A 72,089-nucleotide genomic window follows, 5' to 3' on the forward strand; every position below is an offset into this window, starting at 1 on the left:
AGAGGTTATCTAGTTAGGGGTTAGTTAAATAAGGAATTAGTTGAGAGTTAGATAGGTTTGATTGTAAGCCTACCGGTAGGTAGGAAAATAGAGGCCACTGATATTGAAAATCAGGCCAGAGAGAGAGAGACTCTTATGTAAATATTTATTTATCAATACAGAGAATTCGATTCTTGAATTGTGTGGTGTGTATTGATTAATGGAGTTATGAATTGTGTATGAATTAGTGTAATTATGCATAGTATATGTATGCAGGTGAAGTTTGAGCAGAACACAGAGAAGAGGTGGAGTATGAAGGATCGTGGTTTGATTGTTGAATTCGGTTGAAGGATCAATGTGAAGTTCAGGAGGGGCAGTGTTTAAGAGTACGCGGAGTAAGTCCAAGAGGGATTTGTGTTGCAAAACAATCAAAGACCAGAAACCCTGGAGGAACCCGAAACCATAGAAGAACATTGAGAAACCACGTAAAAGAGAAGAAGTAATGGCACGAAGGAATGAAGTAAATGTGCATAGGAGCCATTGGATCAGTTAGATCAACGGACGAGATTGTTTGCGATAAGTGGCTAGGATTAAGTCACGTAGAATGGAGTCAAGAAGATGGGCAGCAGAGTTTAAACCACGTGTTGACAGAAGGACGGAGTGGTTTTCGTAGGCTGAAGTGGTTTTCGCGCGGCTTCAAAACCATAAGTGGTAATTGAAAAACAGACCCGATAAAGTTATGAACGATAACTTAACCAAGTGGAAGTTCGGAGGTGATCAGACCGTCCTTTGAAAGGGTGATCGAGCTCATATCTCGTGCAAACAGGCATGAGGTTTAATTTGGAAATAAGACTCGATGAGAGTTTATATAGCGGCGTTAAATCTTCGTTGAGTTCTGGTGACCAAGAGCGTCCATGCTTTGATGGATCAAATGGTAATCACGCGGAAAAGTGTGCGCAAGTTAATAATATGAGCGAGCCCGATATGTTTATCAATGCAAATTAAATTTGGTTGAGTTCCGGAGGATGAATGGAGATCGCGCGATAGTTGTTGATCTGGTGGAGAGAAATCAATGGTGGAGGTTGAATGTGATAACATGAACATCGGTAAATGTGCAAAGGTCGTGGAAAGGTAAGGTTAAGTGGTTTATGGTATATTTCTATTATAGGAGAGTTATAATAGAATAAAGCGGGATTAAAGAGTTATTAAAGTTTAGACTTTGGGTTAATCACATGAAACGTTTCCGCATGAAGTTTAATTAAGAAGCCTAAAGCCTTAATTTGTGAAAGTAAGACTAGGCAAGGAAATTAAAATTCCTGGGACATAATAGATTATGCATTTTATATGCATGTTGTGGGTAAAGTCAGCATAGGTTGCGTCAACTTCGAATCAAATCAATATAACTGTGTGTCAACTTAGTTATATGACTAATAATTTAGCACTAATTATGAGACTGTTCCTTATTAAATATATTTATTTAGATGGTTCACAAACTTTGGAGATTCATAGACTCGAAGTGGTTCAACCAAGAAGTTTGATTTTGAGTGAACCTTAACTTTTTAATAGTAAAGATAATTTAAAAAAAGGGCACTTGCCAATTAACCTCATCATCCAAACACATTAAGTATTAAATATATCATATTTATTAAATATTAAATATTAAATATTCAGGCTGTCATTTTTTTCTTCTTATCTTGCCATAAAAGTTTTAGTGAAATAATGGTTTATGTAATTCAAACACATACTATAGGAACTTTTTATAACAATGATTATATTCAAAGTTATAATTTTAACAAATTTTTTATAAATTTAACATAATATATATATAATTCAAATTATAAAATATTTAAATTATAATTTAATATTTTGTAAATCAAAATATAATCCTACTAAAACTTTTTATAATATTATACTTATTCAAAGTTATAATTTTAACAATTTTTTTTATAAACTTTGAATAAAATTAATTTAAATCTATATAATACAAACTCAAATTATAAAATATTTAAATTATAACTTAAATATTTTGTAAACAAAATAAAATATTACTAAATGTTTTATATATTAAATATTTAGGATATTAAAATATGTTTATTAAATATTTAGGATATTAAAATATGTTTATTTAGATATAGAACTATATAGAACTTTTTTCCTGGCTAATATTCAAGGAGATTTGAACTTTCACAATACATCCATTTACCATTTATCTATAACCTTTTAAATTAGCATTTGTATCAATAGAGTGCAAAGACATGTTCATATAAGTGTAGATGAATGTAGAGTGATGCAAAGGTAGCACTTGAGGAAACGAGAATGTGGACATGGAAGGCATAAGGAATTAGGAGGCTAAAGTATTGGTAAAGTAGAGATTTTCAAGTGGGTAAAAATGCATTATAAAATCTGCAATATATATCATCAAACTCCTAACTAAACCAGGAATTAGGAGGCTAAAGTATTGGTAAAGTAGAGCTTTTCAAGTGGGTAAAAGTGCATTATAAAATCTGCAATATATATCATCAAACTCCTAACTAAACCAGAAGCGATCTTGGAGGAGGCATCACTGTGATATTCTACCATCTTCTCTAAACAACATCATTGAGATTATGATGAGAATCTCTTTCGATGGCAGAGGAGACATCACTATGATATTCTACCATCTTCTCTAAACAACATCATTGAGATTATGATGAGAAGTTGTTTGGATGGGGGAGAAAAAAAACAATTAAGAAACACGCATTTCATAGGGTGCTCAAAAGCCTAAACAAATTGAATTGGTGTCCTTCTCTGCTGCAATTTAAGGAATCCTTGAGTATTTTTATCATGTTGAGTTATTGGATGGGCAACAAGTGGATTAGGAGCTCCCATTCTTGTTTCAAACTTTAGAAAATGAAGCTTGGAGGACTAGATACGTTGAAAAAAACAACAATTTGATTTCAAACAAAACATGGAAATTTTGAAAACTTAATGCCTATTGGAATTTCAAGGAAAAGCACAAATGATATCCTCAACTCCATTTTATTGTTGTAATTCATCTCCATCTTAAATAAGCTTAAATTAAATTAAATAATAATTAAATAATTACATACTTAAATGTATGTGATAATTAAATATAAAATAAATAAATATATGTAAATTCATTTTCAATTTGGATTTATGAAACATAGAAAAGTGTTAAATTTGTTAATACATAATTTTTTTAATATAAAGAAATTAATACATAATAAATAATTAAATAATATATATGTATATTAAAAAATTTACTATGTTTCATTTTCTATTTTGTGTGGAGTAAAGAAATCAAGGTCTTTCTAAAGTGGGTTGTCGGTATCAAGCCAACCCACCTGTAAATTCAAGAGTTCACAAGGCTCAAAGCAAATATAACAATATTTAAGACATTATAACTCATCATGTTACTAGCCAGGCTTTGGAACTAGTTGAAAAAGATAACAACCATTATACCCAACAATCTTATATAAATCTAATTGTAAAATTTTAATCTTCTTAATATCCAATAAAACTACATTTAAAATAGATTTAAAATATTACACTCAATTATAATATTTTTATTATTATTTTTTAAATTTATAACATAATGTTTCCTGTATTTTATTATTTTAATTAAATTTTATTTAATTTGTTACCATATTTAAATATAATCTATATGAACCTATATACAATGATGCATTATCAGAGAGATATCTCATTGATAGAAAATTTACCAAAACAAATATCATTTAACAATTTGATATGTAATTGATAAACCAATAACTTAAAAAGTTGACTTTAACCACTTGAAAAGTTCTTATAGATAGTTTCAATATTTAATTTCATGAGCATGAAAAAAAATCAATTTGCTATAATCTTTAAAAACATATCAAATTACATATTAAATTTTATAATATTTAGATTTCTTTTTTTTTGTTAAGTTTGGCAGGACTTTCATTTACGATTTTACATGTCCATGTCCATTATTCACCCCGCAATGGGGGAGGGTAGTACAAGATTCGAACCCAAGATCTCCAGTTCGGTGAGATGAGGGTAGTACAAGATTTGAACCTAACATCTCCAGTTCGTTGAGACTTCATTCCATGACCATCGCCACTTGAGCTACCCCATGAGGACTATTATATTTAGATTTTAAAATACAAAACATAACTATAAAAATTTAATGATTAAAAATTTGAATTTTTAATATATATATATATATATATATATATATATATATATATATATATATATATATATATATATATATATATATATATAATTTTATTTGCATTTAAATGTATAATTTTAATGCTTTATTCAGTGGTATTTTTAGTTATTTAAATATAGTTATAATACAATATTTAATATATAAATATAAAATAGTTAAATGATAAAATATATAGTTTAATTGTTTTATGTTTTTATTAAAAATTCAAGAAATAGTTTTAAACAGTGACTCCCTCTACTCCTATTCAAGCACAACAAAGCAAGCAACAAGCAACACCATCAACAAATAATAGGATAGTTTCATGCAGCCAAGAAAGTGCTTCTCCAAGCATGCCGCAAAGCGCAACACCTAGTGACATGTCAAGCCCATCTTCAACAAGCACAAGAAGACCAAAATTCATAAATTTAAATGAAATTTATGAGCAAGATGAAATTGAAAGTAGCGCTGGTCTGAATTCCTTATTTGCCTTGTTTTGTCATGTAGATGACCCAATCCATTTTGAGGATGCAGTCAAAGAAGAAAAATGGGTTGCGGCAATGGAGGAAGAAATAGAAGCAATAGAAAGGAATGACACATGGGAGTTAGTGAGCCTTCCGAAAGGAAAACATGTCATTGGAGTGAAGTGGGTCTATAAGACCAAAAGCAACATTGAGAGAAAAATTGAAAGGAACAAAGAAAGGCTAGTTGTCAAAGGATACAAGCAGCAACATGGAAGAGACTACGGGGAGACGTTCGTGCCAGTCGCACGGATGGAGATAGTGCACGCAGTTGTGGCGATTGCCACACAGCACAAATGGAAAGTGTATCAAATGGATGTAAAATCAGCATTCTTGAATGGAGTGCTGAAAGAGGAAGTGTATGTTATGCAACCGCTTGGTTATGAGGTAGAAGGCCAAGAGGACAAAGTGTACCGGTTGAGGAAAGCTCTTTATGGGTTGAAGCAAGCACCGCACACATGGTACAACAGGATAGATGCCTATTTGTTGGACAATGGTTTTGACAAAAGTGACAGTGAACCCACTCTCTACATCAAAGTGAGTGATAGTAAGATTCTTATTGTTGTCTTATATGTAGATGATTTGATTTTTACAGGCAGTGATGATTTCCTCATCGCTGATTTCAAACAAGTCATGAAGAGTGAATTTGAAATGACTGACTTGGGATTGTTAAGATATTTTTTGGGCATAGAAGTAAAGCAAACAGAAAATGGCATTTTAATCTCTCAAGCAAAGTATGTGGTAGACATTTTGGAGAGGTTTAAAATGCAGAACAACAAGTCCGCACCAACTCCAACTATCATAGGGTTGAAGTTGAGCAAAGAAGATTGCAGCAGCAATGTCAATCTGACATTATACAAAAGCATGATAGGCAGCTTGATGTATTTGACCGCCACTAGGCCAGATATAATGTATGTAGTAAGTTTGGTGTCAAGGTTCATGGAGACACCCAAGGAGACACATTGGCAAGCAACAAAAAGGATTCTAAGGTATGTCAATGGGACAAAACAATATGGCATTTTGTACACAACAACAAGTGATTTCAGGTTGGTTGGTTACACTGACAATGATTGGGCAGGAAGTGTCGATGACAGAAAGAGCACATCAGGATATGTTTTTCATTTGGGTTCTAGAGCCATTTCATGGCCTCCAAGAAGCAGCCAATAGTGTCACTATCAATAATAGAAGCTGAATATGTCGCAACAACAATAGCAACGTGTCAGGCAGTTTGGATGAGAAGGATGTTGAGGGATCTTCGTCATGACCAAAAGGGAGCGACAACTATTTTCTGTGACAACACCTCAACAATTGCATTGTCAAAGAATTATGTCTTCCACAAAAGGATCAAGCATATTGATGCTAAATATCATTTTATTAGAGAGTTGATTAGCAATGATGAAATTGTGTTGTAGCACTACAGGTCACATGAACAATTTGTTGATATCTTCACAAAGCCATTGGCACGTGAAAGTTTTGTTTATCTCAAAAACTGTTTGGGAATTGTCAATGGCAGCAATTGTGATTAAGGGGGAGCGTTGGAAATAATAATCCCAACCACCGCAATAAACACCCTGACAACAACCATACTTGTCAGAAGTATTTTTGCAAGTTGCGTCTCTGTTTGAAGATGGAAGGACTGAAGCCAGGTGCGAACCATTCCGAAATGCAACAAGGAATTTAAACCATTTAATGTATTTTGGTAAATAGATATGGGCAAGCATTCATTCAACGACTATTTCCCACACTCCACAAACACCTGCGCGATTCTGATCACACTCAACAACAACATCATATTAATTATTTTGCTTTGTCATGTATTAAATGTAAAATTGTATGTTGAGTTAAATATGAATGTAAAAGTCATTTTGTAGTGGTTAGAAAGTAAGAGAGTAAGAGAGAAAGAGAGCGAGAGTCTCTAATGAGAAAATGGTGGAGCAAATTTTGGTGGGCACATGAAAACAACAGTTACTGTGTTTTACTATGTGTTATTCCGCGTGAAGTGTAAAACCTTTATTTTACTTGGTGAATGAGCCGCAGTCTCATGTGAATGTATTTTTCATTATTTAGAATTCAATCCTAAGTTTTTATAGTGTTGCTCCAACCTTACTTTTTAAAACCTTTGTTTTACTTGGTGAATGAGCCGCAGTCTCATGTGAATGTATTTTTCATGATTTAGAATTCAATCCTAAGTTTTTATAGTGTTGCTCCAACCTTACTTTGTTTTACTCTCTGTTTTTGCCATGAGTGAATTCTGTATTTTTAAGTCTGTGTAATAGCTGCGCGAAATGCAGGTCCGCGAAATCGAGCTCCACAGTGGCGAAATCGAGTTGTGCAGTGTGCGAAATCAAGCTGCGCGAAAGTCACACCCCTTGTGAAAAGTCACACCCCTCTGCCTCTCCGCATAAATTATTTTTACTCTGCCTCTCTGTGTAATTTTTTTTAACATGCCTCTGTTCAATTTTCATCTTGGTTAGCTCTCATAACATAGTCACTATAAAAACTGCTTGCAAAATGTGCAACAGATGGATATTCATAACTCAAAAACAACATCACTTTGTTGTTACCTGCTTCATCTGTGTATATCTAAATGTTCCAAGGCCATTGGTCTTTATAACCACGTTTCTGTTTTTTTTTTTCAACTTTGCCAATTTCTCCAAAGAGATTTGATTTCGTCGGAAGTCACGTTGAGAGAAAATTTGGAGATGTAAATTTAATAAATATCACAATTTTCTCCACATTTTTCGTCACATTGTTTTATTGTCTCAGGCAACACCACAACTACTCGTCATGTTTTCTTGAGTCATTTCTCCCAATATTTCCCCTTGGCTCTAGTTATCCATCAGATTTTTCTTCCCCATAATTATCATATCCCATAGGTCCCACACCTCTACCAGCACCTCCTTGTGCACTGTAATTAATAGTGGACCATAGCTATTTGGAGGCGGATTAGGAGGCGAATAGTCATTTGAGGCACTATACCCACCAGGAGGTGGAACGACGGCTCCACAACGAGGATATGCAAACCCACCTGCTGCCATGCAATTATTCCAGCCATAGGTGGGTTTGCATAGCCTCCTCCAACAAGAACTAAAGACATATGTGGTTCCTAGTACTGACCTGCATAACCACCAGGACCACCATATCTACGCCAAAAAAATGAATGCACTTAGTAATTCATATTTTCTCAAATTGAATTCCTTTGCGAGAATCCATTGCTCTTTCAGCTTCCTACCGAGCAAGCAACTGGCCTTGCCTTTAAGGCCTGACAACAAATAGGTTACGCTGACATTCCTGCTGTTGAAGCTTCAGGCGGTGTGAGCACAAAGATTACGGGGAGTAGTATTTAGCAAAAAAATGTTGCTATGGGAAAACGTAATGGAGAATTGGTCAAGGTGTGGGACATGTGTTCAAGATTGTGTTGAAGACGATGAATTTCAACAATGTTATTACTCAAAGATCCACTATAAAATGTTTATGGACATAATTATTCAAATAAAAAATTATTATATATTTAAAATTCCAATATATTTTAAAATATAAATATGATTTAATAAAATAATTTTTTACTTTTAATAAAATTTAGTAATAATATTTATATAATAAAAAATTAATAGAAAATAAGTTTTAGAAATCCCAAAAGAAATGTGGTTGTTTAACTATTAGCACAACTATATTAATAAATGTGATTAATATACCCAAAAAAAACCCACAAACTTAATTACATCTTGTTATAAATAAAAAACAATTTAAAATTTAAAAATGTAAAAATACTCTTTAGCGGTCAATTTCTGTTCCCAAAGTAACAAAAATATGCATTATGTTAAAATCTAATAAAACTAGAATATTTACAGAAAACTTGCAAAATGATAATTCATATATCTATACCACAACTACAGTGATAACAAGACACATCCTATTAAAAACATAGAAAACCACAATTTAAGGTTTAAATTGAATACAAGTTAGGTAAAGTTAGTGTTTAAATCGAATACAATTTTGGTTTTAAAACAAACTTTCGAAATAGAAAAACACATACTTAACCCACCGAAAACCGCCACAGTAAACACAGTAATAATAAGAAGTAACCTGCTAAAAAATAAACACCATGTTAGGGTTTTAGATAAACTTATTAAATCGGTGACTTGGCACATATAATAAAAATTGCTTTAGTATCAAGATCTTAAAAATTTAATTAAGCTAACGCTGGTCGAAATGACTGCCACTGGTAATCTATGTACAAGAAACTCGAAAACAATGAAATACCCCGACATTAAAAACAAAACAAATAAAAGGCACATCACAACTATCTATTGGACAATAGTAACACAAGCGAACCTTTAAGTCTCTAAAATACACTGAAAAATCAGAGGCAAGTCATTTGCATGTGGATGTTGTGGCCCATTCCAAGAGATCATAGTAGCAATGCTCCAAAAATACCCATGGCAAACAGAGGCCACCTGAGCAATTTCTGTTATCCTTGCTTTTAAAGTGTAAAACTGTGATGTTTCATTTAGCAATTTTTTTATTTAATTAGTCGGATTGTTACTTAGAAGAAGAATATTCCTGGCTTATTAAATTAAAATATTTTAAACAATTTTGTATTTATAAATACTTAAATATTTCAATTTCAAATATAGAACACTCTTATTTCTAGGTTTGAAGATATAATTATAAGTAAGATTGTGATTTTTTGACTATTTAAAATGTATTGTTGACTACACTAACATAAATATTTAATTTATCAATAATAAAAAAAATAAAATCTCTCTCAATACAAACTCTATATATATTAATATATAATAATTAATTATAATTTTATTAGATAATATTACTTATCATTATATAATTGAACATTATAACATCTTGAACCTGCCACTTCACACAATAAATAAATCAAACATCCTAAAAAAACCAAAAAACCATTAAAACATATTTGCATAAAATGTACACTCAAATTTAAAATTTAACAAATATTCACTAAAATTTAAGCCACAAATATATATATATATATATATATATATATATATATATATATATATATATAGATAGATATATATATAAAACTAAAATACGGAACAATAAAATACTTCAAGTTCAGGCACAAAAAAATGCGCAAAGAGGACAAAAAAATCACCCATCATTAAGTCCGAAGAACATTAAAACCATTGTGGGGACTTGCTATTGTCATGATGAGGCCATCAATATTCCCTTTCCCAAAGCAGCGTTTTGGAAAAGTAACTAGCTTTAAGGCGAATGTAGTTAGCGAATTTTCGTGATGGTATGTAAGCCAGTTACTTTAAGAGAAACTTCCATGATCCATGGCGTTGTCATAAGACTCGTGGCATATTGTAAATAGATTTCAAAAACACAAATTTACCGAAAGAACACCTGAGTTGTGGCTCTTCTATTGATTACACAAAATTTGATGCTGACAATACACTGGGCGAAGGGTATTTATCCTTTTCCAACTAGTGACTTGCTTAAAATATCTTGACATGCTACCACATGCAATCATACACTAAAAGTTGTCTATCACTTGATTTGACTCAAAACTCAAACACTCAATCACTCAGTTAACTGACTCTCTATGTTTATCCAACTCCATATGCGGGAGTAATTACAATTTCTAACACTCCCTCTTAATTACGATCGTATGACTCAACATAATTTGACTCGATATCACTCAAACATGCCTGCTGGTCTATGTCTCAGCTAGGCTTACAATGACTCAAGACTTTCACAATTTTGCATTTTATTTTTCTCTTCTTCCAAATTTTATATCCTTGAAATTGCTTCATTCTCTGTTGAACTTTCTTGCTGTAGGATTTATTTACTTGTTGCTGCAATTTTTCTTTGACTTTTCTTGAATTTGTGTTGAAACACAATTTGATCTTGTCTACTACATCTTCTTCTTCAAACATTCGTTCAACCATAGACTGTTGCCATAACATTGCATCTTCAAAAATGGTTTCAACGCATTCATTTTTGTCGTTCATATCATTCTTTTCACTTTTATCATCAAGTACTGCTGCTTTTTTCCTGTAATCTACACACTCAAGATCAATATTCACCATTTCATTCAATTTTTTTATTCCACCTACTTCTTTAAGACTCGCAACAATTTGTTCTATTGGTTTTTGAATCCATTCTTCAATGAGCTTCAAATTTATTAACAATCTTGCTTTCAACTTCCGCTCCCATGCTATTTTGAACACCCGCATATTCAAAAACAATGTTAAAAACATTTTTCATATGACTCTCTTCAGTGAGAGTCTCTTGCTCTACATCTGCCTTCTTTTCAACTGCATGGAGGTTGTCTTCTATTGTTATGCTGTTAGTGGATATTTTTATCAAAATCTTTTCAATCACTTTATCATGTTCTTGATCATTAACTGCTGCTAGATGACATACTTCTTCATGAGCAGTTACAATTGCGTCATATCTTGCTGCTATAGTGGCAACTTCAACCTTCAATGTTTCATCAAACATTGTGTTTACCATATTGTCACAAGTTACAACCAATCCTTATTTCAAGAAATAAACTACACATATCATCAACATAATGTTCATCCACACTATTGTGGGATATCCGAGCATCCATGTGCTCATTGGCAATTTCAACTTCACCAAATTCACCAGCTGCTGCTAAATTCATGAATTCACATATAACTTTGCAGTCATCATCCACATGTGTCTCATCACAGTGGGATTCACCATCATCTGTATCGTCCACATTACAATGGAGTCCTTGAGCATTTATTTGCTCTTGCTCTGTATCAAACACAGATGCTTCAACTTCTCTCTCTGTAATCTTTGATGCATCTTCTTCATCCATATGCATGCTTGCATAATGGGTTTCAATTTTATGATCTTGACAACCATCATCCACTTTTGAGTGGGGTTCTTCAAGCTCTATTTTCCTCTTAGAGTCTTGCTCATATACTCTCAGATTTGCGATTGACTTCTTTGCTTGTGACATAACCTGATGTTGCATGTCGCTCCCCCTTGCACCAAACTCTGCTTCCAGGAACTTCCCTGCTTCCTTGGAAGTTGTAGCTTTTACTACCTTGCACAAACACTTCTCATCCAATTCCTGTTTTATAAAACACAACGCTAAAACATCGCATACATCAACATATGGGTTATTAGAATCGTATTCAATTAACTCTTTAGCTCGAAGAAAAGTTAACATCTTGATAACCCAATGATCAAAATATTTACCTGTAAACAAAGGAGGTGGTAGTAGATCAAAGCTACACCAATCACCCTCGATTTCTTCTTTGTCTTCTGCTAAACTTCTCAATTTCTCGGTTGCGGCCTGAACCTCTCTAACCATGACAATGATCTTTGCCTCTTCTTTTCGATTCATTTTCTTAGTCTTCTTCAGTTGCGCTTTGCGACCTATGACTGATGTATTTCCTCTTTCTTATAGATGCTTTCCTTATTACATGACGCTATCTTCCATATCACCAAAAAAAAAATATTATTTTCAATATGCACCCCTATAAGACACAATCTTCACCCAAAAAATTGTCATACTTGACAAAACACCAAAATACTTTTATACACTACCAGACTTTTTCAAATCCTTTATGCTTCAAAACCCTTTATAACTCCTTATAAAAACTTCATAAAATAAATTTTATAAAATTCCTTTATCATTTATGAACCCCTTCTAAAAATATATTTCCTTATATTAAACCCTTTTTATAACAAAACTAATGCTCCTTTTATTTAAAAAAAAAAAAAAAAATTTAACACCATGTGCTTTTTAAAAATGTATCTCCATAATCTTATGGGTTTCATGAATACCTTACCAATGCATGAACTTTAAACGAAACCTCCAACATTAAGAACTTAACTTGGGTGGCACCGGTTGGGGCTACGACATTTTTCTCTAATTTTGACTGCCGCTTGACTTTCAACAAATACCAGAGTTTTATTACGCTCTTCGCTGTTCAATTGTGGCGGCTAGTACACACGGCGTTTCACCGTACAGTGGAGCTGCAAGCCAATAAAAACTACTGGCCACTATTCCAGCTATATCTCCCCTTACGAATTGACAGATCTTGAATAACTCAAAAAACAATAAACCGTGCTCTTACAGATTGGCCCTGCATTGGTCAGTGTGATGACCCCGGAAAAATGTAGATATTTAAATTTTACTGTGGTAAAAGACAGAATTAAGAATAACATTGGAAGACTGTTTAAAAAAAAGGGGAAACCTTAATAGTATTCCTTTCTATTTTTATATGTGCATTAAAATATATTAATAAAGAGATACTTATGATAGTGTTGGCAACTTCCGAGAGGGAGTTGGAAAAGGAAGTCAGTTATCGAAACTGCAGATAACTACCTTCCCTAACTGGAAAGGTTTCCAGGGAAAAGGGAAGGGGGATGGCAAAAATCTGCGCTGTAGGGACAGGCAGAGAGAAAAAAAAAGAGAAAAGGCAAATGAAGAGACTAAGTCTGGTAAGGACCAGATAGTCGAGCACAAAGTGCAGACTTGCTGAGGATAGTGATCCGGCAAGAGAGAGCTAGGGGGGAGACTTTGGTCTTGAAGGACAAGTCTCACGGATGGGCGGTTCAACAGAAATGCACAGATTCTGCAGGTGATCTGCGGAGGGATTTAAGTGCTGGCAGCGACCAGGTAAGTAAAGCAAAAACCATTGAACATCTGCAAGTTATCTGAGTTATTCTTTTTCCTTGAAAAGACATAATTAGTACTTAATAATGCTACATTAGAAGGCTGAGAATGAAAGCCAACTAAACATAGAAAACTGTATCCTTGTACCCTGTAAAGGGAAAGGGATAAAGAAACGGTGCAGGGCAGAGACATCTTTAAGCAAAGAGTTTTAGGTGCAGAGATTTGGCTCTGAGGGTAACCTCACCAGTTCGCTGGGCATAGAACAACCCCGAGCTGCAACAATTTACAGTCTCGCTGTCAACACAACAGGGACGAAAAAACTATAAAACTGGTTGTAAATAGAGTTACTAGTAAAACTGTTCCCTGAGTATTCTAGAAGAGAATCTTTGTCATAACTAAGAAAAACTACAGGTATAAACACAGTGGAATGGGATAATAATAATAATAACTCAAAGCTTAGTACATGATAAAAAAAAAAGATAGCATACCCCCAAAATTTGTAGCGAGCTCTGGATACAAGGAAGATCAAGGAAGGAGTATGGTAGACTGTAGTTGCATGCTAAGAAAACCGAGATAGGTTGTTAAACTGGAAATTAAAGAAAAACATAAACCCTTAGAGCCGGGTAAATTTCTGTGGTACAGAACCTTTCCTCAATAATATTGTAAATAAAGAATATGTAAATATGTAGTGAATATCTGAAGTGTGATAGCATATTCCTGCAATCCGCAATCTCATGGAAAAGGAAACGGAGCTATATTCAAGCTATTAACAAAGAAATCTTTGAAATAAACTGAGCAACATTCAGGCTATTAACCAAGGAATCTTTTTGAAAACAGAGTTATAAAACGAGCTATGAAACTGAGAACCAATCTTGGCCTATTGGCATGAGCAAAAACGACAGTCTACTCACTTATACAAGGTAAGCATAAGGTCGAAACACGACCGAGACTATTTTACTCTATCAGGTGAAGCAGCCATAAAATAATCTTACTAAAACCTTAATGAGGGTTTTGCCAAACGAGTACATATATATATACATGAACCTTTACCAATTAAAAGAAGATTAAGCAATATGTTTAGCAAACAGCGAGTGACTATTGCGAATTTGTGCAGTATCTGGGTCGTTAGCACCCATAATAACTCTTTAAACTAATACCCCAAACATGGAAATAAAGACAGAGATTTAATGTTAAAATAGGCAACGGCCGCAAGGCTGCAACAATTTGATTACAAGAAACAAAAGGGGTTTGGGTCCAAACGACTGTAACCAATAGTATTGTATTGTACACGGAACTCATTCCCAAAATACATATTCAGACTACCAGTTCAAATTTACAACTATTTAGAGGTGCCGTTACAGGTCTTATAATTTAATAATTCTTTCAACCCAAAAAACTTGAAGCGTTAGGGTTCCTCCCAGAACCCATATCTTGCAAACAGAGAAGACACTGAGCAGGTCAGTGGAGAGCCTCCCGTCGCCATCTGCGACCAACCATGGTAAGAGTAAGGTTGGGCTATGGCCAGGCACGAGGGAGACCCTCTGCCAACAGGTATAAAACAAAAATGAAACATTAACCCAGAACGAAATACCATACGAAATATTGAAGGGACGCACCTGGTGGATAGCCGATTCATCGTAGCTTTTGAAAGAGACCCTCCTCTTCCTGAATCGAACTCGGAAGTGGAACAACTGCACTCATAAAACAACACAGCAGTAAGATAACCATTAGTACTGTTCACCTCAGGGGGAAATCATAAAAAAAACAGACAGAAGCCGAGAACGATAAAACCCAAAAGAAAACACATATGTTTAGCCACTGTAGCCTTACCAAAAATTCATCAACGAATGTATATAACGCTCAGGATGGACGCTCGGTGGTGTAGATGCTCGCTCGGTGGAAGGAGAACTCCAATCAATCCTCTGGCCGCTGCGAGGTGGAGCGGATGGAAGCAGGGTCGCCGAGCCTTGCGGAAAACTCGAAGAGCCGAGAAGAAAAACGGTAAATATAGTGTTAATCTCTGGAAGTGATGCCAGGGGGCATCACCACCCTTGGATCCACACCAGATCATCTTAACCGTTGAATGAGGCGGTAAAATCTAAGGCGGGAACTCTTGCACACCCGGACCACACCCCCTTCACGTGATCAGGCCGGCGGAAATAAATGCCTCGACCAGATGTTAACTGCTGGTAACGCCAGCAATGCCGCTGACCAGAGCTGCATCGAGTTGCTACTTCCGGCAACGGAAAAGTGCAAGATGCCCAACGTAAGTTTTATACACGGAGGCCTCATATACAGTGGTTTGGTGCGGAATATTAAATTAAATAGTATTTCACACAGAACCCATATCAATCCATGGTAAATGTAATTTTGACCATTAATTTTTTTTTTTATTATATGTCCGGGTATGTGACAAATTGGTATCAGAGCAGAGGTTTCCATACTGTGACCTCTGGGACAAGTCTGAACATGTTAAACTTGTGGTAGTAAACACAACATTTTTTTTTGCGGTCACTAAAATGTACAAAATAATTAATAATGCCAAATATTCTCCTGATTTCATTTTAGGCGAAGGAAAAAAAAAGAAAAGAGAAGAACAATAGCGAGACACTAGACAGTGACAGTAAGTATGCAGAGAGCTAGTAGTGCTCCACACAGATCGATAGCAAGCCAGGAACCTGCAACAAATCCTAGGAACAACCCAGAGCTGTGGGTACAGCTTGGCGAGGAGACATGTAGCACGAACCTGGCCATATTAGAGACAGTCCAGGAACTGAAAAATGAGATGGCCCGGTTGTGAGAGCATAATGCACGATTGACGATGGAGCAAGAAAGAATTTTAAAGAGTTTGTCTGATAGGCAGAACCCGCCACTAGCCAATCCCAGCGCAGAACAGCAGAGAATGACAAAGGAGCAACATTATCAAACAGAACCTGAAAAATCGGAAGAGGGAGAGGATCAATCTGATAATGCATCCGAACAACAGACCTCAAAACGTCAAAGGGTGGAATTACAGGGAGAATTTCGGAAAATTAAACCCCCACACTTTGATGGGGAACAAGAGGAAGCGGCTGAAGCATGGCTAATTAACATGAACAAATATTTTCAGCTGTATGAATATGACCATAACCTGAAGGCACGATTGGCCATCTTTCAGTTACAAGGGAAAGCGACCCTGTGGTGGGAAGAGGTTAAGATCGTCAAGGGGGTAAGTGAACGAACCATAACGTGGGAAAAGTTTCAGAAGTACTTCAAAGAAAGATATCTGACCGAGCGCTTTTATGATGAAAAGGCAAAGGAATTCCACGACTTGCGGTTAGGACAACAGACTATGGACGAGTTTATTAATCGTTTTACCTCCCTGCTTCGCTATGTGCCCTACCTTAAAGAAGAAAAAGCCAAGGTACAAAGATTTGTTAGTAGTTTACCCATGTATATACGAGAAAGGATTGAGTTTGACAATCCTAGGACGATGGATGAAGCTATTCGCAAGGCCAGAATCTGTTATCAGCAGAACAAACAGAAAGGGGACGCTTCAAATAGAAAATGGAATGAAAAAAGGGGTAGTAAAACTGTTGGAAACAGTAAAGGAAGTCGCAGCGGTGGGGTTAAGGGAGGTAGTAAAGGGCAGAACAACAGAACTGTACAAAGAGGTTCGTTCAGATCCAAGACAATCGGTGAATCCAGAATGAGCGAACAGTCTGCCAAGCTGGAGGGCGAAGGAATAACCAGACCCCCAGTTCAATGCTGGGGTTGTGGAGGACCACACTACGTCAAAAACTGTCCGCAACGGAAGGGAACTGATCAGATATCCCAGATTCATGAGGCATCAACCGTCGGCGATGTGGGACGCAGCGTGCCAAGGATTAACGCAGCCCTGGACGACCGTCAGGCAGAGTACCAGCCAACCATGGTGGAATTTGAAGGTAAAATTTCAGACCTTTCTATAGCTGTTCTAATTGATCCAGGAGCTACTTTAAGTTATATTAGCCCAAAGATAGTAGAACAATGTAAGTTACAGCCTGAAAAATTCAAGAATCCATGGCTGGTACAACTAGCTACGGGGGCCAAGAGACGAGTGTTGGCAAAGATTAATAACTGCCCCTTAACAATAGCAGGACAGTCAGTGGTAGCAGATCTGAATGTGCTTCCACTTGGTTCATATGATGTTCTGATTGGGATGGACTGGCTAGAAAAGCACTGGTCGTTAGTAAACTGCAAGACGAAAACCATTTATTACAAAGATGAATTTGGAGAGGAACAAGAGATGCAATGGATTAAACGACCAGTGCAGGTCCGGTCAATCACTGCATCTCAGCTAGCTAAGTGTATCAGAAAATGATGCCAAATCTATGCCATTCAGGTAGGTTATGCAGATTCCAAGGATAAAACAGCCATGCTGGATAACCTTTCTGTAATAAAAGAATTCACGGATGTGTTTCCAGAAGAGATACCCGGGCTAACCCCAAAAAGGGATATAGACTTCACCATTGAATTGATACCAGGGGCAGCACCAGTATCACGGGCACCTTATAGAATGAGTGTACCCGAGTTGACCGAATTAAAAATGCAACTACAGGAACTGCTAGACAAAAATTATATCCGTCCCAGTGTATCTCCATGGGGAGCTCCGGTGTTATTTGTCAGGAAGAAAGACGGAACTCTTCGAATGTGTATAGATTATCGTCAGCTGAACAAGCTCACGATCAAAAATAAATATCCCTTACCTCGGATTGATGAACTTTTTGATCAAGTCAAGGGTGCAACAGTATTTTCTAAGATCGATTTGCGATCAGGTTACCATCAGATCAGAATTAAGGAGGAAGACATCGCTAAAACAACTTTCCGAACACGGTATGGACACTACGAGTTTGTATGTTATGCTCTTAACCTGCAAAGTAATACCCAAGCAGAGAATATGCGAAGAAAAGATACCCAGAACACAAAATAGCAATAATTTTATTATTCAAAGAGCAATGTTCACATGCCTCTTCGAGGGGGCAACCTCCAATAGAGGAGAGCTCGATTACAAAATAAGACATGATACTCCTCGCAGGGAGTCTCTATCCTTTATATATGACTCCTACATGCAATACCACGGGTCAATACCGTGGGTTTTATTAATACCATCTATCTAATACTACTGCCCATTTGCAACTAACTGTGGTCCCGTCATTAATTGCGGGTTAACCACTTACAAATATTAATATGGGCTTTATTGACTCTAGACTATGACGTGATCCCATGACATAAATAAGGGGGTTAGGGTGGGACCCTAACATGCCCTCCCCCTTAAAACTAGCCTTGTCCTCAAGGCTGAAGCTGCGGAAAATTCTGAAGAATAGTGGCTGGTTCCCAAGTTGCATCTTTCGGAGAGGTGTCTTTCCATTTGACGAGGACTTCCTTAATCATGCGGCCGCGTAGGTGCTTGTCCCTTATGTCTAGAATCTGTTCGGGTTGAAGCCAGATTGACCCTTCTTCGTCCAATTCAGGTAGACTGGTTTGAACTCGGCAATTGTTCCCAATCACTTTCTTGAGGCACGATACATGGAAAACTAGGTGGATTTTTGCTGTAGGTGGCAAAGCCAACTTGTAAGCCACTTCTCCAATGCGCTGAAGTACTTGGTATGGTCCATAGAATTTTGGAGAGAGCTTTTGACAACCCTTGTCTTTGAGTGATGCTTGCTTATATGGTTGCAGCCTCAAAAAGACCTGATCCCCTTCTTGAAATTGGCGCTCTGAGCGATGTTGGTCGGCCTATTGCTTCATGCGGTTCTGAGCTTGATGAAGATTCTCGCGAAGATGGGCGAGCATGGTTGCGCGGTGTTGTAGGAGTTGATCCACGGCTTGTACTTTGGAGCACCCCGTGAGATAAGAAGTAGGGGAAGGCGGAAGTTGACCATAGACTGCTTCATAGGGAGTCATTTTGGTGGTGGCATGATAGTTGGTGTTATACCACCATTCAGCCAGAGGTAACCACTCTACCCAAAGGTGTTGCTTTTCTAAAGTGAAACACCTAAGGTAGGTTTCTAGACATTTGTTGACGGCTTCGGTTTGACCATCTGTTTGCGGATGATATGAAGTACTGAGTTTGAGTTGAGTGCCTTGTATTCTGAAGAGTTCCTGCCAAAAATTACTGGTGAAGATCGGGTCGCGGTCGGACACAATAGAAGTGGGCATGCCATGCAATTTGAAGATCTGATCCATGAAAGTTTGAACAACCAAAGTTGGTGTAAACGGTTGGGGTAGGGCGCAGAAATGAGCATACTTCGACAGTCGGTCCACAACCACCATGATGACTGACTTGTTCCCAGACTTTGGAAGACCTGTAATGAAATCCATGGAAACCTCCGTCCAAATTGATGCCGGAATGGGCAATGGTTGTAATGTGCCTGGTGTGTTGACGGTTTCCCCTTTGTGGTGTTGACAGACGTCACATTCTGCTACGAAAGTAAGGATGTCCTGTTTCATGCCGGTCCAAAAAAATGATCTTCTGGTGCGAGCATACGTCTTCTAAAAGCCCGAATGTCCTGCAATGGGAGATGAGTGCAATTCTGCCAAAATGCGACTTTTGAGGGTGGATGTTGGTGATATTACAACTCTGTCCTTGTAGCAAAGAATATTATTCTGCCACGAGTAGCCCTTGCTAGAATTAGGATCTACCTGCAATTGAGAAATGAGTTGGGAGAGCCCGGGGTGTGAAAACCATTCCCTGCGAGCCTCTTCAATCCAGTCTGGAATGGGGAGGGAAATTGCGAGCAGAGTACTTTCCTCCTCAAATTGGCGCGACAATGCATCTGCTACACTGTTGTCTTTCCCTTTCTTGTAAATGATCTCATAATCATATCCCAGCATTTTGGCTAACCATTTATTTTGTTGTGGGGAGGATAGGCGTTGCTCCAAAACATATTTAAGACTGTGATGATCTGTGCGGATTTGGAAACGTCGCCCCAACAAGTAAGGTCGCCAGGTCTCGACTGCATGTAAGATGGCCATCATTTCCTTCTCGTAGGTAGATTGGCCCAGATTCCTCCCACTGAGTTGTTGGCTGGTGAAGGCCAATGGTCACCCTTCCTGCATTAAGACCGCTCCAATACCTGTACCCGAAGCATCACATTCAATGACAAAGGATTTGGTGAAGTCAGGTAGTGCTAAGACGGGAGTGGAACACATGGCGTTTTTGAGAGCGGTAAATGCCTGTTGTGCTTCCTCGTTCCAGAAGAAGGAATTTTTCTTGAGGAGTTGAGTGAGGGGCTTCGCTATGCGGCCATAGTTGCGGACAAATTTACAATAATAGCCTGTGAGACCCAAAAATCCTCTCAAGCTTTTCAAGGTCTTAGGTTGAGGCCATTCTTGCATTGCCTGGATCTTTTTGGGGTCCACCTTGACACCTTCACGCCCCACAATGTGTCCCAAATACTCAACTTCTTCCATGCCAAACGAACACTTAGACATCTTGACAAATAATTTATGCTTGCGGAGTAGTTGCAAGAGTAGATCTACATGCTGAAGATGTGCCGCCCAAGTGCCACTATAGATGAGGTTGTCATCGAAGAAGACAAGGACAAATTTTCTGAGATATGGTTTGAGGAGGTGATTCATAAGGCTCTGAAAAGTAGAGGGGGCATTCCAGAGACCAAATGGCATGACCAGGAACTCATAATGGCCTTCATGAATTCTAAAAGTCGTCTTGGGAATGTTGACTTCCTTCATGCGAATTTGGTGGTAGCTTGAGCGAAGATCCAACTTAGTGAAGAATTGAGCCCCATTGAGTTCGTCCAGCAAATCGTCAACCACCGGGATGGGAAATTTATCTTTAACTGTCAACTTATTGAGGGCCCTGAAGTCGGGACACATCTGCCACTCCCCATCTTTCTTGAGGACCATGACCACTGGGGATGAATAAGGACTAATGCTAGGATGAATGACACCTGCTTCCAACAATTCCTTGATGATTTTTTCTATTTCATTCTTTTGGGTGAACGGATATCTGTATGGCTGCACATTTGGGGGTTGGGCCCCTGGAACCAATGTGATGCTATGATCATGTTCCCCTCGCGAGGGTGGAAGCTCATGAGGCTTTTCAAAGACCGTCCGATGTTTATTTAAAATCTGTTGCATCTCAGGATGAATTGGCAGAGACATGGTTTCGACTACCTGGATGGCATTAAATTGAGCTACCACTCCATGATGGCCCTTTTTTAACAATTTTTCCATCCTATGCGAGCTGATGATAGAGGGGGCTCCCGCCTGTAGTCCACGGAGGGTATGTGTGGAGTTGTTCTGCTTAAAACTCATATATAACTCCTGGAAATCCATTGTGATTGGGCCAAGAGTGCGGAGCCATTCCGCGCCTAGGACAATGTCGCAACCCCCCATGTGTATTGCAAACATGTGGGTTTTCAACTGATAATCCCCCATTTGAAGTTTGACATTTTCACAGCGGCCTTCACATTTCATTGTGCCCCCATCTGCAATTTGGACTTGGAAGTTAGAAATTGCCTGGACAAAACAATGCGCTGCTTCAGCAATCTTTTGATGGATGAAATTATGGGTACTTCCACTATCAATCAAGACTACTACTGGGCGATGTTTAAGAAAACCCCTGATTTTGAGAGTTTGAGGGGAAAAAATTCCTGCCAATGCATTTAGCGAAATAATTGGTTCGTCAGATACAATCTCCTTTTGGTTATCTTCTTCGATCGCCTCCGGTTCCTCAAGTGGTGGATCTTCCTCGGTGGAGCTGTAGTTAGTGGCATCTATTTGAAAAAACTTGGGCTCCTTGCATTTACGACCTGGGGAATATTTTTCATCAAAGTAGTAACATAGTCCTTGCTTCCTTCTTTCGGCCATTTCCGCAGGTGACACCTTATGAATCTTAAGTGTCTGAGTCGTGTTGGGAGCCTGTGGGGGACGACCTTTAGCGGGGAAGTTGGGGCGGCTGGATTGGGCTGTTAATGCACGTTCCACCTTACGAGCTACCTGGCAAGCCTCTGTCCACGTGGGAGGGTGGTGGAGTAGAACCTGAGCTTTGATGGCTTCTTTAAGACCGCTGATAAAGCATTCCATGTAGAACTCATCTGTGAGACCCTTAGTGCGGAAGGCTAAGGCTTCAAAAGCGGTAATATATTCCTCCACTGTACCCGTCTGTCGGAGCTTAGTGAGACGCCCCAAAAAAGAGTCTTCCTGTTCAAAGCGATTTCGAAGAGCTTTGGCAAATTGGGCCCAATTCTGAAAATGTCCATTGCAACGCTGATGCCATTCCCCCCATTGCCATCGTTCATTGTCCAAGTACATGGTGCCCACCATAAGCTTAGTCCCCTCATCTAGGATATGATTCAATTTGAAATACTGCTCCATTTGTGCTAGCCATGCGGACGTGTGAGAACCGTCAAATTTATGCATATCCAACTTGGGAGGTCGCTGACTGGGTGGTGGATGGGTGTGCCAGACGTGAGGAGAGTGGCTAGACTCACCCTCATGGTATTCATGGCCATTATACGCCTCCTCGTGGGCTGGCTCCTTGCCCTTCGAGAGTGCATTCTGTATCTGGAGACTTATTCCTTTAATCTCATGTTGGATTTCGTTCACCGCAGTTTGGATGGAGTTCACATGGTCTTCAATTTTGTCCATCCTTTCATTGGCCATCGCTTGAGTGCGAGTTTCTACCATACACCAACCTGATGAAAAATTGGGACCGCCTAAAAATTTTTACTGGGAAATTGAATGGTACCACCTTGCTCAGCTCGTCGTCCTGATTCTGATGGGCTAGATCGCCAATAAGCGCCCCGGCAGATCTCAGACTCTTTTTTTTTTTTTTTTTGGAAAACTCCTAACGGAGTTTTACTCCTTCCTGATCAATACTGCAGTCGCCAAATCCTCAAAATGTCAATGCCGCCAAAAGTCCTACGAAAAGTATATCCAGGTACAGGAACCCTTCACAACTACTCCGATCTGGTGGATCTGATAGATCTGAATGGTGGAACAACTGCTGCTGTTGATCTGATGGAGCTGCCGGACGGATGTCTGCTGCTGCTACACTTCTTTGCACCCGCGGATCTGGAATAGATGATGTGTGATCCCCCGATAGAAAGGGAACTATGGTCTTGAGGAGTGTCAGGTGCTACAGATCGCAATATACATAAGGGTCTGACAGTAGTACTCGGCCCAATGTTTCAGGGCTCTAACTAAGGAGGATCGACCGTACCCTTAGCCGTACAACCCGACTACCCTATCGTACGGGCGAGTAATCTCTCCGAGTGCTGTTCTCGGTGTACTGTAGCCACAAGACGGCCGAAGGTTTATCTATGGCGAGGTTTCAAGGGAGCCTAGGGGGCTTCCTATATACCCAGAGGGTACGTGGAAGACAGTCCGTGCGCGGTTCTGTCTAATGCGCTACTACTCGAAGGGGTACCCACAGGGGTTACAAGGGAGTCCAACAGACGTGACCACCTCTTATATTTCCTGCGTGCATGCCTCCCCAAATCCGCAGGTTTATGCGCTTAACGACAGATCCCGTGGTTTAAAGACGCCGGAACACGTCTCTAGCCAAATTTTTTTTTTTGCTAAAAATTGGAGATCCCACCGAGCCCTGGAAAGTGCTCTGATACCACTTGTTATGCTCTTAACCTGCAAATTAATACCCAAGCAGAGAATATGCGAAGAAAAGATACCCAGAACACAGAATAGCAATGATTTTATTATTCAAAGAGCAATGTTCACATGCCTCTTCGAGGGGGAAACCTCCAATAGAGCAGAGCTCGATTACAAAATAAGACACGATACTCCTCGCAGGGAGTCTCTATCCTTTATATATGACTCCTACATGCAATACCATGGGCCAATATCGTGTGTTTTATTAATACCATCTATCTAATACTACTGCCCATTTGCAACTAACTGTGGTCCCGTAATTAATTGCGGGTTAACCACTTACAAATATTAATATGGGCTTTATTGACTCTAGACTATGACGTGATCCCATGACATAAATAAGGGGGTTAGGGTGGGACCCTAACATTGTAGTGCTACCTTTCGGGTTAACCAATGCACCTGCCACCTTTATGTGTTTAATGAATAGTGTGTTTCATCGATTTTTGGATAAATTTGTGCTAATATTCATCGATGATATTTTGATTTACTCTCGTTCTAAGGAGGAGCACGAGGAACATCTCTGGTTAGTGCTGCAAACTCTCCGGGAACACCAATTGTATGCTAAGTTCAGCAAGTGTGATTTCTTCAAAGAGGAAATACAGTATTTAGGACATATAATCACAAAGGAAGGGATTGCAGTGGACCCTGAAAAAATAAGGACCATAATGGAATGGCTCGTACCAAAGGATGTGGCAGATATCAGGTCTTTCATGGGGTTAGCCGGTTATTATAGAAGATTTGTGGAAGGCTTTTCAAGAGTAGCATATCCTATTACTTCTTTGCAAAAGAAAGGAAGGGCATTCAAATGGACTCCAGAATGTCAGCAAATCTTTGAGCAACTTAAGCGTTTGCTCACCTCTGCTCCCATCTTGAGTATAGCTGATCCTAATAAGGATTACGTGGTATGTACTGATGCAAGTCGGGAAGGCGTGGGCGGTGTGTTAATGCAAGAGGGAAAAGTGATCGCTTATGAATCAAGAAAGCTGAAGGAGCATGAGCAGAAATATTCTGCCTACGACTTAGAATTAGCAGCCGTCATACATGCACTAAAAATGTGGCGGCATTATCTAATGGGAAGGAAATTTCTGTTGTTGACAGACCATCACAGTTTGACAAATTACTTCAGCCAGCCCACCCTGAATACAAGGCAAGCCCGCTGGGTAGATTTCTTAAGCGGATTTGATTTTGACATTAAGCATTTGAAAGGGAAGGAAAACCGCGTGGCTGACGCGCTAAGTCGGAAGGTGCAATGTTTATATGAAATTTCGTCCAGTAAATGGAAGAATCCCTTGCAAGAAATGATAAAAACAACAGCAGATCAAGATGCCGAATACCAGCAAATAAAACAACAGGTACAACAACTTTCCAGCAAAGAAAATCAGCAGGGATATGAAATAGATGAGGCTGGAATGCTGCTCTATAAAAAGAGGTTGTATGTACCTAATAAAAATAGTCTTAAAAATCTGATTTTGGACGAGTTTCACATCAGCCACTACGCAGGTCATCCAGGGTACCAAAAGATGCTCACTGCACTTCGAAAAGAATACTATTGGCCAGGAATAAAAAAGAATGTAGCTGAATATTTAGCGCGGTGTTTGGAATGTCAGCAGATCAAAGCAGAGCACCTACATCCAGCGGGGTTATTGCAACCTTTACCCATTCCAGAATGGAAATGGGAAACCATATCTATGGATTTCATAACAGGGCTGCCTCAGACAAAGAAGAACAATGATTCTATTATGGTAGTAGTAGACAAATTGAGTAAGGCAACACACTTTATACCCGTGCAATCTACCTACAGAGCTGTGCAAATTGCACACATTTTTATGCAGAATGTGTTTAAATTGCATGGACTCCCGAAGACAATAATATCCGATCGAGATGTAAAATTCACGTCAACCTTTTGGAAAGCATTGTTTACAGAACTGGGTACACAACTGAATTTCAGTACAGCTTATCATCCCCAGACCGATGGTCAGACAGAACGAGTGAATCAAGTAGTAGAGGACATGTTAAGAGCATGCGTAATGCAGAAACCGACACATTGGGAAGAATATTTACATTTGGTTGAATTCGCATATAACAACGGGTATCACACATCAATACAAATGACTCCCTTTGAGGTCTTGTACGGACGGAAATGCCGTACACCCTCAAGTTGGAGTGGACCTGAAGACAAATTAAGATTGGGGCCAGAAATGCTCAAAGAAATGGAGGACATGGTTAAAAGGGTACGGACTAATTTAAAGGCTGCTCAAGAAAGACAAAAGAGCTTTGCGGATCAGAAAAGAAGGTTCAAAGAATACCAGGTCGGAGACCATGTTTACGTAAGAATTCAAGCCAGAAAGAGTACCCTGCAATGGAGCGGTTGTGCCAAACTTGCACTCCGTTATTTTGGACCTTTCCAGGTCTTGGCAAGAGTTGGGCCGGTAGCTTACCAACTCGCCCTACCAAGCCACATTAGGATCCACAATGTCTTCCATGTTTCTATACTTAAAAAATACATTTACAACCGTAAACATGTGATCAAATGGCAGGATATACGGGTAAGGACTGATTTCAGTTGAACTAATTAAAAATGTATTTTGAAGATAAAATGACTGGTACTGTTGATGATTGTAGGTCGAACCGGAAGGAGAGGTCCTGGTCGAGCCGCTGAGCATTCTCGACCAGAGAGAAGTGCAGCTGCGGAAGCGAGTTATTACCCAAGTTAAAGTGCAGTGGCAGCACTATGGGACTGATGAGGCCACTTGGGAAGATGAAGAGCTTCTTAAGAAAACTTATCCGGGGCTGTTTGTGAACAACAAACATCGGGACGATGTCCAATCTCAGGAGGGGGAGATGTGATGACCCCGGAAAAATGTAGATATTTAAATTTTACTGTGGTAAAAGACAGAATTAAGAATAACATTGGAAGATTGTTTAAAAAAAGGGGAAACCTTAATAGTATTCCTTTCTATTTTTATATGTGCATTAAAATATATTAATAAAGAGATACTTATGATAGTGTTGGCAACTTCCGAGAGGGAGTTGGAAAAGGAAGTCAGTTATCGAAACTGCAGATAACTACCTTCCCTAACTGGAAAGGTTTCCAGGGAAAAGGGAAGGGGGATGGAAAAAATCTGCGCTGTAGGGACAGGCAGAGGGAAAAAAAGAAAGAGAAAAGGCAAATGAAAAGACTAAGTCTGGTAAGGACCAAATAGTCGAGCACAAAGTGCAACCTTGCTGAGGATAGTGATCCGGCAAGAGAGAGCTAGGGGGGAGACTTTGGTCTTGAAGGACAAGTCTCACGGATGGGCGGTTCAACAGAAATGCACAGATTCTGCAGGTGATCTGCGGAGGGATTTAAGTGCTGGCAGCGACCAGGTAAGTAAAGCAAAAACCCTTGAACATCTGCAAGTTATCTGAGTTATTCTTTTTCCTTGAAAAGACATAATTAGTACTTAATAATGTTACATTAGAAGGCTGAGAATGAAAGCTAACTAAACATAGAAAACTGTATCCTTGTACCCTGTAAAGGGCAAGGGATAAAGAAACGGTGCGGGGCAGAGACATCTTTGAGCAAAGAGTTTCAGGTGCAGAGATTTAGTTCTGAGGGTAACCTCACCAGTTCGCTGGCAGAGAACAACCCTGAGCTGCAACAATTTACAGTCTCGCTGTCAACACAACAGGGACGAAAAAACTATAAAACTGGTTGTAAATAGAGTTACTAGTAAAATTGTTCCCTAAGTATTCTAGCAGAGAATCTTTGCCAGAACTAAGATAAACTACAGGTATAATACCCAGTGGAATGGGATAATAATAATAATAACTCAAAGCTTGGTACATGAAAAAAAAAGATAGCATACTCCCAAAATTTGTAGCGAGCTCTGGATACAAGGAAGATCAAGGAAGGAGTATGGCAGACTGTAGCTGCATGCTAAGAAAACCGAGATAGGTTGTTAAACTGGAAATTAAAGAAAAACATAAACCCTTAGAGCCGGGTAAATTTCTGTGGTACAGAACCTTTCCTCAATAATATTGTAAATAAAGAATATGTAAATATGTAGTGAATATCTGAAGTGCGATAGCATACTCCTGCAATCCGCAATCTCATGGAAAAGGAAACGGAGCTATATTCAAGCTATTAACCAAGAAATCTTTGAAATAAACTGAGCAACATTCAGGCTATTAACCAAGGAATCTTTTTAAAAACAAAGTTATAAACGAGCTATGAAACTGAGAACCAATCTTGGCCTGTTGGCATGAGCAAAAACGACAGTCTACTCACTTATACAAGGTAAGCATAAGGTCGAAACACGACCGAGACTATTTTACTCTATTAGGTGAAGCAACCATAAAATAACCTTACTAAAACCTTAATGAGGGTTTTTCCAAATGAGTACATATATATATATATACATGAACCTTTACCAATTAAAAGAAGATTAAGCAATATGTTTAGCGAACAGTGAGTGACTATTGCGAATTTGTGCAGTATCTGGGTCGTTAGTACCCATAATAACTCTTTAAACTAATACTCCAGACATGGAAATAAAGACAGAGATTTAATGTTAAAATAGGCAACGGCCGCAAGGCTGCAACAATTCGATTACAAGAAACAAAAGGGGTTTGGGTCCAAACGACTGTGACCAATAGTATTGTGCTCGGAACTCATTCCCAAAATACATATTTAGAACACCAGTTCAAATTTACAACTAATTAGAGGTGCCGTTACAGGTCTTATAATTTAATAACTCTTTCAACTCAGAAAACTTGAAGCGTTAGGCTTCCTCCGGGAACCCATATCTTGAAAACAAAGAAGACACTGAGTAGGTCAGTGGAGAGCCTCCCGTCGCCATCTGCGACCAACCATGGTAAAATTAAGGTTGGGTTATGGCCAGGCACGAGGGAGACCCTCTGCCGGCAGGTATAAAACAAAAACGAAACATTAACCCAGAACAAAATACCATACGAAATATTGAAGGGACGCACCTGGTGGATAACCGATTCACCATAGCTTTTGAAACATACCCTCCTCTTCCTAAATCGAACTCGGAAGCGGAACAACTGCACTCATAAAACAACACAGCAGTAAGAAAACCATTAGTACTGTTCACCTCAGGGGGAAATCATAAAAAAAACAGACAGAAGCCGAGAACGATAAAACCCAAAAGAAAACACATATGTTTAGCCACTGTAGCCTTACCAAAAATTCATCAACGGATGTATATAACGCTCAGGATGGACGCTCAACGATGTAGATGCTCGCTCGGCGGAAGGAGAACTCCAATCAATCCTCTGGCCGCTGCGAGGTGGAGCGGATGGAAGCAGGGTCGCCGAGCCTTGCGGAAAACTCGAAGATCCGAGAAGAAAAACGGTAAATATAGTGTTAATCTCTAGAAGTGATGCTAGGGGGCATCACCACCCTTGCATCCACACCAGATCATCTTAACCGTTGAATGAGGCAGTAAAATCTAAGGCGGGAACTCTTGCACACTCGGACCATACCCCCTTCACGTGATTAGGCCGGCAGAAATAAATGCCTCGACCAGATGTTAACTGCTGGCAATGCCAACAATGTCGCTGACCAGAGCTGCATCGAGTTGCTACTTCCGGCAACGGAAAAGTGCAAGATGCCCAACTTAAGTTTTATACATGGAGGCCTCATATACGGTGGTTTGGTGCGGAATATTAAATTAAATAGTATTTCACACAGAACCCATATCAATCCATGGTAAATGTAATTTTGACCATTAATTTTTTTTTTTATTATATGTCCGGGTATGTGACAGTCAGATACAAAAAGTTCTGATAAACCTTGGTTCTATCTAGATTCAGCTCTGATACCAGTTTGTTAGAAAGGCAAATGAGATAAAACATAAATTTACTCCAGGAACACTTGAGTTGTGGTTCTTATATTGATTACACAAAACTGATGTTTACAATGAACCCGGTGAAAGGTATTTATCCTTTTCCAACTAGCTACTCACCTAAAATATCTTGACATGCGATCATATACTAAAAATTGTCTATCACTTGACTTGAGTCAACACTCAAACACTCAATTACTTAGTTCATTGACTATCTATGTTTAGCCAACTCCACATGGGGGAGTAATTACAATTTCTAATAGAAAATCATTGAACCAAAGAACAAGATACAGAGAACAAGATACATAGCATTCCGAAAAATTCGCTGAATGCATATGGGTTAGATAAAGTTACCTATTTTTAATTAGAACATGGTAATATACATTGTATGTTTTTACTAAAAACTCCACAACTCAGATTTGTATTCTATTACATTTATAACTCAAATTTATATTCTATACATTTATATCATAGTTACCAAATTCGAATTTGGGAAAAAATCGACCCTATAAAATTCAATAGGGAAAAAATTCGAGTCAAGGGATCTCTACCTGAATGGTTCATGAGGCACAATACTTGCTAAGGTTTTGCAAATGGGGTAGCAAGCTAAGTGGGCTTGATTGTGGGGAAAAACTCCACAGTTAAGCGCGCTTGAGCCAGAGGAGTTCTGGGATGGGTGACCTCCTGGGAAGTCCTGGTTACCGGGTGCAAGCCCCGGAAGTGATGATTGATGCTATGTGATTCGTTCTCCACATTTCACTAGTTTCAATCCCACTTCTTCACCCCTGTGAGCATCACCCGATGCAATGAGTGCTAAGTGAACTATTCAAAAATCATGAGAAATTAGTCACTTTACGACTACCTCTCATGGAAATGGTCATACTTTGAATGACTTACTTAACGCAGTTGAATCCCAAAAATGATATCTATTATACTTCTTACAGATACTTAGTTTTTTTTTTAATATTGGATTTATCCTTCTTCTTTTTTTCTATTTTTTAGTAAGCCTTATCCATTGTAAACTTAATTTTGCCATTTTATAATTTTTTGTAATATAGAAATTACTGTTTTTCTATTTTTTTGTATAAAAGTTGTGGATTTGGAAGTTTACCATTTTATATCTTTTATAATAATGAATTTTTCCATTTTATATTTTTTTGTAATATAGAGGTTACTGTTTTTCTATTTTTTTGTATAGAAGTTGTGGATTTGGAAGTTTACCATTTTATATGATTTATAATTTTTTCTAATATTGATTTATCTTTTTTCTTTTTTTTTAAGGAGTTATCCATTTAACACTTTAATTTGTCAGTGTATAATTTTTTCCAATATAAAAGTTATGACCTTTTTTTTTTTTTTTTATAAGAGTCACCAATTTGCAAAGAATTTACTATTTTATGATTATTTTTTAGAGAGAAGTTATCATTTTTTTTTGCAATTTGTCATTATATAGAAATTACTAACTAGTTATCCATTTAGATTTACCCATTTATAATTTTTTCAAATATAGAATTTAGGTTTTTTGTTTTTTATAAAAGAGATACCAATTTGCAATCAATTCATTATTTCATAATTTTTATTAAGATAGAAGTTATATTTCTTTTAATTGCAATTATATAGAAATTACTAACTCACCTCTCATTTAAAACAATTGAGTCACATGATGCCTCCTAAATATGTATCAGAGCTATTTATGTTATTTAATGTCAATCACAATATTGATTCATTTTTAATTAAATTAATTATTTAATAAAAATTTTACATTTTAGTATTAGCAATTTATTTTCAATTATACCATATTATGTTGTAGAACAATTTGTAAATAATATATAATAAAATACCAAAATCAAATTAAAATTAAAATAATCAATTTCTAACCCTATTTAACATTTTATAGAGAAATTTGATAGAAATTGTTTTTTTTATAATATAAGAATTATTATTTTTTATTTTGTTTTTTTATAAAATTATGTTTTTTTTTTCAAAATACCCGAATAATTAGATATCATTTTGGGATTCAACTGCGTTAAGTAAGTCATTCACGTATGACCATTTCCATGAGAGGTAGTCGTAACTGACTAATTTCTCATGATTTTTGAATAGTTCACTTAGCACTCATTGCATCGGGTGATGCTCACAGGGGTGAAGAAGTGGGATTGAAACTAGTGAAATGAATCACATAGCATCAATCATCACTTCCGGGGCTTGCACCCGGTAACCAGGACTTCCCAGGAGGTCACCCATCCCAGAACTCCTCTGGCTCAAGCACGCTTAACTGTGGAGTTTTCCCCACAATCAAGCCCACTTAGCTTGCTACCCCATTTGCAAAACCTTAGCAAGTATTGTGCCTCATGAACCATTATGAGGCACAATACTTGCTAAGGTTTTGCAAATGGGGTAGCAAGCTAAGTGGGCTTGATTGTGGGGAAAACTCCACAGTTAAGCGCGCTTGAGCCAGAGGAGTTCTGGGATGGGTGACCTCCTGGGAAGTCCTGGTTACCGGGTGCAAGCCCCGGAAGTGATGATTGATGCTATGTGATTCATTTCACTAGTTTCAATCCCACTTCTTCACCCCTGTGAGCATCACCCGATGCAATGAGTGCTAAGTGAACTATTCAAAAATCATGAGAAATTAGTTAGTTATGACTACCTCTCATGGAAATGGTCATACGTGAATGACTTACTTAACGCAGTTGAATCCCAAAATGATATCTAATATAATGCACTGCGTAAACCCCCATACTTAAACCCGAATAATTTTTTATAAAAACTAAAAAAAATTACGCGCATTAAAACTAAAAAAAGTACCCGAATAATTTTTTTATAAAAACTAAAAAGACTACGCACATTAAAACTAAAAAAGAAGCATTAAAGCTAAAAATCGCTACATCATTTTCATAAAATTTCAATTCTCAAATTTCAAATTTCCACAAGGCTGCGTTATCTTATAAAAGGTAATTGAAAAATTCGATTTACTTCTTCTGTGATTTTATTCAGCAGCGATTTGTCAGCATTTCTATCCATGGTTACACGGACTTCGAGTTTCATTGTTCTACACAGCCACACTGTTTGTCGACAGCAGGAGCAGTGGACGTTGGACATAAATTGATAGAAAACTTTGACCAAAATCATTCACCGCTGATCTATACCGAATTGGAAACTGACGAATTATTCGTCGTACCGAACCGACTCAACGAATTTCCGAATTCTTTTTGCCGGTACGGTAGAACTTGGTAGCTATTGTTTATATGTCAAACGTTCGAACAAATTTCTACCCAAGTTCCAACAATATTGACAATCACAAATATGGAAAAAAAACCAGAACTTAGAAGAGTTATACTAGGGCCTTTTCATCTCTCAATTGCTTTGCCATATTGTCATTTATCCAAAAATAAAGGGATAATTCTCTGAAAGTTCCTCACTCCTTCCGCAAGCTCATGTCCAACGCATGACAGGTGAGCTTCCTATGAATATCTTTGGCTACATATACTCATCATATGTGACCTCTTATCCATACCCCTCTCTCCACACATCTATGCCCTTCACTGTAGCTCGGTTTGTGCCCAAAGCTGCAATTACCAAAATGTTACAAACCAGTAACTAGGATCCCCAGGGTGGAAATTATGGATTCTATAAAGGTGCGACAACGCCCCTTCAAGCGCAATTCAGGGGAATCGATGTGGAGGTTTGCTGTTACACCAAAACCCGTAGGTGTTGGTAAACGTTACAAACCAGTAACTAGGATCCCAAGGTGGAAATTACGGATTCTATAGAGGTGAGTAATTCTTCCAACACATACTGGGTATAAGCTATCCATGGTAGATACTGCCATATAAATATATATAAAGAGGTAAAGAGATGCATACGGGGTATAAGCTATCCATGGTAGATAGTGCCATATAAATATATATAAAGGGAAGAAGAAAAATTTGGAGAAGGAAAAATTGGAGTGGATATACTAGCAAAACCTATTAGATTAATGTGTTCCAGACCAATCTTCCATGGATAGTTTTTCAATTTTCACATTTTCTATTTTTTTTTCTCCTATTTCACGCATTTGTAAACCAAGCCTCCATACTTTAATAAAATAAGAATTACCATTAAAAAAAATTACTTGTTTAACGTATCTCACGAACTTAACCTATAAATTATTTGTTTAACACGTCTCACCAACTTAACCGAAAAATAAAATTTAGCCAACGCTAAATATAAATTTTATAAATTAAATAACTGTACAATATGTATTAAATGGTTAGTAACAAAAAACAAGAATAGTTGGTTCAAGACTTCAAGTGACGAGTTGGAAAACAACTACCACTTGCTTTTAGGTCTGGGTCTGGCGTCTCTCAAAAAATCAAGAATAGTTACTTCAAGCCTTCAAGTGACGAGTTGGAAAACAACAACCACTTGCTTTTAGGTCGTGGGTCTTGCGTCTCTCTTCACATAGCCTTTCACAGAACATTGCTTCATATATAGCCTTTCACAGAACATTGCTTCATATAGTTCACGAAAGCCTTTCACGGAACATTGCTTGGCTCAACTTAATTTACCTTAGTCCTAGTCGTTTCATCTCAAGTTACTTAGCGCAAAAGACATAGAGAGCAATGGCTCTCTATTTTCAACTCTTAAAATGTAAAAATCGTAATTAAAAAAATAATTAACGGACTGCTTCTATTCCAACGGCTTTCATTCATCACTAGCTGCATTCATCACTAACCGAGCAATATCTAGAATGAACCTTATGGCGAGTGGACTATTACTATGAGGTCACAAAGTGGACAACTATAGTTTAGTTTCCCATGCTATCGTAAATAAATTGAGCTTACTCTTTTTTTTGTTTATTGCAGGTAACATGTCGAACAACCAAAGTAGACTGGTATGGTATTATTACCATGCTTGGATTCTATGGCTCTACCACCTCCCGAGACCAAGAATGCCCTCTCCAAAGTCTTGGTTTCCTATTATCTTTTGGCCGAAAGTTTAAGAAGATTGAGTGACATGCAAAACAAGAGATATGGCAAGTTAGAGGTTGTCTACAATGGAGTAGTGGTCATGTTAGATTAAGCTTCCACGGATTTGACCATCGATGAACTCCACCACATCCAGAAGCCTTGCAGGACTTGGAAGAAGATGTTGTATAAGGTTAATATGAATAACTTTGTGGGCATTCTACCACTATTGGTTCATGTAACTTTGTCCTCTATTTACGAAATAACTGAGCGTACACATGCGTGTGAACGTTCTGTAACATTTGTTTGCCAATGTAGGGTACACGACTGAGATGTGGAGGGTTTGTTTTCTCTGTGGGATTTAGCCACTGCTCATGTGATGTGTTGGGAAGTTCGCATTTTTTTGCATGCATGAGTGGAGATGGCTAGTGGGGGAAACATGGTTTCAGTTCGTCTAGTGTGGGGGAGGCATTTGCTTCGCCTTGGTATCCACCTTGGGTTGAATACTCATATCCGAGTTTAAATAGGTTTAGGATTTTTGTAATTTCAAGGAGTGATTGAGACTAAATGCAATTGTTAGTAGCTTTGTATACTTCACCTCTACACAATTCTTGGAACTTAAGAAAATCATTTCAAGGGATTCGGCTTCAAAATGTACATCCTCTGAAGTGATCTTCCCTTATGTCTAGAGATGTTAGATCAAATCCATGGACATTTTGAGTGAGCCATGCACCTTTCAAGTGTGCAAGGCATCAAATTTCTCTTTAGCGTGAATGTTTAAAAGAGGCTTAAGCCTCAACTTCTTCAAGGTTTCTTCAAAAACAAGTTTTTGTTGGCATGCATTAAAACCACAGTGAAAGAGCTGAACGAGAGTTCTGTTATTCATGGTGAAGCTGGTGTAAAGCAATGCACGTCCTCTCTTGATTTTCATTATTCATCTAATTGACTAGCGTCATATCATGTTTGTGTGTTGACAGTGCTGACAACAAAAGAGCAAACACATGTACTTTTTCAATAGGGTCTAGATAGACGACAAAGGTCATTGGATGAACATGCCCTTATATAACATTTTCAACATAATTATTTAAAATTTATAGGTTTTGCAATTGTAACATATTATTTTTAATATAAGTTCTAAGTGTTAGCTTAATTGGTCGAGTTCTTGTTGTTAATATCTTTTTTTATTGAGAGGTCATGGGTTCAATTCCCTCAACACTTTCGGGGTTAAGTTCTTTGATTGAGCTAGCATGAAGTGATGAAGTGATCTCTTGAAGTGCTCTTTGATTGAAATTGAGTTAGCATAAAGTGATCTCTTGATTTAGATTGAGCTAGCATGCAGTGATCTCTTCAAGTTCAATTCCCTCTCTTTGATTGAGCTAGCATGAAGTGATCTCTTTGATTGAGATTGACCTAGCATGAAGTGATCTCTTTGATTGAGATTGACCTAGCATGAAGTGATCTCTTCAAGTTCAATTCCCTCTCTTTGATTGAGCTAGCACGAAGTGATCTCTTCAAGTTCAATTCCCTCAACACTTTTGGAGTTAGACAGTGGATTTACCTAGTACAAGTATTAGGTACCTAGTACAAGTATTGGGGGAGTGGAGCTAGCATGAAATGATCTCTTCAAGTTCATCTCCCTCAACACTTTCTAGGTTAGGTATTGGATCTACCTAGTACAAGTATTGGCTCTTTGATTGAGCTAGCATGAAGTGATCTCTTCAAGTTCAATTCCCTCAACACTTTCGGAGTTAGGCAGTGGATCTACCTAGTACAAGTATTGGGTACCTAGTAGAAGTATTGGGTGAGTGGAGCTAGCATGAAATGATCTCTTCAAGTTCAATTCCCTCAACACTTTGCAGGTTAGGTAGTGGATCTACCTCGTACATGTATTGGGTGAGTGGATTTAGTTGAGGTAACAGACACTAATTGAATCCCACACAAATTATTTTTAATATACATCAATAAATTAATTATTAAATATCACAATATTACATTTAAAATATATAATAAAATAAAACATACTTATTTTAAATTAGTTTAAATAGATATAAGAAAATATGTTTATTAAATATCAAAATATTACATTTAAAATATATAATAAAATAGAACATAGGTATTTTAAATTAGTTTAAATAGATATAAGAAAATACGTTTATGAAATTTAGATTATCTAAATTTTAATAATTATCATGAGTATAGATAAAATAGAGCGTAGGTATTTTAAATTAGTTTAAATATATATAAGAAAATATGTTTATGAAATCTAGATTAAGTAAATTTTAATAATTATCACTAATATAGATGAATTTTAATTTGAGAACTAGCAAGTGCTTAAAGGGATCAAATCTTATTTTGAGTGCAATACTTGAGAAAATATTTGCACCTCAAAAGATTTGATTCCTCTCTACTCTTGGTAGATATGGAGTTAAGATGGATCTATGCTATATTTGACCAACACACTAATTTTTTTATTTTCATTTGTTTTATATAATATTTACATAATTAAAATTGGAATATTCTCTCTTGTTATGTTATGGGTAGTGAAGTTCGTCGTTTTTACATGCATAGGTGGAGATGGCTAGAGAGAACCATGGTTTTAGTTCGTCTAATGTGCGAAGGCATTTGCTTCACCCCAGGTGTCCACCTTGGGTTGAATACTCACATCCCGAGCTTAAACAAATTCAGGACTTCTATAATTTCAACGAGTGATCGAGAATGGATGCAATTGTCACTGGCTCCATATGCAATTGTTAGTAGCTCTATATGCTTCACCTCTCCAACGCTTGCACCTATGCACAACTCTTGAGATTAAGAAACTCATTTATAAGGATTCAACATCTAAATGCACATCCTTTGAATTGCTGCAGGTCATCAAACTTCCCTTTAGCATGAATGTTCAAAAGAGGCTTCAGCCTCAACTTCTTGAAGTTTTCTTTGCAAACGAGTCTGTGTTGGTATTCCTTGAAACCACGGTGAAAGAGATGAGTGACATTTCTTTGTGGTTTTTGAGGTGAAGCTGGTGTAAAGTAACACATTTATTCTCTTTGATTGTCATTGTGCATCCATCCAATTGGCTAACCTCATATCATTGTCCTTAAAACGTTCACATGTTGATAGTGTGGTGACAGAAAAACTACAAACACATTCCCTTTTCCGATAGGGTTTGGATAGAGGATGAAGGTTGGTGGGTGAACACGCCCTTATAGTACGCCTTCCATATAATTATTTAAAATTTGTAGGTTTTGAAATCATAATATATTATTTTTAATATACATTAACAAATTTATTAATTATATTATTAAATATCAAAATATTGTATTTAAAATATATAATAAAACTAAACATAAACATTTTAAATTAGTTTGAATAGATATAATAAAATAGGTTTATGAAATTTCAATTAAGTAAATTTTAATAATTATCACAAGTGTAGATCAATCTTTAACTCGGGATTTACCAAGGGCTAAAAGATATTTCTAGAGATTTGAGTCCTCTAGACTTTAACTCTGAATCTACCAAGGGTGAAAAGACACTTCTAGAGATTTGAATATTTAAACTCTTGATAGATCTGGAATTAACATGGACCTATTCTATTTTTTAACAACACGCTAATAAAATATTTTAACTATAACAAATTTATTTATTTTCATTTGTTATATATATATATATATATATATATATATATATATATAAGCCCCAAGGGTTAGCTCAATCGGTCAAGTCTGGGCCTCGCCACATGGGAGGTCACAATGTCAATTCCCGAAAGCTCTTGGGGTCAGGTCAAGTAAATATGATCCCAGGTCACAATGTCAATTCCCGAAAGCTCTTGGGATAAGGTCAAGTAAATATGATCCCCTTCGGGTGGGGTCTACCCTAGATATTATTCATGGGTACCCAGTGACCATGGGTATCCTTGAACCACAAGTGTGTATATATATATATATATATATATATATATATATATATATATATATATATATATATATATATATATATTAATGTTATTAATGTTTTTGAAATATCACATATTCATGCATATTAATAATGGAATAAATTACACATTAAATTCACAATAGAAAGTGAAAATATAAGATTTTGTTTTTATTAAGTTATTTTATTTTCTCTACTAACACAAAATTATGTTATTTAATATGACTAACACTAAACCATTTTTTATGTTTTAAATATTATATATCAAATGAAAGTAAAAGAAATTAAGCATCATGTAATATCAATAATGTTATGTTTACATACCATCTATGAACTCCATATTAAGTAATTGAAGAAATTACATATTAAGTATTATTTTTCCATAAGAAATTGTATTTTAATCATAAGAAATCATTTTTTTTTTACTTTTAATTATTTTATTTTTTCTATAATAATGGAAAATTATGATGTAAATTGAAGTAATTTATTAATGGTCATGTTAATTTATTTTTTTATTTTTATTTTTTCGTTACAAAATTTATTTTGCTATGTAAGTACTATTTGTTTATTTTTAAATGTAATGTTATGTGACAACAACTCCCTCATATTGGTCTGCCACGTCTCCTTCATACTAGGTCATAGAACACCTCCCAATGTGTTAATAAGTTAGGATTAATTAAATCAAATATAAAGACTAAAAAACAAAATTAAAAATCAAATATAAAAATTAAAAGTTATATTTTTTTGAAATTGATATATACACATTTTCGATATATTTAAAATAATAAATAAAAATAAAAATAACATTAGTTTAAATTTCATAATTATATTTAATGAAATTTAAGACATATATTATTTTGAACTTAATACATAAAAAATTCCAATTTAAATGGTGATTAAATTATTTAAAATTTATCTATATCCTATAAAGATTATAAATTCCATACTTTTAAGAATATCAATTTTAATAATTGGAATTTATTTACCATGGACCTAAGTTTAATCCCTTAGTAAAATTTTATTTTATTTTTTTAAGATTTTTTGAAATAGTGCTAAACTTGACCTCGCTTGTGAAAATTGGCATCCTAAAGTTATTGATTATCCTTGCCTAGATAGTGCATCCTAATATTATTGATTATCCTTGCCTAGGTGTGTTTCTTCTTTAGACATTAAGTCTTTTGTTTTTGACTTCATTATAAATGCTAAGAGAATTTTTCTATAAGGTATTTTCCGTCTAGGCTTACCCATATACCCCTTCAAGTCATTAATCCCCATCACTAGTACTTGTTCTACCCACTTTACTTCGTAAGGAATTAATATAACTTAATGGCAATGTTTACTTTAGGGAACATGGATACATAAGCCCTGATTGCTAAGGATTGTGAATCACACCTCGTTGAATTTGATTTGACATTACTGAATAAAATTGTTGATTCGATGTCATATTTTCACTTTGATTTTCTTGCGCTTGAACCTTATATCACTAACATAAGGTTGAATTCTCTAAAAGGGATTCATAGCTTAGTTACATTTCAATTTATTGGCTATGGTTATATTTTTGGAATCCCACGGCTTTTCAAAATCCAATACATTGTACCTTGAATGATGTGTCCACATCGAGTTTTCCAGCTCATGATGGTCACGTCATTATCACAAGGTGTCTCTACAATGTGAGACTGACAATAATGGTGCTTTCCTACGATCCGTTGTTGGAGATTTGCAGACAAAACCCTAAAATTTTGTTTGGCTTCCCTTTATGTCTCATTTGTTTTCCGATTCCTTCTGGAGATGGCACACCGAGAGGCTACCACCAAAAACCCACTCCAACTGAATTGCAGCTCGACCCTACCAAGTGTTGTTGCATAGAATGTGGTGAGAATAATACAGATTTTTGTGAATTTAAGATTTTGTGAATTTAAGATTAGCTCAAAATCAGGCTCTAAAAGGTGTGTATTTTTAAATTTTCATTATTTTTGTTTGAAAAAAAATATTTAAGTAATTCAAAGGGAATAGTGAAGCATAGATACCGTCAATTTGTCCAAAATTTCTCCCAAACAAAAAAATTCTACACCTATTAAACCCTAAAAAATATCTACTATGACACGTGAAGAAGAAGAAATGCAACAAGATATATCAAAATTACAGAACTAAGTGCAACAACTTTCACTCTCACAACGAGTAACTAAAGTTGAAGATGATGCAATGAATGTTAATATGGATGGTTTAGAGGCAAAAATAAAAGCATACATGGAAGGTTTGACCAAGTTTCTACAAGAAATGTTTCCTAATGGTGATAAGGTAATCTATGAAAATCATGATGAGAACAAAAGGAATGTGAATCATGATTTTAACTTTGGGTTGAAGACTCACTACATTCCAAAGATCGATATGAGAAAGTTTGATTGCAAGGATTCAGTCACATGGATACTAGAGATGGAATGATTCTTTGATCTACATGATGTGATACACACACACAAAAAATACACATTGCATCTTTATATTTATAACCCAATCAATTTGTGTGGTATCGATGACTTTGTTCTCGTAAATCAATTGTCACTTGGACAATTTTTACGGAGGAATTGTTAGCACATTATGCGGATACAAAGAGAAATACCTTCTTTAGCCAATTGATAAATATCAAACAAAAGGGTTCAATGGCAGAGCACATTGAGGACATCCAAAGATTGAATATCAAAGTACTTGATATTATAGAGGAGCATATGATTGATGTCTTCATAAGGACTTTAAAGGATAACATCCAACATGAGGTTCTCCCTTGTGAACCTAATTCATTGGAAACCACATTTAGAGTGGCAAGAAAAGTTGAGAGCAAAATTTTAGCAATAAGGAGGTCTACCATTCACAACTATAAACATGGAAGTCTTGTTGCTCCTAGCCTCATGCAACTTACAAGGCTGATAGAAAAAGTGCTCTATTATAGTTGTGATAGAAATTACACTAAAGGTCATAAGTGTGTTGAGAAGAAATTATTTTACACAGATTGTGAAGAGGAGGAATAAAAGGAACAAGAAACATTAAAAGAAGAAGATATACACCAAGAACAAACCCTAGAGAAAGAAGAAATGAATCCAACCATATATTGTAATGAATTTGTAGGAATTACCACTCCTCACACTCTCAAGATAGAAAGATATATCAAGAAGGAAAAGGTAATAGTGTTGATTGATTCAAGTAGTACCCATAATTTTATTCATTGTAAGATATCCAAGGAATTAAATTTCTTTATATATCTAGCACTGGAGTGTTAAGTGGTGGTTTCAAATGGAAGAACTATAAATTGCTTAGGCAAGTGCCATAATATCAAGCTAACAATGGGGGAATATTTAATAAATACTCCAATGATTTCCCTTCCAATGGATGGTGTTGATGTTGTATTAGGATTCTAATGGTTACAATCTTTGGGGACAATAACTTTTAATTTTCAAGAACTTTTCTTGAATTTTTTCTAAGAAGGAAAGGAAAGTAAATTAATGGGTATCGCAGGGAGACTAGGGAAGATAATTAACTCTAATGTCATTACAAATATTTTGAAGAAATAAGAATGAGGTGTAATTGATCTAAATAGAAATCCACCCACAGTATTTACCGATGGTAATGATCTGAATGGAAATCCACCCATGGTATTTACCGATGGTAATGATCTGAATGGAAGTCTAGCACAATGTAGTTTCTACTATTATTTTGTGATCTAATAAAAGTTGGTTCATGATTTACTTTTATGGTTTGGGTTATTTTTGTTCTTTTCTTGGTGTGGCAATTACCTCCCATTGTTTCCTAACATAATTTTTTCCAGTTCTACAGATCTATGTGATCAACCACATCCTTTTTCCAAGATGAGTGAGGGTAAGAATATTGATCTCTCATACAAAATAGTCCATGGCGATGGTAGCTTCAGCTTCCACAAGGCTCAGGGCTTGGGCATCCCTCATATTTATATTTCTCAGCGTGTTAACCTCAATGCCACTGGTTATAGCTTCATCACTTTCCCCATATGGGCTTGACGCGACTATGGCAGAAGGAACCAGGATTGCTCCCCACACCACCAAGGATTGTGCTACCGAAACTCGAATCAATCTACATGGTGTCCGGTTTGAGCTGGCTTAGCTTCTCTAGTTCAGAAATGTCGACATAAAGTGGTAGTACCCCAAGGTTTGGAGTTCGAATCTCATTGGCGTGAAAGGTGATTTTTTTTCTCGAGTTTCATTGATTCTAAAAAAGTGGCATAGCTATGCCGATTAGCAATGGGAGATTGTCTGAAGATTTGGATAGGATAAAGGGGCCATGGAGCCAGGAGGAGGACGCATCACTGCAGAGGCTTGTTCAGAAATACAGGCCGAGGAACTCGACCCTGATAAGTAAAGGAATCTCAGGGCAATCTTGGAAATCGTGCAAGCTACTACAGTACAATCATATTTGCCCTCAAGTGGAGCACACACCTTTTACCCCATCCGAGGATGCCGCTATTCTGCAGGCCCATGCACAACATGACAAAAAATGGGCAACGATTGCCCGATCCCTCCCTGGCCGCACCGACAACACGATTAAAAAAACACTGGATCTCCACGCTCAGGAGGGGCTTCTAGGACCCTAATAAGGGAATCGTTGTCCACTTGGATGAAGAAATAAATAGCTTAGACTTTACTTGAAAGCATAGCAACGATGGCTTCTCCCACAATGGTAGGAGTGCATTGGAAGATAATGATTGTAGTAGTTGGGAAGTGGACTCGAAGCGACTGAAGAGATTAGAAGAAATAGGAATAGAGAAGGGCCCCGAGGTTGAAGCCGAGGTCGAGGTTTAAGACTAGAGCTGGGAATCGGGATGCATGTTGTACAGGGCCGTGCTCGTTGCGTCTCTTTTCGATTCATTCGAGAAAACCATTGCAAATCTATAGGAAACAACGGTTGGCGCAATCGGTGTCAATCCGCCGACCTCGCTGAGCCTGTCACTACCCGGACTCAATCCCGCGATCCCCTCACTGAAGTCGTCCACTCAAAAGGACTCTCACAATAATAGCACAGTTAATAACAATATTCGTACTCCACCGGTGGTAGAATACATGAGAGCGGACGAGGCAGTGGTGGAACGACTCAGCACCGCCATCAAGTCAATGGTGGAAAGCATGCTAATGCTAGTTCTAAACTTGTCTCCATGTGGCTTCAACCCACTGGTTGTGAGCAGTGACCTGTTGGCGTTGATGCGGGATATGGTTGTGGAAGAGGTGCACAAATATATGTCTAGTCATCACTAGCCCGACATGTACACACTGCTCTCATCCCATCCTGGGTTCTTAGGAGCCTCTAATCTAGTGAGAAATGTTGTTCTCGGTGGCACCCTGCATCTCAACAAATGTCAATCTCGAGTTGCAAGTCAAGATTTCGAGTGCTAGGCGTGGCCGAAGAGCGCGTGAGAAATCAGGGGCTTCCACAACTTTCAACCGAGGACTCGAAAATCAGGAATCATGTCATGTCTATGTATAATAATTTTTGAATGAGAAGGTGGTTGAGTGTTGTATAGAGAGAAAGACAACGCCTACTTTCCATTCACACTCGACCTTTCCAATAAAATTTCAAGCAGAAGCCATTACCAAAGTTGGAATTTATCACAAGAGGGAGTGAAGCTGCTGATAATAATGTAAAGCAAACCAAGAAACTTTTTCAGCTGAGAATTTTAAAATTCTGAAAAATACCTTGAAATAAAAAAGGCTGCAGGAAATGGGACTTGTGTCAAGAAATGAATGGGATATGGTTGGAACAATGCTTCTTGCAGTTTTTCTTTGGGTTCTTGGGGATGCAGTTGGGATTGCAAGCGTCATGGCAGCAATGCTTGGTCTATCTATTCTATTACTTTTAGGTGTTTTGGATTTGGATGACTGTTTGAGTGAGAATTCTTCTTGGGACACTTTAGCATGGTTTGCAGTTTTTGTAGGCATGGCGAGCTAGCTCAAAAACCTCAGCATTGTGTAGTTGGTGTCAGGTTGTGTTGCTAAATCTCTTGCATCATTCTCCTTAAGCTGGCCAAGCACATTTGGCATCCTTCAGGCATCATACTTCTTGATACATTATTTGTTTGCAAGCCAGACAAGGCATGTTGGAGCTTTGTATTTTGCCTTTCTAGCTATGCATTTAGTAGCTGGGGTGCTTGGGGTTCTTGTAGAATTTGCTTTGACTTATAACACAAATATATTTGGGGCTATTACACACTACAACAATGGTCAAGAAGCTATCTACTATGGCACGAGATCTGTTGAACTACTAAATATTTTCAAAATGGGAATAAAAAATGTGAAATTTGAGTGCTTGGAGAAAGTATTTACATCATCTCATTGGATGGTGAGAATTTACAAAGATAAGCCACTGAATTTTTGCTAGATAGATCGACAAGTGATCTCGAGGTTCATTACAAGGTATTTCTACCCTCGAACCCTCGTTCATTATGGTTATGGGTCAACCACACAAAACCCTTTGCCAATGAAGTCCATTTGCTCGATCACACTGTCCACCTCAAAGTTGGCCCACCAACATTACAGGGTATCTCTATCCTTGACTCTTTGTTCATCATTGTTATGGGCCAACCACAAAAAACCCTTTGCCAACGAAGTCCATGTTCTTATTCACACACTTTCCACCTCACATTTCTCCCACTAGCATTACAGGGTATCTCTATCCTTGGCTCTTCCTTCATCATGGTTACGGGTCATTCACAAACCCTCAGTTATGGGTCAACTACACAAAACACTTGTCTTTGCCAACACTTGGTCATCCACAACTCATATTCGACAAAATCTTCTCGAGAGGGAGATTCATGCAATGGGGACCATTTCATCCTAAGGAGCGAGGGATGATCCGAATAGAAATTTGCCCATGGTATTTACCTATGGTAATGATCCGAATGGAAATCCACCCATGGTATTTTCCCATCCATGGTATTTACCCATGGTAATGTAACTATTTTTTTTTTATAAATAATGAGCCTCTTTTTGTAAGAGGGGGTAGGGTCCAGCGCAATGTAGTTGCTACTATTATTTTCTGATCTAATAAAAGTTGGTTTATTATTTACTCTTCTAGTTTGGGTTATTTTTGTTCTTTTCTTGGTGTGGCATTTACTGAGATCTTGGGGCCCTCCCCAAGATCCTAATCAGTAATTGCATAATTATGTTTGCTAGACGTTCAAACATCAAAATTATCCCTTTCTCCAGATCCCCAAAGAGTCCTAGACAATCATTCCAAGGTATTTGAGACTCCCAAACGTCTCCCACCTATTCATTATCATGATCATGCTATTCACTTGATTGCAAGAAGAGTTCCTCCAAACATCAGACCTTACAAATATCCATTTTCCCGAAAGAGTGAAATCGAACACATGGTTATAGAAATGCTAGAGGCACGTATAATTCAACCTAGACAAAGTTCTTTCTCTTCTCCTATAGTATTGGTGCACAAGAAGGATAGATCATGGTGTATGTGTCCATATTATTGAGATCTTAATAAGCTCACTATTAAAGATAAATTTCTCATCCCTATCATTTATGAATTTTTGGATGAATTACATGGAGAAATTTACTTCACCAAATTGGATCTTTGTTCCATATATCATCAAATTAGAATGAATACAGAGGACATTCCAAAAATGGTATTCAGAAGTCATGAAGGTCATTATGATTTTTTGGTCATGCCTTCTGGCCTTACCAATGCACCTTCCACATTTCAAGGGTTGATTAATTCCACTTTCAAACCCTTTCATAGAAAATTTGTGTTAGTATTTTTTGATGATATACTAATCTTCAATAAGTCTTGGAAAGTTCATGTTCAACATATTGGCAGGGTGCTTAAACTAGTGGAGGAGAAACAATTGTATGCAAAACCCTTCAAATGTTTCTTTGGGTACAAGAGATGGTATATTCACGTCATATTGTAGCTCATGATGGTGTTAAGGTAGACCCTAAAAAAACTAAATCCATAAAGGAATGGAAGATCCCCACAACCCTAAAGCATATTTGAGGATTTCTCAGTTTTACAGGATATTCTCACAAGTTTGTTAAGAATTATGGGAAAATAAAAGGACCTATAACAATATTACTAAAGAAAGATGTATTTTTGTGGACTCCAAAAGAAACTAAGGCCTTTAAACATATTAAAGAAGCAATGTGCTAAGCTTCGATCTTAGGTACGCCAGACTTCACAAAAATTTTATTGTGGAATGTGATTCTGCAGAAAATGGAATTGGTGTTGTTTTGATCCAAAAAGGAAGACCGATTTCTTTTGAAAGTCATCCAATCAAGAGAAGGTATTTGCAAAAGCCTATTTATGCAGAGGAAATGTTGGAAATACTACATGCCCTAAAGTAATGGCACCCTTACCTAATGGGACAACACTTCAAGGTAAAAATACATCATGATAGTCTTAAATACTTTTTGAAACAAAGATTATCTTCAGAAGAGCAACAAAAATGGGTCACAAATATGTTGGGTTATGATTTCGAAATCATCTACAAGAAATGGTAGAAAAATATTGTTGCATATGCACTCTCAATAAGGGATGAGGATGTGGAAGAATTTCTTTGTGACATTTCTATTATCCAACTTGATTTGATCACTAAAGCAAGGGATGAATGGAAGAATACAAAGAGTTGTGGACACTTATTCAAAAGCTATAGCAAGATCCCAGTACATCTGATACATTTATCTGGAAAAATGATTCATTATGGTACAAACATTGCTTATATCTATATAAGAACCCCAAACTAAAACAAAATATTCTTTTGGAATTGCACACCTCTCCTTTAGGAGGTCACTTAGGATTTTTAAAAACTTGCCCGATGTTTATTACAACCTTTACCCATTCCAAGTCAGTGTTGAGAGGAAGTATCAATGGGTTTTATCATAAGTTTATGCAAGTCTAAAGGAAAGAGTGTCATCATGGTGGTAGTTGATAGATTTACCAAGTATTCACGCTTTTGTGCATTATCTCATCCTTTCAAAGCCAGTACAATTTCTACGACATTTATGTAAACAATTCAAAAGCTACATGGAAACCCAAATATTATTGTAAGTGACAGAGATCCCATTTTTGGTGAAATTTTTTGGAAAAAATTGTTTTCTTGTCTTGGTACTCAATTAGCTCATAACTCATGTTATTGTCCTCAATCTGATGGGAAAAAAGAGATAGTGAAGAAATGTTTGGAAGGATATCTTCGTTTCTTTCTATATGATAAACAAACACAATGGGTCAGGTGGTTACCTTTAGAAGAATGGTGGTATAACACTTCCATCCATATTGCAACAAAAATGAACTCATTTATGGCACTTTATGGATATCATCCACCGTCCATCACATTGTATTTAAGAGAAAATTCTAAGGTTCAAGCAATGGAAGATCACATCGAGAATCAACAACAAGTTCTCTATCTCTTAAAGGATAAATTGACTCTGGGGTAGAATTGTATGAAACAACAGGAAGATCAACATCACAATGAAATAAGCTTTGATGTAGGCGATTGGGTATTTTTACGGCTATAATCATATAAACAAATGTATGTCAAGCAAACTAAGAAGGATAATAAATTTTCACCCAAGTACTATGTTCCTTATAAGGTGTTGCAAAATATTGGTATATGGCATATAAATTAGAGTTACCTGCATCTTCTTGAGTACATCCAGTTTTCCATGTTTCATGCTTAAAGAAGGTTATAGGTGACAAGATCCCACTTCAAAAAATATCATTTGAACTTTATGAGGAAGGAAAAATCATATTATAGCTTGAAGCAGTCATGTAAGCAAAAATCCGACAACCATGGGATTGATCAGTTTCAAAGTACCTCATAAAAGTGGAAGAACTTACCCATTGAAGATTTCACATGCGACAATGAGAATTTTATATAGAAACATCTAAAAATACTCAAGTATTGAGGACAACACCTTTTTTAAGGTGAGGGGCATGTTAGGTCCCTATAATAGCATTGTAGGTCCCATATTGTTGTTGTTGTGCCCCATGTAATCCCCACATTGTTATTGTTGTGCCCCATAAAAGCCCACTATTGCCTTGGTTGTGCCCTTAGATTATTATTGTTATGTAGGCCCTGACTATATTGTGACCCTTTATACTCCTATATATATCATATAGGTCTTGTCACTTGTATCATTGAAGAATTGTTCATTTATGTGATTTAAAAAGAGGTTTCCCCTTGAAGAGGCTTATTTTCAAGTTGTTGATCTATCTTTTCTTTGCTTTATGATCTAGTTACGTAATAGTCCTAAGCTCAAAAGATAATTATGACACAAAAAGAGTTGGCAAATCCCATAACATGTTTCTCCAAAAATTCTGGTTTAAAGTTCTATTAAAAAAAATATATAGCATCACATATATGGGCTAATATATATACAAAACATAACCAAAAATAACACATACGTAGAGAATATTTGCAGTAGGAAAGAAATGAGTAATGATAAAATATATTTTATGGAATATGCAATAGTGACCTTGCTTTTCTTTTGAAATGAACATTTAATTTAAACAATATGGTAATTTCGATTGAAGAGGAAAACTATGCAGAATTCATCGAATAAAGCATTTCGAGAAAGAGTAAGTACAACATAAAAAAAACATTGTAATACCTACAAAATATATATTTATATTCAAGAATATAGGAAACTCTATAGAAAAAAATGTGTTATAAGGGTTTCATAAAATATAACTAGTGGTATCTTTTTGAAATAAAATCCTATCTATATAAGTTGAAAAAAAATTATTTACGGAGCTAAAATGTAACCCTACAAAGCTACTATGAATTTTTTTTTCAAAAAAAGGTATACAAACATTAAAATACTATTGATAAGAAACCATTACAAACCACTCAGGAAATTTAAAAACTAACCTGAAGAAGCCATTCTTCATGTAGATGCAACCAGAGCTCCAACAAATGTCATCATAGCTTGGAACATTCAATATACACATATTCAACCTTTGAATAGCAGAGAGGACCTTGTATTCATGGAAACACATAAATTCCAAGTTATAGATCTTGGTTCCAAGTTTTGAGTGTGGAAATGGAACTGCAACTATGAAGAGGCCACAAGTAGCTACTCCAAACTAACCGAAATGCATCCCCACTATCAATATTATACCAAGACATTTGGATCGCCATGTTTAACAAACATCACAAAGCAGGTGGTAGCTGGCTACACATTAAATAAGATGACAGTCATGTGGCCCAAAGGTCAATGTATCATCCCATGAAAGTAGGCCTCAATGTTGCTTACACTCATTAACTAGAAGCTTCATAGTGGTTTTATGATGAACTGTAGTAGTATTATGATACACCACGAGTGAGTTAATATTATTATTACGATCAATAAAAACCCTTATAACCACATAAAATATGGTGATCGTGTCTTGTGTATAGATAATGCATTTCCTTATTATTCCTTTGTCACAGTAGGGTAATAACGTATTAAAAAAATATTGATGTTGATATTAATTTTAAATTTATAAAAAAATAAATGATTTTATCTAATGTTTATTTTCGAAAAAAAATTATTTATTTAATTTTTTAAATATATTTATTTCAATTTTGATTGGTTCACCTCTTATTTTACAATGATTACATTTTACCACAAAACATGTAATTTGTTGTACCATAAAATATTTTGTTATACCAATATAATTTATAAAAAGCAATAATTATAGTACAACTCACAATAAAATACTGATGTCACTTCATTTTGGAATTTCACCCTAGCCCCATCCATATGGAATTAGCTCATATGAAATGAGAAAATGCCTCCCAACGGCAACAACTTTCAATGTTTTGACCAATATGTTAAATGATGTCACAACAATATAATGATGTGTGGTGTGGCAGCTGAGTTCGTTGGGTGAAACCCACGAGGTAAGGGGTCAAATCACATTGAGTATATTACCCTGCTATGGTGTGTAGCTCAAGGAGTAGACTCCCCTTATCCGTGAGTCTTGGCTCTTGCCAAAATCATAAGAAATTAGTATATCTTCTTGCAGGTTGTTGGATGTACTCTTAGTGTTATAGTGGCAGCGATGAGAATTGATCCTGGATCTTCCTTAAATTAGGTGTGGCAGTTACTGATTCACCCTATGCCTAAAAAAAATGATATCACAACAAATTCAATCATTCTATAATGGATTATTGCCATTCTACGCAAGTAAATCAAAGACACCTTATTGCCACGAGTTGGATATTACGGTAGCACATGTTGGAGATTAAATTACTTGCATAAACCTTCATATATTGTTCGTGACTATAGAGTATTTAACATGATTAAGTTCGATAATTGTAAATGCTCCAATATATAAAATTCTGTACAAATCGAAATAAATGGTAATTTTAAATACTTACATTAAAATATTATATTGATATTACAAAAATTAAAATGAAATATTAATATAGAGAAGTTGGTTAAAATATAGCTTAAAATATTATAATGATATAATAATGGAAAAAGATATTATTATTATTCTTTGCCACAGCAGGGTAATAATAATGATTTGTGTCATCATGATTTTTAAAAGAATTTTAATAACAAAACTATTAATATTTTAATTATATTTATTGTTATTTAAACTAAGCAATAATACTCACTACTAATGATCAATTTGTTTGAATGACTTGCATTGACTAATTTATTAATAAAAATTTGACATTTTAAAATAATATATGCCAAAATTTAAAAGTATTTGTTAATACATTTATTTTTGTATTTATGATAAAGTATGTAAAATATTTATTTGAGAAATTATTTAAGTAAATAAATATATATTCCCTAACAATTCAATATCATATAGTGTTTTTCTTAGTTTGGTATCTTGGTTTTATAAAGATAGATATTTCATATCTTTACAACATAAAATAACTTAAATTTAAATATGACATTTCTAATTAATTTGCAAAGTGAATTTCTAATTAATATGTAAATTGAAGAGTCTTTAAATTTTTAGATAGTATAAAGATTATTAAAATAATTTATTTATAATGTTGCTTAATTTAATATATTTATTATAATTTTTAATCTAAAATAATTAAATAAATTAAATTAAAGTAGTAAGTGTATTATATTTTTCAATCCACATTATTATTGTTTTGATTTTTTAAAATGAGAGCAATTAGAAGTATTTAAATAATTTACAAAAGTTATTTTGATTTTTTCTTATGTTTTGAATTTCCATCTATTTAACCAGGTGAATTAGGTAAGAAATACATGACCTGCTAGAAAAGGCTCCTGAAATCTGTAAGGTGGAAGACGTTAGGCTCGCCCCTGTAAGATGGAACAGGACGAACCTCTGGTCTGCAACCTGTGAACCGGAGGAACCCTTTGGAAGGCCGAACCCTATTGCATCGAATGAGAGCAAAAACCGTGAGCGCCAGATTGAAAGGTCACCCGGAGTGAATCTAACCGTTCGATGGAAGCGAGAGAGTTCCCTCCGTCGATTTGATCAGGGATCCCGAGAACAAAGTACCACTACTGCAAATATTAATTCTGCTGTACCGCCAAGAGTTTACCAGCTGAGCTTGTATGTAGCGGATTTCAAGGTAGAGCTTCGCTGTCACGCTCTCGGCGAGTTACCAATAAATGCAGAATGGGAAAGTTCTGTCACCGTACCCATCAACACCCAGATCCATACAGTGTAAACAGATCCGTATGCGGATGAAGTGGAATGACTTGTATGGTTAAAAGAGAATAGGTCGAGAGTTAGGTCGAGAGTTTAGGTGAGAACTTAAAACACTCGTCTGCTTATTGTATTGTTTTATGTTACATGATGCACGCTGTAGAGACTTTATTTTATGTTACGGGATATATGTATAGATTTTCTTTTCTCATTAGTTCTCTTTCCTTTCTGTTTTCTTGTGAATAACCAGCGATGAGGGAGAGCTGGTAGATAATGTGGTTGAAGAAGTGTTAAAAAGGGTGAAAAAACCAGTTTTGAACGTTGCTAAATATCCAACAGGTTTGGATGACAAGGTAATTGATTTCGAAAATACAGTCATTTTGCCGCGACAGCATGCAGGAAAACCTCAGATCTTGGGGATCGTGGGGTTAGGTGGTGTAGGAAAGACCACGTTGGCAAAAGAACTCTTTAATAGGAAGAGTTCCGATTACAGTAGATGCTGCTTTTTAGCTGATGTCAGAGATAATGCAGATAAAGGCACTTTACATTTGTTGCAGAGAGAACTTCTGAAGAGCTTGACTGGACTGGATAAGCCAATAATAAACAGTGTCCATGAAGGAAAAACGATTCTAAAAAAGCATATTTCATCTCCTAACATCTTAGTAATTTTAGATGATGTAGATAAGGTGGATCAGGTTGATGAACTTTTGCCTGATCAAACTGTACTCCACTCCGATAGCTTAATACTGATTACATCTAGGAGCAAAGATGTTCTCAGAAGGTCAGGAGTCGAAGAGTCATCAATATATAACCTAACTGGCCTTCCTCCACAATATTCTCTTGAACTCTTCTGTTTGTATTCCTTCAATCAGCCACATCCACTCCCAGGGTTTGAATCTTTGGCAAAAAAGTTCACAGAAGCCTGTGGTGGATTGCCTTTATCCTTAAAGGTGTTTGGGGCACTTCTCAATGGAGAAGATACATCTTACTGGGAAGCCCAACTGGATAAACTTCAACGCATACTTCCGGAGGAGATAAAGCAAAGGCTTCAAATCAGTTACGACGCACTGGATATGGAGGACCGGCAGATATTCTTAGATATTGCCTGCTTTTTCATAGGAGAAGACAGGGATAGGGTCATCAGAATATGCGATGGATCAGGTGGTAACGGTTTGTGGGGATTTCGAAATCTAGAGAACAAATGCCTCGTAGAGGTGAATAGTGCAAACAAAATAAGAATGCACGATCACCTGCGAGACATGGGAAGAGAGATTGCCGACGCTTCATTGCCACGTCGTCTCTGGCGTTCTACAGAAAATATTGATGATCTCTTGCAACAATCGTCCGTAAGTACTGAATCTTTCTAAATTGTAGAAAATTAAAATTATTCTACAGAAATCAGTGTAGAATTTTTAAATTCTTCATCGTTTTTCGTACTGAACAGGTAATAAACGAAGTGCGCGGAATTAGATCGACTGATTATTACAGCTCAGTAATGCCTCGGTGCCAAAGAAGTAGCGAACTGTTTTGGCACTGTTTTATGAAGCTTTGCAATAAGCAGTATCCTTTTCATGGCAGTGGTATTTGTATGAGGAATTTGCAACTTCTTCATACTGGAGGTGTTCTTGTGAAACGCATTTTGACAAAGGTGCAGTTTCCAAATCTCGTATGGCTGCGCTGGGACAGCTGTCCCTACTCTTCGCTGCATTCGTCCATTTCGTACTTGAAGAACTTAAGGGTTCTACAAGTGGAAGGGCGTAAATTAAAAACATTGTGGAAAAAGGAATCACAGGTAAATTAGGATTTGTTGAATTATAGATTGTGTTTATTAGCTATCGATATTGTAATTGTACCAGTGTGTCACATATATTTCATCTTTCGATCAGAATAATAATTCATTTATATTTCTTCTTAGAGTTGAAAGTTGATAATTCATTTATTTTGCAGGCACCTTTACAGTTGCGAGAGTTGGAGATTGAAGCTCCCCTCTCAAACATTCCAAAGTCTATAGGGAAGCTGACGCAGCTAGAAAGGATCGTTATTCGTGGTTATCTCGGGAAGGTCAATGTCACACAATTGCCAGAAGAATTTTGCTTTCTGCAGTCGTTAAAGGCCTTGGAGTTAGAAGGCTTCTCAGAAATGAAGTCACTGCCGGAGCGCTTTGGTGAGTTAACCAACCTCCGACAGATCAGCTTCTCTAAGTGCAGCGCAATGGAGTCACTGCCTGAGCGCTTTGGTGAGTTAACCAACCTCCGACAGATCAGCTTGTCTCGGTGCAGCGCAATGAAGTCACTGCCTGAGCGCTTTGGTGAGTTAACCAACCTCCGACAGATCAGCTTGTCTCTGTGCAGCGCTTTGAAGAGGTTACCAGATTCCTTGGGTAATTTAGCCAACCTCCACCACATCCACCTGCATCATTGCTCCGCTTTGGAGAGGCTGCCAGATTCCTTGGGTAATTTAGCCAACCTCCACCACATCAACCTGACTCATTGCTCCGCTTTGGAGAGGCTGCCAGATTCCTTTTGCAAATTAAATAAACTCCAGCATCTTGATTTAGGTAATTGCATTAATTTGATCATGTCAAGCGAAACACTAGGAAATGTAAGCACGCTTTTGTACATAAATCTCAGTGGCTGTAGGAAAGTTGAAGTACTCCCTCCTCAAGTGCTACATCAGGTTTCACTTCGAGAGTTATATTTGACAGATACAAATTTAAAAGAATTGCCGAGTGCAATTGGAGAGCTACATGATTTGGAGGTTCTGGAAGTAGGCGCTTTGCTGGAAGCGCTGCCGCCTTCACTATGTTCCTTAAAGAGCTTGAAGAAATTGTTACTTTATGACTGCAAAGAATTGAAATGTTTGCCGGCTTCGCTGGGTGACTTGAGGAACTTGAAGGAATTGAGAATATAGAGCTGCAGGGAGTTGAAAAGTTTGCCCGCTTCCCTTGGACGGTTGGCTCAGTTGACTGAGTTGTAGATATCAGGTTGTCCGTTGATACGAGAGCTGCCGTTTCTTCCATTGAGTGATTTGGAGTCTTCCATTGACCACTGCATACTTCCGCGGCTCGAACGGTTATATCTCAGTGGAACAGGGATATCAGAGGTATCATTTGCTGAAGGTGTTTGCTTCAACCTTCGAGAACTTATCATAGGCTTCTGTAATAGTCTGGTGGAGGTTGGAACATTGCCAAATACACTCACACATTTGCTTTTGTATGGTTGTCATAGTTTGAGGAAAATGGATAACATTTATGGTCTTGCAAAACTTCATAGTCTGGAAATTAGTGACTGCATAGGATTGGAGGAGTTGCCATGTTTGGAAACATTGGTATCTTTAGTGGTTTTGAAGGCATGTGGATGTGTGAAGTTGAAGAGGATACGGGGTTTGGGGCAGCTGACAAAGCTCTACCGGCTAAACGTTAATAGGTGTTCGGAGTTAGAAGAGTTGGAAGGTATCCAACATTGTATGTCGTTGCGGTGGCTTAAGGCCAGAGAATGTCCAAAACTGCAGTGGGATGCGGGAGTGGTGGAGCAACTCCGCCAAAGAATCGGGTCGGAGTTCGACTATGATTATGGGGAGTAACTCCGCCAAGGAATGGGGTCGACCTTCCGATATAATTGTGAAGGCGCTGAAGCGTTAGAATGTTTTGCATATTTCTTCGTCTTCTTAAGGAATGTAGTTGTCAGAGGTTTAGTTTTGTGTTATGATTATTAATAAATAAATAAATAAAATATTTTATCTGGAGATAATATTATTTTTATTTATTTATTGTGATAATTACTTTTTATATTCAAACCGTTGATATTATTAATCTTATATTTTGGAATTTAAAAATTTCATCATTATAACACTCAACATTTTTATGTTTTAAATATTATGATTTTTTTTTAATCCATTCAAATTATTTTTTAAGTTTGTTATATCATTAAAAATATTCTTTTTCCCTCACAAAACAAAATTATAAATAATGATTTTAAACCCAATGCGCTTTCTAACAGTACAATTTGGTGATATTAAAAATATTACAAAATATAGATTGAGAAGGGAATATAAACTATTTTGGCTTTCTATTTGAAAAAGTACAAGGTTTATATTCTCATTGTCTTTTTTGTTACTATGACTTTTTGGTTACGATGACTCATAATAATAAAGGTTTTTCCGTTTGTGCAAAGCTTTGCAGATACCAAATTTTTTTTTTCTTTTACGTAAAGTTTACAAATATCTCTAAAAAATTAAAAAATATGTTATAATTTACAAATTTTCTTCTTATATGTAAAATTTAAGAATATTTTTAAAAAATTAAAAATAAGTTTACATATTGATTATATTTTTAAAATTTGAAATTAAAATTAAAAATTGTATTTAATTTTAAGTATTTAAAAATTAATAAATTAAGAAAAACATTCAAAAAATAAAATTTAAGTAATAAATTACTATAGTATATAATGATTTTTTTTGAGGTTTTTCATAATTTTAAAATAAATTATTGGGAAAATGATACAAATAGTATATTATAATTTTTTATGGGTATTATTACATAGATATATAAGAAGTATTAGGAAAGTGTAAGTGCAAGTTAATGGTGGTTTCTCATGACAAGTTAGTGGCAATGCAAACATAGAAAAACAAACAATTTCTTAATTTGTGGGAATGATTTGAGGCGTTTCACAATGAATTCAAATATAGTCTAAAAATATGAAATGTAAAAAAATGAATTAGCTTTTTGAGTATATAATCTTCCTTTATAGAATTTCTTTGTGACCATGTGAAATTATTTTTTAATATGATATACTATTTTTCTTGAAAATATAACACATATGTTCAGGTTTTGAGTAAATAAATAATGAAATTTCCTTTAAAATATTTACACATTTATAGACAACGCATTTTTTTTCCGCTGGAAAAAAGTCGTAATTTTCATTAATGAAGGAAAATTACATTTTGTAGATGCCCATGGCATATATTGTACTTTTGGCTAGAAAGCCTATCCTGTTTGAGAAATCAAAATTTGAGGTGTACTCCACACAGGGAGACACTACTATGTTACTGATATTTTCAATATAAAATATGAACTTACTCTATGCAGAGAGTATCAAAAAATAACTGTCATGTATTAGTCTATTTGATGATGCATATATATAAGATTATAGAAAGTCAAAATAACCAAAAATATGTTTCAAGCTCCTTTGGAGCTAGCTATTCTGATAAGTCTATAAAAGGTTGATGATAGTATTGATGGAAGGTTCCATCCTTTTGCTCCAGTATGCTCCATGATCCTATAGGCCTGTGCACTGCTTCCTTGGATAGTAGATCGGCAGCTGTGTTCCGCTCCCTGTATATATGTTGACAATTAAATGTGTCAAATAAGTTTATGAGTCTATGGATTTCTTCCATGATGTGTCTCAAAGAAAAAGAATTACAATTTGTATTTTTGTTTATCCAATTGCATACTGTTTTTGAATCTCCAAAGAGTTGTAAGTTTTTGCATTGTTTTTCCAGAGCAAAATGTATGGTGTATTTTGCTGCTGAAAGCTCAACAAAATTGTTCGTCCCTCTGCCCAGTCCCATTTGTATTTTGAAATAATGAGTAGATGTAAGATGTAGGACATTGCCCCCCCCACATCCTATGTCTTGTGTTGAGCCGTCAAAATATGCCCAGGGGTGAGATTGGTTAATGCTCTCAGGGATGATATGCCTGGGGTTGGGATTTGGTTCCTCATCAGGGATCAATTGATAATCAACTAATATTTGAGTAGTGATGGCCGGCCAGTGGGGGAGGGAATTCTGAAAAGAAACTCTATTTCGGGCAATCCATATGGCCCAGCAAGTAAGTAAGGGGAGGTTTTTGGCTTTCGCTGAGGGTACTGTGGACCACCATCCCTCCCAGGCTTCCCGAACAGTAGCACGCTACACTGTGGGAGCGAAGGTATATGCAAGTGAAAAGCAGTCCATAATTCTTTTATGGAGGGGCATGTTAGGAAGAGATGATCCACTATTTCATTGTCAGATTTGCAAAGGCCGCACCAAAAGGGTCCATGAAAGGATCTTTTGATAAGATTTTCTCCTGTTGGGATTTTATATTTCAGAATGGTCCACATGAGGAGTCTCGTTCTGGGAGGTGCTTTTAGTTTCCATAAGCTCCGCCACCAAGGTTCACACAGTGGAGGTTTCAATGGGTTCATAAGAGTTATATAACCCACTTTTGGTGTATATTTCCCATGCTTGGCATGTGCCCAGATTAACTCATCCTCCCCTTCTTGTATCCTGATATGAGATTCCGTGAGGGCCTCCGTGTATTCTTTCCAGTGCTGTTGCCATGGTTGAGGGATCTACAATGCCCTCCCAGATTTCCAGGCTTGTTGCAAGAAAGTAGAGCATTCATTGTCCACTATTTGACTAAGATGTGATATCCCCCTGGTAGTGAGGTGAGTTCTAAGCTCCTGTGGGAGTCTGTGAGCATTCCCACATCCAATCCAGGGGTTAATCCCTATTCTGACGGCATCTCCCGACTTTATTCTCCAAGTAAGGCCTTCCCTGATGAGGGGCATAGCTTGTAAGACTGCTTTCCATATGTTTGATCTTCCAGCTTGTATCCACAGGGGTTGTCGAAGCCAATCCATGAGGTTTAAAGGAGCTATGTATTTAGAGATAGCCACCTTAGTCCATAGGCTGTGAGATGTGACTAGTTTCCACCCTAGTTTAGCCGCTAGGGCTGTGGAGAAAGTGCTAAGGTTTTTGATTCCCCATTCTCCCCATTTCTTTGGGAGTGCCAGGGATTCCCAATTGGTCCAAGAAAATATTATTCGCTGCTATTTCCCCTTCCACAAGAATCTGCAGTATAGGTTTTTTATTCTGGCCAATATTCCCCTTGGAATCCAAGCTAAAGACATCCAGTATACTTGGGTTACTTCCAAAACTAATTTTATGAGGATTAGCCTTCTTGCTCTTGATAAGTATTTGTGAAATCAGATGTTTACCCTTTTTTCCATTTTGGTTATAAGCCAGATCCAATTAGCGTTCTTATATCCAAGGGGCTTTAATCTATAGCCCAAGTATTTGAGTCCCTCATCCAGGTGCTGGAGGGTATATGGGAATCTTCTCAGGGCATACTGAATCTCGTATGGTGAGCATCCTATAGCCATTATAGTGGACTTTGTATCATTAACCAACATGCCAGTAGCTGCTAGAAAGATAGTGAAAGAGTTAAGCAGAGCTGTCACGTCACCAATACCCCCATTTAGAAAAAGCAGCACATCTTCAACAAAGAGCAAGTGTGTCAATGTGCATCCTTCTGTGATGCGGATCCGCCTTAGCTTACCTTGTCGGTGTTCTTCCTTTAATATACAACTGAGTCCTTCCATGATGAGTAAGAAAAGTAGCGGGGACAATGGACATCCTTGCCTGAGACCTCTTTCGGAGTGGAAGAATGGAGAGGCCACACCATTTATAAGTACACTGAATGTTACATTAGTAACACAACACATAATCCATCTTATGAATTCAAATGGAAATCCCAAGTGTGTTAATATCATTCTAATGTATAGCCAATTTACTCTATCAAAGGCCTTCGAGAGATCGACTTTTAGGACCATACCTTTGAGCTTTTGAGTCTGAATAGAATGTAGAATTTCTTGAGTAGTTCCGACCGCTTCATGGATTTGTCTATTCTAAAGGAAGGCAAATTGTTCGGCTAAGATGTGGTTTGATAAGATCGGCCGGAGGTGATTGGCTATGATCTTGGAGATGATCTTGTATATACAGTTACACAAGGAAATGGGCCGAAAGTCATTGAAGGAGGTGGGGTTATCTGATTTGGGTATGAGGGCGATAAAGGTTGAGTTGTAGGCCTCATACATTCTACCAGAGGATCTGCATTCTTCTATAACTTTGAGGAGATCCCTACCTAGAGTATCAAAAAAAGCCAGATAGAATTCCACATTCTAGCCATCCAGGCCTGGACTTTTGTCTCGCTTAAACCATTTAAGGGTGGATTCTAGTTCTCCCAGGGAGACCTCCCTTGTCAATTCCAAAGCTTCCTCTTGGTCAAAAAACCTTGGAAATAATTGTGCAGTCCTCATGATTTCTGCCAGGGTGGCATTTGGGGGAGCCTTATAGATATTCTTGAAGTGGGCTATGGCCATGGCTGCTAATCGGGGTGGTGTTCACCAGTTATCCATGTTCATCTGCTAGCTGCCAAATAGTATTTATAGCTTTGCACCCATTTGCAAATTTATGATAGAACTTGGTGTTATCGTCTCCTTCCTTGAGGCAGATGGCTCTACTTCTCAATCTCCAGCTCTCCTCCCTATCCTTAAGAATCTAGCTTCTCTTAGCTAGAAGAGAGGTTATTTGTTCTTTGTGTTCTAGGGAAGAGAAGATCCCCCCAAATTCATTCTCATAATCCTCTATGGCTTCTTCAGTCAATTTGAGTATATGGTCTTCCTGTGTTCTCTTCTTATGTGCCCATTTTTTGGATAGAAATTTTAGTTCTCTCAGGTTTTTTGCAAATCCTTCCGAGATAGACCTATCTGCCGCAGGGGGATGAGCCTTCCAGAAATCAGTTACTAGACAAATATAATATGCATCTCTCAGCCATGCAGCGTTGAATTTGAAGGGTCCTTTTGGTTTGTTCATATCCCCTCTGATTTCCAGATAGATCGGCCTATGGTCCGATAATCCCCTTGTGCCCACCCACTGTCTAATTCCCTACCCCAAGTTTAGCAATTGCTCCTTGATGAGGAATCTATCTAGTCTCCTGGAGAGACTGTTCTCCCCTGATCTATTATTCCTCCAAGTAGGTAGGATTTTTGAGGAGGGGATATCAATGAGATTATGATCCTCCAAAATGGTCTCAAAAAAATTTGAGAGATTATCTCTTTGTGCATTGTGCCCCCATGATTCTGCAAAGCCAATGGAGAAATTTAGTTCCCCCCCAAAATGAGCTTGTCCTTTTGAAGGATGTGTGATTCTAACAGTTTGTTCCAAAAATCTTCCCTATTGTGACAGGGGCCATATATATTGATAACCCTAAGCTCAGAATCGAGTTCAGAGGAGTATATGTCTGCTCCTAGGTGGCCTGAGCTCCCCCAAATATTATTGATTCTGATGGAACGATTGTTTACACCCAGGGCGAGGCCCCCAGAATGCCCTAATGCATCTAGGGTGTAAAAAGTCCAACCAGGTAGCCACGATTCAAGAAGGTGGGTAATAACACAACCCTGACCGAGGGTTTCTTGAAGAAAAAGGATATCGATGGGTTTAGATAAGATCAATTTGCTCGTGGCTAGTTTTTTTTCTGGGCTATCCAATCCTCTATAGTTGAAGGAGAGAAATTTCATGGAGGAGGATGCTCATGGGTATTCACTGCTCTAAGTACCCAATCAATGGCGTGTTGTTTGCCGCAGCAATCTCTTCCCCAGCTTGTAGCTTAGCTTTGGATAGGGAGGAGGGTCTGCCTCTAGTCAGCTTTAGAGGAGGGGGAGAGGTAATCAGGCCAATACCAAGAGTGTCAGGGGCCTGTGATCGAAGCCGAGAGCGGGTGGGGTATCTGAAGGATGGAGGGCTGGGATGAGGGGGTGGGGGGGGGGGAGCATTGATGAGGGGGTTGGGGAGAGGTTCCTCGGGAAAGGAAGGCGGAGTGCAGGAGATGATGGGTGAGGAGGGCTTGATAGGGAAATCCATAGTTATGGGGGGGCTGAGGGTGTGTGCAGGGGACTGAACAGAAATTGAATCAATGTAGTGCGGAGAAACAATAGAGTAAGTAGAGGAGGAGATTGTATTCGACATACCCATAGAGAAAGCAACCTCAGTAGCCGCCCTTGCCCTGGTTAGAGGAGGAGAGGGTGCGCCGATGGGTGCCTTTCCCCACTTCTTTCTGATCTCCTTAGCAGGTGGGGGTACTGGATCAGAGTGTGCCAAATTTGTAGCCACTTCTGCCACTGTAGGGCTATCCTGAGCTTGTGAGATTTTCTGCAGGGTTTCCTTCCCCTTAGCTCCCTCCCTCTCCTTCTTATTCAGAGGACAGTCTTTGAACAAGTGTCCCACCTTGTGGCAGCATCTACAGCGGAAAGGGACTCCTTCATAATCTAGAATTTGTTGACGGGAGAAGGTTTTCCACTGTAAGGTGATATGCTCCTAGAGGCCGCCCCGAGTATCCAGATGAACAAGTATCCTAGCATATGCCATCATGCTGGTAGCCAGATATGATCTATCATGCTCTAGATAGGTTCCTAGAGTGTTGCTGATGTGCCAGAATATATCCTCCGACTAGAATTGAAGGGGTAGTTGGGTAGCCAAACCCAAATAGGCCCAACTCCTATCTGTTCCTTTTCCGGATCAAAAAGAGGGTTCCAACACCGAAGAAGAACTGGAGCATGCTCAAAATGCCAGAAAGAAGACAGGACCTAATTTGTGTGCTTGGTTATAGCAAAGCGCAGAGCAAACCAACCCCTAACAAAGGTTTGAACAAAAGGGATATCCACTAGGTGCTGACCCCAAACCTCAAAGGTCCACAGCTTGAGCCCAGCCACTGTGTAGCTTCGATCGCGAATCCTTCCAACCAACACTTGATCCGTCGTGTCTATGGTGTCACCCCATTGTATATCCTCCCCGAGTCTGAGAATAACGTCTTCGCCTCTAGCTTTGAAGCACTTCCTCTTTTTACCCAGCTGGGTCGGTTCTTCAGGGGCGTCCGTTCGTTCCTTCAGCTGGTTAGGGTTTGTAGCGGGGTTATCAGGGCAAAGATGGTCGACCACTGGAATTGGATCTGAAAGCGGAGGTACCACCGCGTAGCTACCAGATGGAGGCGCCTCAAGTACGACAACTTGAAAATTACCCTGAGTCGAGTTGAGGTGTCTCGAGGGGCCGCTTGTAGATCCAACAGGGAGGGATGGGGGGGGGTTTGTGAGCTTGCAGCCTCAGGGTTTGGGAGGAAGTAGGCAGATGCAAAATTTGTAGCCAAGGGTGACTGAGGTAGTGAGGGAGGAATCAGCCAGATCGGTGGAGGCTCAGAGAAAGTCACTGTGGAGTAGGATGGTCCTGAGATCGAGGGTAGACCCGCGATGGTAGCCGATAGATCACAGCAGAAGGGTAGGAGGTCATCCATGGCAGAACGAGGAGTTTGCCAGATATTTACATTCTCCAACGGGTCCTCCGTATAGTCTACTAGGTCAAGCTCCATACCTGTTCTGAGATGTTCTCCGCCAACTGCCTCCACGACCATCGTAACCATTGCCGCATTGTGAGTGTTTGGAAATCGACGGGATATGGGAGCCGCCGCGGTTGAGGTAGTCGGAGGTAAGAAGACAACGGCAACTGGGGTAGGTAGGATGGGTAGGGTTCAGTCGTGTCGCTTGGCTACAAAAAGCCCTAACACTTTTCAGATAGGTTCTGCAGCTCCATCCTCTCCTCTCTCTGCTTACTATCTTGTCAGAGTCGTTCAACTGAACAATTTATTTACAGTCAGAAGGAATGATTTCAAAGCAGCATGGTTACCATTGCATTATGTTATTAGCCTTGAAATAAGTTCATTATAGACAACGCATTGTTTTTGTGCATGGATATTTTTTTGAAAGTTGTAATATTAAATTCACATTTTTTTAGAAAAAATATGAAAGTTATTTTATCCTTGAAATTACAAGGCCATTGATGATGTTGTTGGTGTATGTCACCTTAGCAATTTGGGATGCACATCTCAACAATCCTTTGGTCAATTTCAAATTTGGATTGATGAGTGGGTGTGGGATCATTCAGTGGGAAATAGAGGTAGATAGTATCGTCTCTACTTAAGAGGGATTATGATCTGGAGGAGGACCATAGACTCAACGATATGTTTGTAGTATGACATCAGCCACAATCATGTAAATCTCTCAATCAGTAACATCTTAAGTGTTTTTTGTTGTAATGTTGTTAAAGTGAGGAGCTCCTACCTCTTGTTGGGTAGAAACACCCTCTTATTGAGGGAAGGGTGTCTACAATACCATAGGTTGTTGGGTGGCTCCACCCTACCATTGTGCTTTCCCATAGCCTCCTTTATGTATTTGAACTCGATAATCTAGGGACACTGATAAGTATAATGTACATACTCCCCATATAACACAAGGGTAATTAGTCCATAGACAATTATTCTTATCTTATTTCTATGAGTTGTTGTAGGCTTGGTTAGGATTTTGGTTTCTATTGGGCTAATTTCCCCAACCTTGTGTGTTTCGTAGTTGAGGGTTGCCTCCTTTTGTCTAGTTTCCCTTAAATTGTTCTTTCCTTTTTTCTTCCCATTTTTTTATTGGGAAGGGGGATTGGTCATGTTTAGTTGCACAAAGGCATATTGCTATTGGAGGAAATATGGTTGGAAAAAAATCAAGATTTATGGGATTAGGTTGTGGGGGTTCCAAAAAAGGGAAATAGGGGTTTCCTTGTGTAGGATATCCATTGGAGGGTTGTGATGTTGAAACACCAATAGAGTTAAATGGGGTGGAATAAGTTTTCCCCTACATGGGAGGAACATTAACTACATCAAAAGGATTATGATAATATCCTATCGGTGTGTGGGGGGGAGCAAGTGGCATCCCACCCATATTAAGAAATGTGGAATGTTGTCCAATGAGTTTTTGTTGTAGGGAATTTAATTCCCATGTGAGGGGTTATATTAGGTAATGGACCCTATGAGGTTGTCAAGAGAATTATATGCCCTCAAATTCTCTTTATTGAAAGGTTGGGGTCAAGGTTCTTCTAGGATGACCATATAAAGGAACCCTAATTGTGCATAAATCAAGTTGAACTGGCGAGCCTTAGAAATGGTTGCTTCCTCATCCTAACACATAGTGGTTACAACATCCTTTTTTATAATTGGAAAGAGGGGCTTGAGGAAGAATTCTAAAACAATCTCTTTGGGGATTTTGATCTTGCATATATTGCATCGTCTATGCAACTTATGGAAGTGGTCTGCAATGTGGGTGTAGGAAGATTGTTGAAACTTAGATAGTAACTCCAATCCCATGTCATGATGAATAGTGAGTTGGAAGAGGGTGAGAAATGTCTTAGCTATGGATTCAAATGTTTTGTGGGACCCAACCTTCTCATTGATGTACCACTTAGCCAAGGGGCCAGTGAGCATGCTTTAAAAGAGCCTCAATTGAATTAAGTAATCAATGATAGTGTTCAAGGAACACCAAAAGTCATAACATGGTTGGCAGGGTCTTCCCCAGGCTTCCCTTCAAAATTAGGGATTTTGAAGGTAATTTAGTGGGCATAGAAAGTCATGCTGCATTGTGAGCTATGGGATCTTTCATCAACTTTGAGAGATATGGGAGGTTCAATGAAGTAATAAATGAAAGATTAAGTGTTGGATTTTCCATAATTTCATGGTGTGTGTGGGTTTGAGCGACACTTTGAGGTAAAATGGTACTTAACAAATTGGTGCCAAGGATGGATGAGCCTAACAAAGTTGGATCAATAGGTGATCTTTGAGGGAAAGGTTGAGCAGGTGAAACAACAAGTCTTGTCATTCTTTCTACCAAAGGTGGGAGGCCTTGATGGCGATGAGAGTGTCGTGGTATAAAATGGTCCCCTATGGTGCTCACTGAAATGGATAGATGGTGATGGGGATCTCAAGTATGCAAAGCAATGTATTGACACATAAAATAAAGCAAAAACAAAGGGTTGATAACTTTAATGATGCCTAATGTGTGAAACAAACCAAATTTCAATGAGGAGTTCACGTAAGAAATCCTAAAAGAACTAATATCCTTCCACTCAATAATAACTAGGCCTTCCAAAAAATTTCAATAATGAGCAATGAGCCACCAAGAGAAAACTATCAAAGGTCTGAAAAGAGGGTTATAATGAGGGGTACTAAGGCACATCTTAAAGAAACTAGTGATGTTTCCAACAATTATTCAAAATCACCTCTAGGTGTAAGTGTTATTTCTTGGGCTTCCATTTTGAAATATTTTTCATTACCTCATTCAACCTTTTTACCACTCAATTTCTATACATATAACCCCATATTGCCCTCTTATTGTACATATTTACACCCCTTTGAACCTAAACCCTTTTGACATGGATAATGAGGTAAAAATTGTTTATTTTGATTAATTCCTGTGTTTGATATATTAATTGAGTTTTAAGTTATTTTTACTAATCATGAATTGTTTAGCTCAATTTCGGTACCAGTAGTGCAATTTTGGCACCCAATCGTGATTGCCATATTTACTCCCTTCTAGAAGAAATTATGCCACATGGGTTTTATACCCTAACGCGTAAAATAAATTCAAGTGTGTTCATATTGCACCTAGGTCACACATGTGAGGCACCAACTCGAAATCATTGTTACAAGTCAAAGTTTCCAAAATTCCAACTTTAGGCATGATTCTCGAGGCAATGGAGATGAATACACAAATTTCGAGACATGGGTTTTTTTTCCCATTATATAAAATTGGTTAATTCTTATATGATTTCCATAAAATCATCATGGTTTGGAAGATATATTTGGCTCTTTGACACCAATCTGCCCAAAATACACAATTTGCCCAAATTTCCAAATAATTGTATATTTGAGGAAGATGTTGAACCAATCATCCAAACAACAAAGGGAATGAATCTCAATCATTTTCTAATGTATATAAATCATTTGTAAAAATGTATTTGTATTTTGTGGAGCACAATCATCAAATCTTTTCTTCTAAATCACCATTTTCTATCTTGAATGTATCTCATAGTTAGGCAAATATGAGATTGGGGGATTGCTTTTGATACACCCAATACTCTTCTTTGTACAAATAATTAGATTGAGAACAAATCTAGGGTTGTTGTTCATTCACTCATGTAATGGGTTAGGATAGGTAGATGATAGGAAGATTATGGTAGCAGGTTAAGTGTTTCCCTTCTTGTAAAACATAGTTGATTATTCATCAATAAAAGTTGTTTGTTTTTAAGTTTTGGTGCATCATTGTAGTCTGAATTGATTTCTCTTGGCAATGTTAGTCAAGTTATGAAGGGCCCCTCAATCCTAGATAACGATTTTCCATTCATTTTGCTAGTTTAGTTCTTGTTCTTTAGATTATCTCTATTGTTGTTATTTTTTTATGTTCTAATGTTTTTCAAATTTCAAAATTTTCTTTTGAGAAACTAACCACCAGAACTAGAATCCTCTATTTTCTCAAATCTTACATATTATTGAATGCATGAACGCTTAACTCAAAGCAGTGAAAGATTTTATTATGAGGTTGTGCTAAGGGATTTGTGACAAGAACTAGCCAGATGGACTTTAGTTTCATATTGTGTTATTCACATTCATTTTCCTTCATGAACATGTCATTTACTTGTCAATTTATACCAATGATTGCCAACATTAAATTGGAGTATATTAGATTAGATTAAAGATTTGATTATGATATTTTGCTAGAATATGTAAGTATTTCCTTAAATATGAGTATCAATATATATGTTATCTTGTTACGCACATGGATTCATCGGAAGTACTCCCATACTTGAATAATAATGTTATTTTTTTCAAGTAGGATAGGATAGTATAGTGAATAAATGAATAAAATAGTAAATATATAAAAAAAGTCTAGTTGTGAAAACTAGGTAATCGACACAACAAGACATGGATCTTTATTGAAAACTAGGTCTCCTGGAAGGCAAGATCCACAATAATCTCTATAAGTCCATGATGGTCCCATTGGTTCTTCAAAATATACTTGGTTTTATGCTTGAGTTGGTTGATGTGGGATTCCTTAAGGCCCACCTTCCAACAAATCTTGTCCCATCGACTTCAACACCTCATCTGGGACTAAGATTAGAGATACCTTTAATTGCCTTGGAGTTTGTATACATCAATGGAAAAATTCCACGTTGACAACAAGGGAATACCTCAATGTCTCTAGATTACCAGATCTTGCAGGTGACTTGACTTCAACACATCCATTCGTACCTGTCGGAATGCAATCTTGCACCTTAACACTCATTGGCATTAATGGTGAGTTGCCTCATGTTGGTTAACGACATTCATTAATGGTCGATAATCCAATGATTTATTTCTATGTTCAACCTCAACAACATTTATTCACATAGATAGAATTGTGTTATATGTGGGTTTATGTTTCATGGCTCTAATATTAGTTCCTAACAGCATGTCAAGGAAAAGAAGGGATCCACTCTCTAATATCAATTTATAATTCTCTTATTTTAATTTGGTTTCAGTAAGTGTGTCTATATCTTCACTCCTTTCAGTTTAGGACAAAATCAACATATCTCTATCAACAATGACATTCAATTCCATCAGCCCAACCTTCTTCAAATTATAGCCTGGGTTCCAATGATTTCTTCCTTGTACAATTCAGATTTGATCTTCACAATCATCTTAGTAAGTGCTAACAGATAAACAAATTATGATGTAAATTTTATTTTAGTTATTTTAATTTGTTAGGGATGAAGGAAATTTTTTTATGCAACTTCTTGTATGCTTCTCATTTTACCCTTCTCCCTACTTCTACTATCTAACAATTTCTCATCCATCTCCCAAATTTCTCAAGAAGTATTGGTTCAAGATTTGTAGAAACTTTGAAGGTAGTTTGTGCTATTAGGGTTCTTAAAGATAGGATTATTGCTACAAATGTGTGGTATGTAGAGATATCTAACCTCATTGCAAATGAATTTTTGGCTTAGAGAAGTTTGTCGGTCTATGCAATATCATCACTATGTAAAGTAATTGAGGTAGACATTACCAAAAGAAAAAAAATTCTTATGTTGCTGGTAAGGATTCAATAATTGGTCCAAAAAGTTTTTGAATGATATTCTTGGTTTTGGCAGGATATTTTGAACTTGATTTATATTTATGAGTGTAATGGGTTGATCCATGGGATAAAAAATATGCTCAAAAATCAAAGTGCTCAAAATCTCTTGAAACTGGTGACAAATCACAACGCTCATCATTTTGATTCCAATGATGCTTGAATCAACTCAATTAGACATTGTATGAGAAATTTATTATGTTATGAAGTTTTTCACTAACAATAAAAAGGTCAACTTACAGGGTTGACTGGGTTGTTGACTGGGCAGGCCATATAGTGACGTGAAGATGGTATCAATAAGATGACTAGGTTGTATGACAAACGTGTGGAACAATCACATGTTGACACATGGCTTGCTCGTACAGGTCAAATTGGCAAGTTGTGATTGGTTATTGTGTTTTATGGTTGACCAATTGAGAGGCGCCATGTGGCTCAATGAGAGGGCACCACATGGCCCTCAGGATTCGTGCCAAAATTTGAATGGGTCAATTGGAAGGCCTCCGTCGGATTTGAACCCACAATCTATTAGTTATAAACCAATCACCGAGTCATTGCACCAACCATATTTTTTATTAAATATAGTCGCTCACATTATGTTTGAATTTGAATTGTTGGCGCATTCAGGGAGGGGGGCAAGGCACGCGGACCCAACCCCTAGTTATGTGACACCCATACGACTGAGTAGTTAGGTGAAGGGGGTGGGTGTGTGGCCTAGCCATGAGCCACATGGTGTAACAATAGAACTGACGACTGAGTTTGAATTTGAAATCCAGCAGGAGGCCCAGCCCCAAGTCCCGTTATAACACATGTAACCATAGGCGGGGCTTGTAGAGTTCGGGGCTGGCATGTGGCCTTAAATCACTGCCACATGGAAATCATGATGACTAGGGGTGGAGTGTTGGGCCCGCGCCCCTGGCCACATGGCCTACCATGTGACCAGATCGAGAGCCTAAGAAATTGGTTCTTAGGCCTTATTGGTGCATTTATCCATTCAACAATTTGCACCTTTTTTGGCGGAAATTTCATCACTCTCGCACCAAATTGTTGCATGGCAGTTCTATCAAAGGGGAGATTCATTGCTTGGTTAGCTAGTTTTTCCATTTTGTAGGACATATATCAGAAAAAGGAACCAGGAGGCCTAACTTGGCCATTTTTCAGTCTTTTTGAGCCCAAGAAGAGCCTACACAAGGGTTTTTGGGTGTTCTGGACATAATGGTAGCATTATTTTTGTGATTTGAGAAAAGTAAATTGATGCAATTTCATATTTGAGCATATAATATAAAGACCCAACATTTGAAGCTGGACCTAGAGATGTAGCCCAGGAGGGGTGAACTCTATCATCAAATTGTTGTTTTGTGATGTTGTTCATGGTCTATTTTTCTCTGTTTTTAATCGACAAAGCTTAACTATATTTATAAATTTATGGGCTTTTGAAATTTCAATCCATTTCCCACAAGACATAAAATAGCTTGCAAACTTTTCAAGAAACCTTAAAATTACTAATTATAGATCAAATTTGGTATCAGAGCATGGTTGTTGTGAAGATTTGATTATTTTTTCAAGTGTTTTTGAATGATTTCTAGGTCTAAGTTGAGAAGAGGAGAAGGAGTGCTTGAAGAGCCTAGTTCTCAAATTAGCTCAAAGAAGAAGCCTCAAACTCCATAAGTGATGGAACACGAAGAAGGAGAGGGGAAAGATATGATGTCTGAGGAGGACATAGCTTTTAAAAGGGATTTCTTTGAAATGTTTGAGATGGTGAAAGTGTTGTATAATGAGAGGACAACAAGGTTGCAAGGAGAGAGTTAAAATCCACCAAAAGGTAATGGGGGTAATGGTAGCAAACCTCCACCTCCTCCTTCACCTCCATATACACCTCCATCCTCACATCCATCTTCACCTCATTCATCTCATAGACCTAATCCTCCTACACCTCCAAGAGGACATAAGTCTCCTTTGCTTAAGCTTGATGTCAAGTTCAAATTACCTATGTACAATAGGGAAGTGAATGCAGAAAAGTTGGAAAATTGGGTTCGTCAAATTGAAGTCTATTGCAAGATTCAAAAGATTGATAATGATGTGAAAAGATCCAAATTTCTTCTCTTCATTTGGAAAATGTATCCCTCATCTTGTGGGAGGCCAGAACTCAGGAAGAATTGAAGAAAAATGGTAAAATTATATCCTTGGAATGATTTTGCAGTTGCATTAAGAAGAAAATTTTATCCATTAGCTTATATGAAAAAAGCAATTATGGATTGGCAAACTTTTATACAAGCTAAAGGTTAGAGTATTAAAAGTTACACACAAGAATTTAGAAGAAGAGCTTTAATCTTGGGGGTTGATTTGTCTTCACAAGATACTCTACTTAAGTATATAGGTGGATTACATAGTTATCTGAGACATACTATATTTATGTTTAAACCCACCAATCTAGATGAATTATGTGTATAGGAAACTCATTTTGAAGCAAGAGGCAAGAATGTTCCTCAAGATACTAGCAATAAACCTTTCAAAATTGGGGAAAAAGGAAAGGGGAAGTTTAAAGGAAAAGGAAAAAATAATGCTACAATCAAGAAAGAGGGAGAGAAACTCACATGCAAACATTGTTCAAAAGAAGGCCATGATGAAAACCAATGTTTGAAATTATATCCAGAAATGAGACCAAAGAAGTTCAATAACAAGGGGAAACAAAAGACTGCTGCTACAACTCAACAAGATCTAGGATATGACTCAGGTGATGAAACTAAAATCAAAACCATGGGAATGAAAGGTATAGCTTATCATGCAAGTGCTAGTTCTTCTAGCAAGCCTATTGAGTCTCAAGATGATAAAGTAAGAACTAAGCTTTTCCATATTAGAGTCATAACAAAGCATACAAAGGTTGATACCTTATTTGATAGTGGATCCCAAGTAAATCTTA

General features: G+C 37.3%; 2 protein-coding genes and 1 pseudogene across 2 annotated transcripts; all 3 read left to right on the plus strand.

Moving 5' to 3' along the window:
• The first annotated feature begins 42,978 nt into the window (after positions 1 to 42,978).
• On the plus strand, positions 42,979 to 44,137 carry LOC149209517 (uncharacterized; annotated as a pseudogene).
• Positions 44,138 to 52,595: 8,458 nt separating this feature from the next.
• On the plus strand, positions 52,596 to 56,128 carry LOC149209518 (uncharacterized). Its single transcript, XM_089394274.1, has 3 exons — positions 52,596 to 53,728; positions 53,827 to 54,174; positions 54,330 to 56,128. Exons 1-3 carry the CDS (start codon positions 53,456 to 53,458, stop codon positions 55,290 to 55,292), a joined length of 1,584 nt encoding a protein of 527 aa, XP_089250400.1. The 5' UTR covers positions 52,596 to 53,455; the 3' UTR covers positions 55,293 to 56,128.
• On the plus strand, positions 55,620 to 56,128 carry LOC149209519 (uncharacterized). Its single transcript, XM_089394276.1, has one exon. The coding sequence runs from the start codon at positions 55,620 to 55,622 to the stop codon at positions 55,962 to 55,964; it is 345 nt and encodes a 114-aa protein (XP_089250402.1). The 3' UTR covers positions 55,965 to 56,128.
• Positions 56,129 to 72,089: the final 15,961 nt, after the last annotated feature.

Source organism: Pinus tabuliformis, chromosome 1_2 (assembly GCF_031772625.1).
Source record: "Pinus tabuliformis cultivar Carrire ecotype Pingquan chromosome 1_2, CPIR1, whole genome shotgun sequence".
In the NCBI taxonomy this organism is placed as follows: domain Eukaryota; kingdom Viridiplantae; phylum Streptophyta; class Pinopsida; order Pinales; family Pinaceae; genus Pinus; species Pinus tabuliformis.

Coding starts and splice junctions, on each gene's coding strand:
- LOC149209518 (XM_089394274.1), top strand. CDS start 53,456: ATGGAGGACCGGCAGATATTCTTAGATATTGCCTGCTTTTTCATAGGA. Junction 53,729..53,826: donor ATCTCTTGCAACAATCGTCC/GTAAGTACTGAA, acceptor CGTACTGAACAG/GTAATAAACGAAGTGCGCGG. Junction 54,175..54,329: donor TGTGGAAAAAGGAATCACAG/GTAAATTAGGAT, acceptor TTTATTTTGCAG/GCACCTTTACAGTTGCGAGA.
- LOC149209519 (XM_089394276.1), top strand. CDS start 55,620: ATGGATAACATTTATGGTCTTGCAAAACTTCATAGTCTGGAAATTAGT.